The sequence below is a fragment of the Cervus canadensis genome, chromosome 16 (genome assembly GCF_019320065.1).
Source record: "Cervus canadensis isolate Bull #8, Minnesota chromosome 16, ASM1932006v1, whole genome shotgun sequence".
In the NCBI taxonomy this organism is placed as follows: domain Eukaryota; kingdom Metazoa; phylum Chordata; class Mammalia; order Artiodactyla; family Cervidae; genus Cervus; species Cervus canadensis.
Window position 1 is genome coordinate 40,447,016 of NC_057401.1, and position 72,089 is coordinate 40,519,104.

Genomic DNA, 72,089 nt, shown 5'->3' on the forward strand with positions numbered 1-72,089 from the left:
GAAAAGACCCTGATGCTGGGAGGGATTGGGGGCAAGAGGAGAAGGGGATGACAGAGGATGAGACAGCTGGATGGTATCACTGACTCAATGGACATGCATTTGAGTAAACTGCGGGAGTTGGTGATGGACAGGGAGGCCTGGTGTGCTGCAATTCATGGGGTTGCAAAGAGTCGGACACAACTGAGTGACTGAATTGAACTGAATGATTAATGATATAGGATGTCTTTTCTTGCATCTGTTGGCTATCTCTATTTCTTCTTTGAAAAAATGTCTATTTACATCTTCTGTCCATGTTTTAATCAGGGTGTTTCTTGCTATTGAGTTGTAAGAGTTCTTTATGTATCTTGGTTATTAGCCTCTTATCAGATATATACTTTGCAAATGTTTTCTTTTATTAAGTAGACTGCCTTTTCATTTTGTTGATGGTTTACTTTGTTGTGCAGAAGTGTTTTAGTTCACTGTAGTCCTACTTATTTATTTTTCTCTTGTTGCTTTTGCTTTTGGTGTGAGAGTCAAAAAACATCACCGAGACCTATGTCAAGGAGCTTACCACTATGTTTTCTCCTAGGAATTTTATGGAGACAGGTCTTACATTCAAGTCTTTAATTCATTTTGAGTTAATTTTTGTGTATAAGATAGTCATTCAGGTTTATTCTTTTATATGTGGCTGTCCAGTTTTTCCAGCATCATTTAAGAGATTGTACTTTCCTCTTCTTTATGCATGGGTTTATTGCTGGGTTCCTTCCTTTTATGCTTCTTATCATGATTCAATCTAGGTAGGTTGTGTGTTTCTAGGATTTCTCTATTGCTTCTAAGTTGTCCAATTTATTGGCATGTAATTGTTCAAAGTAGTCTCTTATGAGTCTTTGTATATTTATAGTATCAATTATAATGCCATCTTTCATTTCTGATTCTATTTATTTGAACTCTTTCTTTTTTGCTTGGTGAATCAGCTTATGGTTTGTTCACTCTATTTTTTCAAAAAACCAGCTCTTGTTTTCATTAATCTTTTCTACTGTCTTTTTCATTTATTTCTGCTCTAATAGTTTCTTTTATTTCCTTCTTCTATTAACTTTGGGCTTTGTTCTTTCTCCAGTTGCTTGAGGTGTAAAGTTGGGTTGTTTATTTGGGATTTCTTTTGTTTTTTGAGACAGGCATTTGTTGTTATGAACTTACCTCTTTGAACTGCTTGTGCCGAGTCCTGTGAATTTTGCTGTGCTACATTTCATACCATTTTGATGTAATACATGTTTTCATTTGTATAAGGAATTTTTTTGATTTCTATTTTGGTTTCTTCTTTGATTCATTTTTTGTTCAGTAGCACTTGTTCAATCTTCACATATTTGTGAATTTTCTAGTTTTCTGTATGCAGTTAACTTCAGTTTCATACCATTGTGTTTGGAAAAGATGCTAGATATGATTTCAACTCTCTGATATTTTTTAAGACTTGTTTTGTGGCCTACCATGTGATGTATCTTGGACAGTGTTCCACGTGCAGTTTTTGGATGCATGTGTGTGTGCTCAGTCACTTCAGTCGTCTCTGACTCTGCAACCTGACCCTATGGACTGCAGCCTGCCAGGCTCCTCTATCCATTGGATTCTCCAGGTAAGACTACTGGAATGGGTTGCCATGTTCTCTTCCAGGGGATCTTCCTGACCCAAGGATTGAGCCTGTTTTCCTGTGGCTCCTGCATTGCAGACAGATTCTTTACATGCTGAGCTATGTGGGAAGCCAGTGTTTGGATGGCGTGTTGTATGAATGTCTGTTACATATACCTGGTCTAACGTGTTGTTTAAGGCTGATGTTTCTTTATTTATTTTTCAGTCAAGGTGATCTATTCACTAATATAAGTGGGGTGCTGAAGTCCTCAACTATTGCTGTCTATTTCTCCCTTTAGGTCTGTTATATAGCATACTTGAACACTGCAGAACAGTGTAGAAAATAGTAGTGAATACCTGCTCACCAACAAGTTCAATCAAATCTTGACATTTTTCCCAAACCTGCTTCAGTTGTTTTAAGGAACTAAAACTTTACAGGAAAAGTTAATGTCACTTGTGTGCTTCTTTTTCTCTCGTCTCATTCACCTCCTGCCCTCTTCCAAGAGAATAAATATCTTAATTTTTTTATCATTCCCATGCATTTATAGATACACATATCTATAAATAAAATCTATATCTACAAATCTATGTGTGTGTGTGCTAAGTTGCTTCAGTTGTGTCCAACTCTGTGCAACGCTATGGACTGTAGTCTGTCAGGTTCCTCTGTCCTTGGGATTCTCCAGGCAATAGTACTGGTGTGGATTGCCATTTCCTTCTCCAGGGGATCTTTCCAAGCCAGAGATCAAACCGTGTCTCTTATGTCTCCTGCATTGGCAGGCAGATTATCTATAAATAAAAGATAGTGTTATACTCAAGTGGCATTTTATGAAATGGCAACCCACTCCAGTATTCTTGCCTGGAGAATCCCATGGACAGAGGAGCCTGGTGGGCTACAGTCCACGGGGTCGCAAAGAGTCGGACACGACTGAGCGACTTCACTTTAGTCTGTAACTTTTGAGGGGCTCAATATTAAGATTTTTGAAACACATGGCCAACTTATGTATTTTAGGTTCTGTATCATGTTCTGTTGAATACTTATAAAACGTGTTTGATCAGTGAATGGACAATTAGTATGTTTTCAGTCTTGAATTATCATAGACAGTGTTTCAATGAACATTTATGTAACTGTCTTCTCTTGTAAAGAGTCTTGGTTTTTCCTGTGTCTCTAATGCATTTTTAGTTGTGTAACAGCTCCTGCAAAATTAAACTTTCTTGCCACTTACTATCAGGGGACCAAAAGGCAAATTTTCTGGCTCCCATTTCATTTCAGTTCACTCTAGAAATGTCAATAGTAAAGTTCTGACCATGACAATTAAAAGAAGTTGAACTACCTGGTTAGAATAAAAACAGCATGTGGTATGAATCCTTTGTGATTCATTAGCTTCTTTAATGGTAAATTTGCAGTAGATACTACTCCTCTTGCAGTAGATAACTTCTGATATGCCACTTACCCAATGCTGCCTCTGATTTTCCTTCCTTCCCTTTGGAGCTCAGAGGAGGTTTTTCTGTACATCCCTCTAGGATGAGAGACTTTTCCATGGAGTCTTTCAGATTTATGCATTGTGAGCCTCCTACAGCAACCAGAGATTTAATGCCTAAGGTCACTGTTTCAACTTTTTGTAAGATGGGTTTTTCTTCCTGCTAATGAAACTGGAATCACAACCACTCATTTCTGATAATAGCACTCAGAATTAGACTGCACTTTATTCCACCTTTGCCTTGGGCTCATTTTTATATATAATAATATGGAAGTATTTTCTGCAAAACTGCATCAAATAATCGTTAACAACTGAATAAACATAAAAGCGAGGTTGTATAATCCTGCATTTTCATGTGATGTCATTGAGAGTCTGAGTCAATTATGGCAGCTCCTGCTTCATGGGATTTCTTCTATCCTTTCACGTTGGCTTCTTATACTTGGGCAAATGCAGATCCACTTTTGCTTCTTCCTGCAACCTGAGCGGATTCCTGTTGGGAAAGAATGCCAGTTTACATTATGCTGCTCTCTTTGTACTCTGATGAACTCAAGAAAAGTAGACTAAGCCAGGCTGCATAGATCACCAATTCTCCTCACCTAATTTTTTGTTTGTTTTAAGGTAGTTTCATGTTTGACCTTTGTTCTGTCCTACAGAGCCATCAACTTCTGTCCCAGAAGAGACTCCTATATTTTTGCAGTAGAGTAACCAAGGTTTTTCTGCTTCTGTTCGTGTCCACAGATAATTTCAACCAGAGCCACATTAGTTCCCTTAGAGAAAACAGGGCAAGGGCCAACATTAACAAACAGTGAAGATCAATTTCTTGGATCAGTATCCTGACTGAACAAGACTCATGATCCCTCCACTTTTAATAAACTAAAAAACATTCAGAAAACTGATAGGTGGTGTTCCTGCTCCAGGTAAGTTATATTCCTCATCTACGTTTTTATCAGCTAAACACAGCTCTGATTTTTTTCCTCTACTTAGGAGTTAGGATGGCATATGTGAGTGATGCTATTTGGACACAATAGTCTGAGTTTGTCATATGAGGAAAGATGAACATGCTTTTCATTGTCAAACTTCCCTTGCAGGAAGGGCTGCCCTATGCATTCCCAATCTTTTGTTTCTTCTAGTACCTATAGACAGGGGCCGTCACTGTAGGAAAAAAATTATCATGATTCTTCATAGACATAGAAAATATTTTGAGTACTCTAATTCTCATAGGTAAAAATATAGGTCAGACAAAAAAAAAAAAAAAAAAAGATGAAATCACGGTTCATGTCAATTCCAGGCGTTTGAGTTGGCTTACACAGTTGGAATGTGTTAATATCTGAAACACAGAAAACAACCTAATATAAAAGGAAGTGTTCTTAACCTTGTCTAAGGGAAAAGGACATGATTGGGTCTGTTCACTATCCTTAACTTTATTTCTCTCCTTAAGCTCCATAGCTTGTTGTGCTGGCATGAACATGTGTGAACTTGTGCTGTTCCCACTCTTCATGAAGCCAATTTATTTAAATCCAGGACAATCTGCTGCAGATTCTCCTTAAACTGTGCTGTCAGTTCACCCTCTTTTAGGATGAAGTGGCGGTGTCTGGGCTTACAGTGTTGGACCTTCATTTATTATGTTTCTGATCTGAGGAGGGAGGAGCTAAGCAAGAAAGCAGCTCCCCAGATTAATCATTTATTGCTTGTAATCTTTTAGACTTTTGCCTGTTACTCAAGCTTCACTGCTTGAGAAGCGATTATGGGATTATGGACTTTTTACTGATGGTAGCTAATCAGGGTATATAGATTTAAATGATTCAACCAGTGTTTAATAGAAATGTACTGTGGATCTATCTTTAGGGTAGGTAATAAGCATTTACACGATTCCTGCCTTTGATAGTAAGTAACTTAGATTGTTCTTTTGTTGATAGTAAGCCCATGGACAGTTTGGGAAGCCTGTGCATATAATTCACACCAGTGTGTGATTTCCAAATGAAACATTAGGAGAGCCATGAACTGGACTGGACAGTCCTCAGCACTTGGGGTGCCAATACCTACCCCAGATCAGCCTGTGGAGGCTGCCCTGATTGTTGCTGTGGCTCACAGCATTCCTTTTCCCGCAAAAAACGAGGATGTGAAAAATGGCTTCTGTATGGAGATCAAAGCCCTTCCACCCTTGTTGGTTAGGTGGCTGGATGGGATCTGGTCAGTCAGGGCATTCCCTGTTTCCTGTCCCTTCACACCACCACATCATCTGCAACCTCCAGCAGCCTTTCAGGTTAACTACAGTGTGTTTCACAAATAGCATCATCATATATAAAGTGAAGTGGAAATGTTTGGGAAGCTGTCTTTAGATAAGTGTTCTTAGACTTAACTGTACTTTAGGATCACCTGGGGAACTTTAAATTTAAAAACCCATTTCTAAGTCCCATAGACCATTAAATGAGAATCTCTGGGTGAGGTCTGGGCATTGACATTTAAAAAATGCTCTCCAGGTGATTTGAATGGGATACTAGGGCTGAATAACAGTGCTTTGGACTGAAATTTAGACTAGAGGAATGAATATTGAAGTAGAGGGTGGGCTGGGAGGGAGGTGGGGTTGGGTTATTGGACTTAACTGAGGTTAGAATATGAGGAGCTGGGTTGGGACTGTGTGATGCCAGAGAGTACTCCCTCTGAAGGATTTACTTTTTAAAAATCTTTTACCCCCAGAATCTAGAAATAGTCATCTCTCTTTCCCAGCATTACATTTGTACATCCTACACTGCAATTGCTTTCAACTGACAGAGGACTTCTCTCTTATAGAGAAGTGCTGTCTGTCCCACACAACATCTCTGTTGCTCTCAGAGAAGAAAAAAAAACCTCATACTGGAATTTTTGGGTCTAGGAATTTTCAGTGGTGTTTAACACTAAAGTGAGCAGTGATCTGTGGTGGAACTGGGTATGGTGGGGAAAGACACTCATTATGAGAGTCATTTCTAAGGGAACAACTAGTAAGAAAATGAAACAAATTTGCTTTCCTTATATGTACTAGAGAAGGATCATACTTGAAACTGGGGGTGAGTGTTTGAATTGTAATAGGCAATAAAATATAACTTATTTTGTGTGTGTGTGTGTGTGTGTGTAATGTTTGTATCCTCTGTTTTATTCATCATCTAGGGAAGCAGGCCAGCCCACCCGAAACCAGTCCAGTGAACAATCATTTCACTGATTGGCCAGTTCTTCAAATAGCCAGTTTACCAATTTTTCTAATTTTATCCATTTCCCAGAAATTTGGTTATTCATAACTGGATAAAAATAATCATATCATATTGAAATTTAAAAATGTATTTCTAGAAACACAAACTCAGGCTTATGGGTTAATCTAAGGAATTGACACAGGGATAGTATACATACTTAAAAAAAGGAAGTAAATAACTTTTAAACACATATGGTAGAAACAAGAAGTGGCTCAACTAATCAAATCACACAGAAATTTTTGGTTTCTAACAGTGATTTGAAAAGATATACAACACAAAGCCTGCAGATCATTCAAAGCGATGGAAAGAAGTGAGAATGCATGGAAGGTATCACTTCCATGTGTATAATGTTGACAAGACAGTAAATTCAGCTGAGAAAGAACAGTAACAGAATAAAAGAGCATGCATTTTGTTAAATCTCAAAAACATTAAAACCTTAAGCATGCTAACAAAATGGGACTGTTTGAACAAGACAGAGACAAGAACAACCATGTTACTTGTTACATTTTGGCTACTAATTGCTAGAGATCACCTAAGTAATGTTCTAATACTTGAAAAATTAGTAAGAGATACTTAAAATGTTTTAAAAGCAGAAATGACATAGGAGAGAATTGGTAAGACATCAGCATAAACTGAAGAATTTCCCTATGAAATTCTGAAATAAAAATCAGTCAACTAAGACTTTGCAGAAATCCTCAAAATGTCAGAAGCCAACTCACCCTGTATAAATTGTTATACATTTTATAATTATTTGCCTTTCAAAAGCAAATATTTTGATAAATATATACATTATTAAAAATGGCAATTGGTCATTCAGCATATTGCTTTTTTTGTGAATTGACTAGGATAGTAAGGTACATAGCAGCAGTAGAATTACCCCATTTCCCAGAGAAACTAACTTAGTTTTGTAGAAAAAGGAGCAAAATTCATTATCTGTCTTATGTATACAAGGGTGTAGTTGCATGTTCCTTAGAAACCTGAAGCCTATAGAATAGATGATGCAAGCTCATGTCTGACATTTAAGAGGTACAATAAAAATAATTCACAAAGCATATTAATTAAAGAATATCAGATAAAAATATAAAAGGTAATATAACTAATTTGCCAGGAAACCTCCTACCAAGCTTTTCAGAAACACACATAATGTCACTTGAGTTCTTGCAAGGAGAAATACATCCAAAGCTAGAGAGCTCCAAGTGCCAGTATATATGAGAAAATTGTCACTTCCAGATCTAGGATGGTATTTGGCACATGGTATGACATATGTCATCTTCTCTGCAAGCATTTTCTTATGCATATGGTCCCTCCAGCTAAAGGAGCCCATCCGCAGTCTATTTTATCAATAGTGAAGACACCCAGACTGAAAATAATCTTGCGTTCAATAAAATCAACTTACATTTGACCAAGAAAGCAGTATGTATTTTATAGATACACTTTTTCTCCTTAAGCCATTACTGCAGAGAATGTTGTGTACTGAAGGTATAGCATGGTTCCATGCCTACATACTAAACGTTAATTGTGTTGTTAACAAGAGTTCAAGAGTGTGTATTAACTATGAGAAGTTTGCCGTGGATTCTATGTGCTCCATATTTGGCTAACTTTAAATGAAAACCTTTTTTTTCAATTTGAAAATTGCCTTATAATTTTTATATCCTTTTTGTCCTGCTGTGCAGCATTGGGAGTTTTATTAGTCAACATGATTTAAAGATGTAGCTTTCAAAAGGAAGTCTTGGCACAAATTTCTTGATTATGTCTGACCCTTCCAAAAAAGTAAAATTATTTTAAACAGTTAACATGTAAATGTAATATGTTAAATGAAAGCAAGTTCATTCCCTTTTAATAGGTTTTTAAAGGAAAGAATGTGGTACATCACTCATGAGTTCTATTTTGAATGTTTGCTTTCTTTTAAAAAATGTAGGAAAGTAATTTTAGAAACTAAAATAGACCATGCTTTAAATGCTCTTTTTAATAGTGGGAAAATGATTTTTTTAAAAGTACATTTTACTCACTGTAGCAAGTAAATTTCTATAGACATTAAGAGAACTCACTACTAAACTTCAACTGCTATTTTTAAATTTTGGAAAGGACCAAGGAATTATTTTGAATATCAAATAAATGGGATTCAGAAATACCCAAGAGTTCAGAAAACTAAAACTAACATTTTTGTTGAAGAAATACTTCTTCACACTGCTAAAGAAGTCTCTGTCATAGGATTTGCAAAAATGGTATAGCACTTTTACCAATACTCTGTCAACGTAGAGCCAGAAAGTCGAGACTTTGGTAAATTACAGTGTAATTAAAGTGCTGTGCTTTCTATGGTGGTGCCTTTCTTGATGCAAAGTCTCCACAAGCAAGAGGCATTTAACTCCCATCTCTCAGACTGTTTTTGGCAGTTACCATGACTGTCTTTAAGAGTCTGTCTCAGATGCTCTAGTTCTCCTCTTTCTGGTCTGGTGGTAGAATTACACTGCCCTGATGAAATTGCACATGACCATGTGTTTTACTTTGAAGAAGGAAATGTGACTGGAGGGGATGTGTCATTTCTGGTGGAAGCTTTAGAAGGCAGAGTTCCATTAGCTATATTCTCTTTCCTTCTGCCACAGTAATTGGTACCTCCCTGAATGGAAGAGTCTTTATCAGCTTGGTTCCGAGAGAGGGCACATGTATCCCCCAGTTGATCCAGTGGATATGAGAGATAAGACTTTGTAGTTGTAAGGCGTGAAAACTTGGAGGATTGTTTATTACTGCATCATAATATTGCCTCAGTTCAGTTCAGTCATTGAGTCCTGTCCAACTCTTTGCGACCCCATGAATCGCAGCACGCCAGGCCTCCCTGTCCATCACCAACTCCCGGAGTCTACCCAAACCCATGTCCATTGAGTCGATGATGCCATCTAGCCATCTCATCCTCTGTCATCCCCTTCTCCTCCTGCCCCCAATCCTTCCCAGCATCAGGGTCTTTTCCAATGAATCAACTCTTCTCATGAGGTGGCCAAAGTATTGGAGTTTCAGCTTCAACATCAGTCCTTCCAATGAACACCCAGGACTGATTTCCTTTAGGATGGACTGGTTGGATCTCCTTGCAGTCCAAGGGACTCTCAAGAGTCTTCTCCAACACCACAGTTCAAAAGCATCAATTCTTCAGCACTCAGCTTTCTTCACCATCCAACTCTCACATCCACACATGACTACTGGGAAAACCATAGCCTTGACCAGACAGACCTTTGTTGGCAAAGTAATGTCTCTGCTTTTAAATATGCTATCCAGGTTGGTCATAACTTTCCTTCCAAGGAGTAAGCATCTTTTAATTTCATGGCTGCAATCACCATCTTCAGTGATTTTGGAGCCCAAAAAAAGTCTGACTCTGTTTCCACTGTTTCCCCATCTATTTGCCATGAAGTGATGGGACCAGATGCCATGATCTTAGTTTTCTGAATGTTGAGCTTTAAGTCAACTTTTTCACTCTCCTTCTTTACTTTCATCAAGAGGCTTTTTAGTTCCTCTTCACTTTCTGCCATAAGGGTGGTGTCACCTACATATCTGAGGTTATTGATATTTCTCCCGGCAATCTTGATTCCAGCTTGTGCTTCTTCCAGCCCAGCGTTTCTCATGATGTACTCTGCATATAAGTTAAATAAGCAAGGTGACAATATACAGCCTTGACCTACTTCTTTTTAATATTGCCTATCCCTACTCAATTTAACAATAATAAGAATACTGTCAAATTAACTACTCTCCCCCAAAGAAAACTAATTCAAGGAAATATATCACAAACTATTTACTCAGGTGACATCACTTTTTATACATCATGTGAAGACATATAAAAAGTGAAAAAATTAATCATTAGAGCTATACTTAAAATTTTTTGATTTTAACATGACATGGGATTTATCACTGGTCTTGTGTTTTTTTGGAGAAGGAAATGGCAATCCAGTCCATTATTCTTGCTTGGTGAAACCTATGGGCAGAGGAACTTGGCAGGCTATAGTCCATGGGGTCACAAGAGTTGGACATGACATAGTGACAAAACCACCACCACCACTTGTGTCATTTTATTAGATAGTGTCAGGAAACTTTTTCTATGTATAGACTGATAATAAATATTTTAGGGTTTGCAGGCCACCTGATCTTTGTCACAACTACTCAACTCTGTCACTTTAGCTGAAAGTTAGCCATAGATAATATGTAAATGAATGGGCAAGGCTGTGTTTCAGTAGAACTTTATTTAAAAAAAATAGGTGGTGGGCTTGATTTGGCCTAGTGGCTATAGTTTGCCAATCTCTGTTATTAGGTAACATGTTTATACAGGGGAGCCTGGTGGGCTGCTGTCTATGGGGTCGCACAGAGTCGGACACGACTGAAGCGACTTAGCAGCAGCAGCAGCAGCAGGTTTATATTGGCCTCTCTTATATTTTCCTGTATGACCAAATATTTTCTTAGCAGTGAATTCTATTTTTTTAACCATATTCTAATTCTCTTTGTAAAATAGACAGTATAATTGGCATCAGTGGAGAAATTATATTTGCTATGCAGTGGGAAGGATGCATATTTAATTTCTGATTTGTTAAATAATTTTTTTACTAATTTAAATTTCTCATTTTAATGGAAGACTATTGAGTCACATTGAGATAAGAGGTTTGTTTGAAATCTTGGAAGCAATTTGCAGAAGAGCTAGGCCTACAGCCCTGGTCTTCTGGTATCCACTTATTGCCATTCTATTTTCATTATTGTATACCGACTTCTAAATGACTAGCACACGTTCAGAAAGATTAGGCCACAAACTTTAAACATGTTTCCTAACTTTATTTAAAGACTGCAGAAACTGATTTTAGTTAATATTGAATACAGCAGGTGTTAAATGAGTATATGTGAATATATACACAGTGTATTAAGCTTCAGTTTAAGGTTTTATCAAGGTTGGAGGAAAAGGAAGATGTAGAGTCCTGCTATTAACCTAATTTATGATGTTTACTTATTCCCACCTCTCTGACTAATGCTCCTTCTGTTCTCTTTATAATTCTTGGTTTCTATCTACTACCTCTTTCCCCCAAGAGCTGCAAACATTAGCTGATTAATACTCAGTCTTCTTAGCTGCTGTGATCAGTGGAGGTAATCTCTCATAGCACATTTATATCTAAATCAACATAATATATCTAAATCACCTTTGCTAATCCGCTGGAATTTGCTTACTGTTTCCTGAGCTTATATCTCCACATAACAGAGTGTTTGGGAAAAGAAATACCTAGGACATAAGGATATGAGAATTCAATTCTGTAAAAAGAATATGTTTCAGTTTTGCAGTTTGAAACATTTCATCAGTCCTTTAAAAAGTTTTTTTTTCTTTTTTTTTTTCCAGTCATGCTGAAAAAAAATTTCCACGTACAAACCATCAATTTGATGACCATTTCCAATTACATTTCATACTCTATTTCTCTATACTTTAACATATGAGAAAAAGAAAAAATTTTTGATGCTAGCAAGAAGAGTATATTTTAAAAATCTTGTCTATATGCATTTATCTTGCAACTTAAAGTGTAATTAATTTATTTTCTTGAAGACCTAGGTTATTAATTATACTAAAGCTTGATTACTTGTATGCTGTATGGATTTTCTGTAGTGATGTTTGATCATAGATTATATTTGGTTATTGTGGTAGTCTGAATAATTACCCATTAAAGACAGACATATCCTAATTCCCAGATCCTGTGAATATGTTATTTTACATGGCAAAAAAGACTATGCAGATGTGATTCACTCAAGGCTCTTAGGTGGGGAGAAAATCTTGAACTGTCCTGATGAATCCAGTGTGATCACCAGCCTTCCCATAAGAGGGAGGTAGCAGATTTAGAAACAGGGAGAAAAAGATGTGATGATAGCACCAGAGGTTGGAATCATGTGCTTTGAAGATGGAAGAAAAGACCATGAGCCAAAGATTTTAGACAGCTTCTAGAAGCTGGAAACAACAAGGAAACTGATTCTCGTCTAAAGTCTCCATTAGGGAATGTAGCCCTGCCAATGTTTGATATTTTGGATTTTAGAATCTGACATCGATACTATAGCGAAAGTCACGCAGTCGTGTCTGACTCTTTGTGACTCCAGGGAGTATAGAGTCCATGGAATTCTCCAGGCCAGAATACTGGAGTAGATAACCTTTTCCTTTCTCTAGGGGATCTTCCCAAGCCAGGGATTGAACCCAGGTCTTCCACATTGCAGGCAGATTCTTTACAACCCAGGGATTGAACCTAGGTCTCCCACATTGCAGGTGGATTCTTGACCAGCTGAGCCACAAGGGAAGCCCAAGATACTGGAGTGGGTAGCCTATCCTTTATCCAGGGGATCTTCCCGATCCAGGAATTGAACTGGAACCTCCTGCATTGCAAGTGGATTCTTTACCAGCTGAGCTATGAGGGAAGTCAGTCAGTTCAGTCACTCAGTCGTGTCTGACTCTTTGCGACCCCGTGAACTGCAGCACGCCAGGCCTCCCTGTCCATCAGCAACTCCCAGAGATTACCCAAACTCATGTCCGTTGAGTCGGTGATGCCATCTAACCATCTCATGTTCTGCCCTCCCCTTCTCCTCCTGCCTTCAGTATTTCCCAGCATCAGGGTCTTCCCAAATAAGTCAGCTCTTCACATCAGGTGGCCAGAGTATTGGAGCTTCAGCATCAACATCAGTCCTTCCAATGAACACCCAGGACTGATTTCCTTTAGGATGGCCTGGTTGGATCTCCTTGCAGTCCAAGGGACTCTCAAGAGTCTTCTCCAACACCACAGTTCAAAAGCATCAATTCTTTGGGGCTCAGTTTTCTTTATAGTCCAACCCTCACATACATACATGACTACTGGAAAAACCATAGCCCTGACTAGATGGATCTTTGTTGACAAAGTGATATCTCTGCTTTTTAATATGCTGTCTATGTTGGTCATAACTTTCCTTCCAAGGAGTAAGCGTCTTTTAATTTCATGGCTGCAATCACCATCTGCAGTGATTTTGGAGCCCCCCAAAAATAAAGTCAGCCACTGTTTCCACTGTTTCCCCATCTATTTGCCATGAAGTGATGGGACCAGATGCCATGATCTTAGTTTTCTGGAAGGCAGCTATGCTCACCACTATACCACCAATGCGATCTTAGTTTTCTGAATGTTGAGCTTTAAGCCAACATTTTCACTCTCCTCTTTCACTTTCACCAAGAGGCTCTTTAGTTCTTCACTTTCTGCCATAAAGGTGGTGTCATCTGCTTGTCTGAGGTTGTTGATATTTCTCCCAGCAATCTTGATTCCAGCTTGTGCTTCATCCAGCCCAGCGTTTCTCATGATGTACTCTGCATATAAATTAAATAAGCAGGCTGACAATATACAGCCTTGATGTACTCCTTTTCTAATTTGAAACCAGTCTGTTGTTCCATGTCCAGTTCTAACTGTTGCTTCCTGACCTGCATTTCTCAAGAGGCAGATCAGGTGGTCTGGTATTCCCATGTCTTTCAGAATTTTTCAGTTTCTTGTGATCCACACAGTCAAAGACTTTGGCATAGTCAATGAAGCAGAAATAAATGTTTTTCTGGAACTCTCTTACTTTTTTGATGATCCAGTTGATGTTGGTAATTTGATCTCTGGTTCCTGTGCCTTTTCTAAAACCAGCTTGAACATCTGGAAGTTCATGGTTCACGTATTGCTGAAGCCTGGCTTGGAGAATTTTAAGCATTACTTTACTAGCGTGTGCGATGAGTGCAATTGTGTAGTAGTTTGAGCATTCTCTGAGATTGCCTTTCTTAGGGATTGGAATGCAAACTGACCTTTTCCAGTCCTGAGTTTTCCAAATTTGCTGTCATATTGAGTGCAGCACCTTCACAGCATCATCTTTTAGGACATGAAATAGTTCAACTGGAATTCCATCACCTCCACTAGCTTTGTTTGTAGTGATACTTCTTAAGGCCCACGTGACTTCACATTCCAGGATGTCTGGCTCTAGGTGAGTGATCACACCATCATGATTATCTGGGTCGTGAAGATCTTTTTTGTATAGTTCTTCTGTGTATGCTTGCCACCTCTTCTTAATATCTTCTGCTTCTGTTAGGTCCATACCATTTCTGTCCTTTATTGAGCCCATCTTTGATTGAAATGTTCCCTTGGTATCTCTAATTTTCTTGAAGAGATCTCTAGTCTTTCCTATTCTATTGTATTCCTCTGTTTCTTTGCACTGATCACTGAGGAAGGCTTTCTTATCTCTCCTTGCTATTCTTTGGAACTCTGCATTCAAATGGATATATCTTTTCTTTTCTCCTTTGCTTTTCACTTCTCTCCTTTTCACAACTATTTGTAAGGCCTCCTCAGGCAGCCATTTTGCTTTTTTGCATTTCTTTTTCTCAGGGATGGTGTTGATTCCTGTCTCCTGTACAGTGTCACAAACCTCTGTCCATAGTTCATCAGGCACTCTGTCTATCAGATCTAGTCCCTTAAATCTATTTCTCACTTCCATTGTATAGTCATAAGGGATTTGATTTAGGTCATACCAGAATGGTGTAGTGGTTTTCCCTACTTTCTTCAATTTCAGTCTGAATTTGGCAATAAGGAGTTCATAATCTGAGCCACAGGCAGCTCCTGGTCTTGTTTTTGCTGTCTGTATAGAGTTTCTCCATCTTTGGCTGCAAAGAATATAATCAATCTGATTTCGGTGTTGACCATCTGGTGATGTCCATGTGTAGAGTCTTCTCTTGTGTTTTTGGAAGAGGGTGTTTACCAAGACCCATGCATTCTCTTGGCATAACTTTATGAGCCTTTGCCCTGCTTTATTCTGTATTCCAAGGCCAAATTTGCCTGTTACTCCAGGTATTTCTTGACTTCCTACTTTTGCATTCCAGTCCCCTATAATGAAAAGGACATCTTTTTTGGGTGTTAGTTCTAGAAGGTCTTGTAGGTCTACATAGAACCATTCAACTTCAGCTTCTTCAGTGTTACTGGTCAGGGCATAGACTTAGATTACTATGATAACGAATGCTTTGCCCTGGAAATGAACAGGGATCATTCTGTTGAGGGAAGGGGAATATGCATTTGTGCTGTTTCAAGCTACTACCTTTGTGCTATTTTGTTGCAGTGTCACTAGGAGACTATTACACTTAATTTCCTAAATTATCAGATAATTGAATTTTACAATGAGCGTCTGCAAGAGAAATAACCAACTTCTGTTTCTCAAATACTGGAGCCCATTTTTTAGTAAAACATAACTTTTGTTTCAGCTGAAAAATAATAAATAAGTGTGATTATATCAAGCCAAAAAGTTTCTGCACAGGTAAAGAAACCATTAACAAAGCAAAAAGGTAATCTACAGAATGGGAATGTATTGCAAACAGTATATCTGATAAGGGGTTAATTTTCAAAATGTATTAAGATATCACATAATTCAGTAGCAGAAAACAATAACCCAAAGAAATGCAAGAAGGGAAAGTGGTTGTCTGAGGAGGCCTTACAGATAGCTGAGAAAAGAAGCGAAATGAAAGGCAAAGGAGAAAGGGACCCACTGAATGCAGAATTCCAGAGAACAGCAAGGAGAGATAAGAAAGGCTTCTTAAGGGAACAATGCAAAGAAACAGAGGGAAACAACTGAATGGGAAAGACTAGCGATCTTGTCAAGAAAATGGGAGATGCCAGGGGAACATTTCATGCAAAAATGGGCACAATAAAGGACAGAAATGGCAAGGATCTAACAGAAGCAGAAGAGATTAACAAGAGGTAGCAAGAATACATAGAAGAACTATACAAAAAAGGTCTTAAAGACCCAGATAACCACGATGCTGTGATCACTCACCTAGAGCCAAACATCCTGGAGTATGAAGTCAAGTGGGCCTTTTGAAGCATTACTACAAACAGAGCTAGGGGAGATGATGGAATTTCAGCTAAGCTATTTAAAATCCTAAAAGATATGCTCTTAAAGTGCTGCACTCAATATGCCACCAAATTTGGAAAACTTAGTAGTGGCCACAGGACTGTAAAAGGTCAGTTTTCATTCCATTCCCAAAGAAAGACAAGGTCAAAGAGGTTCAAACTACTGTACAATTGTACTTATTTCACATTCTAGCAAGATTATGCTCAAAATCCTTCAAGTTAGGCTTCAACAGTACATGATCTGAGAACTTTAAGATCTACAAGCTGAATTTAGAAAAGGCAGAGGAACCAGAGATCAACTTGCCAACATCCATTGGATCATAGAAAAAGCAAGGGAATTCCAAAACAACATCTACTTCTGCTTCATTGACTATGCTAAAGCCTTTGACTGTGTGGATCACAACAAACTGTGGAAATTCTTCAAGAGATGGGAATACCAAACCACCTAACTGCCTCCTGAGAAATCTGTATGTAGGTCAAGTAGCAACAGTTAGAACAAGACATAGAATAACGGACTGGTACCAAATTGGGAAACGAGTACTTCAAGGCTGTATATTTTCATCCTGCTTATTTTACTTATATGTAGAGTACATCAAGTGAAATGAGGGGCTGGATAACTCACAGGCTGGAATCAAGATCGCTGAGAGGAATATCAATAACCTCAGATATGCAGATGACACCACCCTTATGGCAGAAAGTGAAGAAAAACTAAAGAGCCTCTTGATGAAAGTGAAAGAGGTGAGTGAAAACGTTGCCTTAAAGCTCAACATTCAGAAAACCAAGATCATGGCATCCGGTCCCATCACTTCATGGCAAATAGATGGGGAAACAGTGGAACAGCAGCTGACTTTATTTTTCTGGGCTCCAGAATCACTGTAGATGGTGATTGCAGCCGTGAAATTAAAAGACACTCCTTGGAAGGAAAGTTATGACCAACCTAGACAGCATATTAAAAAGAAGAGACATCACTTTGTCAACAAAGGTCCATCTAGTCAAGGCTATGTTTTTTTCCAGTGGTCACGTATGGATGTGAGAGTTGGACTATAAAGAAAGCTGAGCCCAGAAGAATTGATGCTCTTGAACTATGGTGTTGGAGAAGACTCTTGAGAGTCCCTTGGACTGCAAGGAGATCCAACCAGTCCATCCTAAAGGAAATCAGTCCTGGGTATTCATTGGAAGGACTGATGTTGAAGCTAAAGCTCCAGTACTTTGGCCACCTGATGTGAAGAACTGACTCATTTGAAGAGACCCTGATGCTGGGAAAGATTGAGGGCAGGAGAAGGGGATGACAGAGGATGAGATATTTGGATGGCATCACCGACTCAATGGACATGGGTTTGGGTGGACTCCGGGAGTTGGTGACAGACAGGGAGGCCTGGCATGCTGTGGTTCATGGGGTCACAAAGAGTCAGCATGACTGAGCAGCTGAACTGAACTGAACTGAACTGAACTTGGGTGTAAGGAGTTCATGATCTGAGCCACAGTTAGCTCCCAGTCTTGTTTTGCTGATTGTATAGAGTTTTTTTTTTTTTAATTTTTTCTCTCTGTACTTTTTATTGTGTTGACATGAGAAGATGAATTTTAGTTTAACCTATTATAATGATTAAATCATTATGTAATAATTAAATCAATCAATTAAATTAAAATAATAATTAAATTACTGTATATGTAAATTAAACCATCATGCTGTACACCTTAAACTTATACAGTATTTATTTCAATTATTTCTTAAACTGGACAAATTTCATGTTATTTGTCAATTTACCTTTTTTTTTTTTTTCCTTTTTGGATAATTCTGAGTTCTCAAAAACACTATTGATTTTAGACTAGACTTCCAGTTGTTACAGTTGTTCTGCAGTTTGTTCAATGATACTGTATGTTCTTATTTATATGAATTTTAAGGAACACTGTTGGGAAGTGGACGCTGGCCCCCACTAGTTAGTCCTATCAGAGATTGGAAGAGTTGGCTGTAGAATCACTTACATTTAGGCATGAAAAGTGTCCCTTTTTTCCCCAGAGCCATTTCACCTGCATGGCCTGAAGTGAGGCCAGGGGCCAAAACACAAGAAGGGAAACAAAAACCTTTCGTTACAAATTAATTGGAAGAGAGAACAGGAGGAAAAGGAGCTTCTTCACCCCTTCTCTTTACTCAAGAGATTGTGAATTCTAGTTGTTAGAGGGAGAATTAAACTCCATTTTTACTTGAGCATTTTTTAGACATAGCCAGTTCAAGCTTCAGAGGACTTTTAAAGACACAATAGTCTTAGAATTTCCTAGGACTTTTAATAATAAACCTGGAAAAATGCTTAGTCCCTTGCTGGTGGGACTCACAGTCATACACCCTGTTGCTATGCATAGTCAGGACTCTTTGAAGAATCAGCATGTGATTTCTGTGGTTACATTTTACCTGTTACTTGTAGCTGGTTTCAGTTTTTGCTAAGCCTAAGAAGGAATACCTCACCTAAAATATTAAGGGTCACAAAGTTTAAAATGTAAGCTCCAATAAATGCTTTGCTTTTGTACATGGTCTTCCCTTCTGTCACCCATTGGGGGTTGATTTGTTCCCCTTTTCTATCTGATTTTAGAAAATACTCATTTGGGGGAAATGCTTAGATGATTTACTGCCCAAGGGGAAAATAATTTATCTTTACATTGATTCTGACTTTAAAAACTTTACAGATGCTTGTTTATAAAATGAGGTATTCCCAGGAAAGAGGTTAAGAAGTTGAACACTTAGTACTCACTAGGATGTTGGTACCTCACACAATAATATGAGATGTAATAGTTTACTCAAGCAATTTAAAACCTTACTGGGGAAGTAACACCTTTCCTTGGATGGCTAGTTCATAAAGGCCAAATGCATGAGGTCTCATATCTGTTGCACGGTGACAAGGTGAAGGAGCAAGAGAAGATGGATAGAGAGGTTGAAAAATCTTCCCAGATGAGATGGGATTGAGTTAGATTCTGAAGTATGGGAAGGATTTAAGAATTTAAAGATGAGAAAGGAGAGAGTCCGAGATATTAGGAGATGTCAACAGCAATGATGAGCATGTCCCAGAGATTGAGAGGAGTCCTGATTTTTGCTGCTGGCCAAGTGCATTTATAATCTAATTGGAGGGCAGGTCACCACAGTATTTTTCTTTCCTCTGAGTTCTAATGAGAAACACACTTTTCATTTCCAGGTGGGACCCAGCTTTTCCTCTTTTGTGCCAACTTCAGCTGGTGAAGTGCTGTCTTAGCCGTAATAGCAGACTCTTCTCCAACAGGCACAGACTTATGTTAGCAGGCGTAGCATCCTGTCACTTTTCACATAGCATTTGCTTCAAATAGATGAAAAAAAAAAAAGAAGAACGTTCTAGCAATTGGATGTTTTGCAGTAGCAACAAAATCTGTGTGAGAGCTGGTCCTTCACTGTGTAGTTTCTCTCTTAAAGGTCCAGAGGTATCTCAGATTCCCCGTCCCTCATAACCAACATCACAACTTTGTCTTCTCTTCCTTTAATTCATGCATAAATAGTTTTGAGGAATAAAATAAATAGTTTTGCCACTAGAAAGAAAATGTCCTACCATTCGGCCCTATCCTGAAATTTAAAAATTTTTAAATTATCTTTTGCCTTCATGGTTTGAGAATATGAGAAACTGAAAAACCACCCTTTGAAAGTTAAAACTAAGTGGGTTACGTCAGATTCTGTTTTGAGGCACGGCTTCCTAATTATCTCGTAGGGCTCAAAAACCTTTCAGATAACAACCTAATTTTGGAAATACACTTCTTTCCAAGAATGAAAACGTGCCTCAAGGCTGAGTGCTGTTATTATAACAGAGAAGGAGAACCTGCAGGCTGTGTGTGAGGCCAGCAGCCATGGCACCGTCTGTACATGATTTAATATGTGAGCTCACAGAGTGCTCCCAAGCCCACTGTTTTCCAGTTGTTACTGTTGGCTTGGCCTCCAACTGTCACCACCAAATACTGTTTTTTTTTTTTTTTTAGTTTCCAAATACTATTTTTAATGGCTGCATGTAGCACGTCAAGGGTGTATATTGTCACCCTGCTTATTTAACTTATATGCAGAGTACATCATGAGAAATGCTGGGCTGGAGGAAGCACAAGCTGGAATCAAGATTGCTGGGAGAAATATCAATAATCTCAGATATGCAGATGACACCACCCTTATGGCAGAAAGCAAAGAAAAACTGAAGAGCCTCTTGATGAAACTGAAAGAGGAGAGTGAAAAATTTGGCTTAAAACTTAACATTCAGAAAACTAAGATCTTGGCATCTGGCCCATCAGTTCAGTTCATGACAGATAGATGGGGAAATAATGGAAACACTGAGACACTTTATTTTCTTGGGCTCCAAAATCACTGCAGATGGTGACTGCAGCCATGAAATTAAAAGACGCTTACTCCTTGGAAGGAAAGTTATGACCAACCTAGATAGCGTATTTAAAAGCAGAGACATTATTTTGCCAACAAAGGTCCATCTAGTCAAGGCTATGGTTTTTCCAGTAGTCATGTACGAACGTGAGAGTTGGACCTTAAAGAAAGCTGAGTGCCGAAGAATTGATGCTTTTAAACTGTGGTGTTGGAGAAGACTTGAGAGTCTCTTGGACTGTAAGAAGATCCAACCGGTCAATCCTAAAGGAAATCAGTCCTGAATATTCATTGGAATGACTGATATTGAAGCTGAAACGCCAATACTTTGGCCACCTGATGTGAAGAACTAACTCATTGGAAAAGACCCTGATGCTGGGAAAGATTGAAGGCAGGAGGAGAAGGAGGTGACAGAGGATGAGATGGTTGTTTGGCATCACCGATTTGATGGATATGAGTTTGAGTAAGCTCCAGGAGTTGGTGATGAACAGGGAAGCCTAGCATGCTGTAGTGAATGGGGTGGCAGAGTTGGACATGATTGAGTGGATGAACTGAACTGTAATAATAGATACAAACTCTTTAACACAAAGAAGACCTCTATATTCAGTCTTTTCAACAAGGTCCACCTTTGTGTACCAGTTTTAGAGCCAAGTGCATTACTCCTTGTTATCTGTACATAACACCTCTAAGTGATGACTACAGAATATATCTAATTTCATTTGATCCAGAGGATTCCAACAAGTACTTGGGATGAATGTTCCTAATTCATTAAATCCAAAGTCAAATTGATTAATTATATCCTCCCATTGCTTAAATCTCCTACTTCAGCTAATTACTGTCATTCATTTTGATGCTCAAACTAAGAACATTAAACATGGTCCTCTCTTCCTTACTACCGTTTATCCTTTTTAGTGTCTTCATTCTCACAGGGACTCTAGTTTATTGTGAAGTGAAAAGTGAAAGTGAAGTCGCTCAGTCCTGTCCGACTCTTTGCGACCCCATGGACACCAGGCTCCTCCATCCATGGGATTTTCTAGGCAAGAGTACTGGAGTGGGTTGCCATTTCCTTCTCCAGGGAATCTTCCCCACCCAGGGATCAAACCCGGGTCTCCTGCATTGTAGACAGACGCTTTACTGTCTGAGCTACCAGGGAAGTCCAAATTTCTTACCCAGTTAACAGCACAGACACTTCATTCTTTCTGCTATCTTGAACATAGTCTTTGTACTGGCTTAAATAAGACATCTTCTCAAAACACAAATCTGTTCATTACACTGTCTTTTCAAAATTCTTTACTCAAAGAAAAATATTTATATTTCTTGGCATGGATTATGTGCTCCTTTATAAGTTGGCCCCAAGCTACTTTATTTTTTACTAATTTTTTTTCACCCAACATTATCATGTATAGTATGCTATGAACACATAGAAATTGCCAGTCCCTTCTCAAATATTAGGTGGATCCAAAAGTAATTGTGGTTTTTGCATTATTGAAATTTGCCTTTGATATTGGAATACATTTTTAAATAAATGTGGTTATGTTATACATCATTTTAATGTACATTTGTTATTTCATGTTTTTTTTTGCTAATGACTTATTACTTGATGTTTATTTTATATTTATTTTAGACATGAAAATGATGTTAGACAGAAAGCAAATTTGAGCTATCTTCTTATTCCAATTCAAAATTGGTGGTAAAGCAGTGGAGATAACTCGCAACATCAACAATGCATTTGGCTGAGGAACTGCTACAAATGTAGAGGGCAGTGGTAGTTTCAAGAAGTTTTACAAAGGGGATGAGAGCCTTGAAGATGAGGAGCACAGTGGCTGGCCATCAGAAGTTGGCAACAGTCAATTGAGAGCAGTCATCAAAGCTGATCCTTTTACAGCTATACGGAAAGTTGCTGAATAACTCAACATCGACCATACTATGGTGGTTTGGCATTTGACGCAAATTGGAGACGTGAAAAAACTTGATAAGTGGGTGCTTCCTGAGCTGACTGCAAATCAAAAAAATCATCCTTTCTGAAGTGTTGTCTTCTCTGATTCTGTGTAAGAACAATGAACTGTTTCTTGATCAGATTGTGATGTGTGATGAAAAGTGGGTTTTATAGGACAACCGGGGATGACCATCTCAGTCGCTGGACTAAGAAGAAGCTTCAAAGCACTTCCCAAAGCCAAACTTGCACCAAAAAAGGTCATGGTCACTGGTGTTCTGCTGCCCATCTGACCCACTTCAGCTTTCTGAGTCCCAGTGAAACTATTATATCTGAGAAGTATGCTCAGCAGATCCATGAGGTGCACTGAAAACTGCAGTGACTGTAGCCAGCATTGGTCAAAAGAAAGGGCCCAATTTTTCTCTACAACGCTCAGCCACACATCATATAACCAAGCCTTCAAAAGTTGAATGAATTGGGTTATGAAGTTTTGCCTTATCCATCATATTCACCTGTGTGTGTGCTAAGTCACTTCAGTCATGTCTGACTCTTTGCGACCCTATGGACTGTAGCCTGCCAGCCTCCTCTGTCCTTGGGATTCTCCAGATAAGAATACTGAAGTGGGTTGCCATTCCCTCCTATAGGGGATCTTCCCAATCCAGGGATCAAACCCAATCTCCTGTATTGCAGGCGGATTCTTTACCACTGAGCCACTGGGGAAGTCCATATTCACCTGACCTCTCACCAACTGGCTACCACTTCTTTAAGCATCTTGACAACTTTTTGCAGGGAAAATGCTTCCACAGTTAGCAGGATTTAGAAAACGCTTTCCAAGAGTTGGTTGAATCCTGAGCACAGGTTTTTATGCCACAGGAGTAAACAAACATTTCTTTTTGACAAAAATGTGTTGATTGTAATGGTTCCTATTTTGATTAATAAATATGTATTTGAGCCTAGTTGTAATGATTTAAAATTCAAGGTCCAAAACTATAATTACATTTGCACAAACCTAATATATTGTTTTCTGTTAAGCCTTACCCCCCCTCATTTTTACTTGGCATCTCTTTTCACACATGTTAAAATTCTACTTAGCCTTTCAGACAGTTCAAATGTCACCACATCAATAACTTATTTCTGATCTTGCCCTTTCAACTCTCATTACCCTTTTTCTTTCTTCTGGCATGCATCAAGTTCTACCTTATAGCATAATTTAATAGAGGAAAATTTGGAATTCTGATCACAAGTTTAGGTTCAAGTCTGAGTTTTTCCCTATCCATGGTCTTGGACAGGACATTTAATTTCTTCTTGATCTATTCCTCACTTTTAAGGAATAAGGGAGGTAGATTTCCTTAAGTTATGAAGTGCTACAAATGTGATTATTAGTATTTGAGGAACCAGAAAATGATTATGATCTAAAGCCATGTTTGAAGGTACAATGAGTCAGAAACATTGCAATCACAAGTTTTGGTTGATTGATCAAGGGTAGATTTAAGCACAGTTAGCAGAGGGAAGTCCAAAGAATCTTTGAGTTGACCAAGTCCACCTCTTAAGTTCAAAGAGCTCTGGTTGCCACCATTCTGTAAGTTAAAATGTGTTTTAACATGTGTTTTTTGGAGATGAGCAAATCTGGGTTTATGCCAGTGTTTATGCTCTTACTTCTTTGTGATTCCGTTCCTCACCTGTAAAAATAATTCACTGGTAAGGATTTGCATGGATCTGTTATGAAAGGCACAAATGCTGTGAAATATCACTCCTTTTTGATGGTACAATTGTAGGAAATTGAATGTTTATTCTCATAATAAGTGAAGGAGAAACTCAATTTTCTTGGTATTCTGAAGAAGTGTTTCCAGCTCTTTGTGCTAGAATTGGAATTTCTCATTTTGGAGCAGTTCAGGGCAGCAGTGTGTTCATCATTGAAGGGTAAGGGGTTGGGGGCTTCTCTGGTGGCTCAGACAGTAAAGAATCTGCCTGCAATGTGGGAGACCTGGGTTCGATCCCTGGGTTGGGAAGATCCCCTGGAGAAGGGAATGGCAACCCACTCTAGTATTCTTGCCTGGAAAATTCCATGGACAGAGGAGCCTGGTGGGGTATATAGTTCATGGGGTCATAAGGAGTCGGACATGACTGAGTGAATAACACTTTCACTTCTGGTTATACTGATGTAGGAACATTCTTGATAAAACTGGATTTTACAAGGAAGTACACAGATGGACCCAGGATAAGGTTTAGGAGCCTGATTAAAATTTGGATGAGCAAAATATCCTTGTCAACAGAATATACATTCTCTATATAATAGGCACTAAATAATACCTTTCTCCCCTCCTGGCTCCCTCCTTTCCTTCCCTCTCACCCGGAAAACTTTCCGTGGAACTTAAACTATCTCTGACAGAAATCCTATGTGAAATATGTTCAACTCACCTTCCCAGACAATGATTAGAAGTGGCTGTGTTAAGAAAGACTGTGAGGCTGTGTCTGAGCTCATTGGGAAAGAGGACTGTAGTCAATTAATAACATTTGCCATGGAAGTGCCATGGGGACAGTAGCAGCCGGCAAGCAATGTGTTTTTCATCCTTGATGCGTGTAGATGACATGTGGCTGTTTAGTTCAAACAAATGTTCCTGAAATGGTTCAGAGGCAGCACTCTGTTAAATATAGACACAAGGGCTTAAAGTCTCATCTCAAGACCAAGGATACTGGCCTGATTTTGAAATCATGGGCTTTTGTTGTTCTTGTTAAGACTAAAGAGGCTGATAACTGAAATCTTCAATGAAACAAAGTCACCAAGTTATTAAGCCCACATTGGATTGTTGTTGCTCATAGAATGAATGCTGTTTTTTTAAAATATACATTTACCTTCTCTTCTTCAGTTCCTCAGTCTGAAAGCTAAATAGATAATACTTTTGAAACCCAATTGCAACATAATAAAGTGACCTACTGCTAAACACCATTGTGGTGTTAATTTTTAGAAATATTAAATACACTTTTTAGAAATGATTTTTTTTGTGATTTCCCTTTGACCTGTAGGAATATTTGCAGTGAATCTCAGTCTTTCCTTACTGTCTGGATAAAAGCTTCTACCCCTCTTGCCAGTTCTTCCTAGAGCTGATCCAAAGGCTGAGGTTAATAAATAAATAGGTGTTCTTTTTCCAACCTACTCCCCAGGAAGTGTATGAGAATTTATTTATTCTGTATGGTCAAGAGCAGATTTCTGGTATCTGAGTAGCTTAGGCAAAAGCATTCTCTCTCTCTCTCTCACTCTCATTTTCTGGTGAGGAGGACAGGAATATTTAAATTTCCAGAACAGTTACCTTAATTCTTTTCTGTGTTTGCTCTAAAAACTAGTCTGTGGTGGTGGTTTGCGAGTGACAGTGTGTGGATGTTTTAGTTACTACCAGGTGAGACTCAGTTTCATCTCATTCTCTCAGGACCTTAGGGGATCTTTTGCTACACTGCTCAAATCCCCTCTTGGCTCCCCTACATTTGTTAAACTGAGGCGCAGAGATTACAGTTAAGCTTAACACTGCATGCTGCTCTAATGCTGATCATTAACTGCCTGTCCAGATGGCCCCGGCTCTCACTGACAGACAGTAAGTCTAAATTGTTCATCTCCAGTGTTGCTTGTAGACTGCCCAATATGTTTACTGTGGTCCATTTACAGGAGGGTGACATTAAGCAGATCTGATGCTAGCATTCTGGCACTAGTCCTGAGGAGCAAAGTGGCAGATCCAGGCAGGAATGTGGAAGACTCAGTAAATGAGTAAGTTGCACCCGAAAGCACCAGTGTTCCAATGTAGCCGACTATTTTAGTCATCTGTCAGACAGGTAGGAATTCAAGCTTAGTGTTCCATTCATGCTGGCCTGGAGAAGATTAGCAGTGCAGCAACTGACACCTCAAACTACTTTCCTTTAAGTCATGGAAGCAGCAAGCAAGCAACAACAGAAAACATCAGTCTCACACCTACCTTAAGGTCATTCTCATAAATGTCAGTCATGCTGAGACCAGTGGGGTTTCTGGAGACGTGTCACAAGAGACTTACAGCTCACTCACATGCAGCTTAAAAATTGCATTCTCCTTTTAGAAGTTTTGTGTTAATGTCTACTCGAGCTCATAGTTCTTTCAGTTCCATCTTTCTGCTGGCTCAGCTATCAACTTATTCAATGTTTATCTTTATTTTCTGTTCCTAAGAGTGATAAATGCTAATACCAAAGGTAACTTTTCTCATTTTTTTTTTTCTTTTGAAATATCAGACAGTAAGCACTTGAAGGTGCTGAATAGCTAATTAAGAATGCACCGTCATGTTTTGTGTGGTGACATCAAATCTCTTAGATATCAGAGTGCCAGTTATGTGCAAGGCACTTGGCTTCATGATATCATGGATCCAAGAAACTAGTCAAATTCTTCCTATCAAATAGGTTTATATGAAAATCACCTACCCTATTAATCAAATACATTGTAGGTATTCTTTTGAAACCCCACCATATTGCTCAGTTTCTAGAAAGCCATTCATTTCTTGGTAGTCAGCTTATAACCGTGAACTATAAATATGTGCAATTTAAATAATTCAGGCTGCCTTTAAAAGGATGAATTGAAGAGTGCAGTAGGAGAAACAAGAAGACCCTGATAACCTTGTGTAATATAGCGGATGAGAAGCACACAATCCAATGCATTGTATGGAGGCGGAGGAGGATGGGAAGGATCACTGCAGGCTGATACCATTATTGTGGTCTTTTGTAATGTTACCTGTAGCTGGTAACTTTCTAGATCTCCTGGGCTTGAAATATACATATTTATTTTTCCTTTGGAAACAAAGGAACACAAAATACTTCAGCTTCTCCAGGTATATGGAATAACAATGTTTTGTAGTTACTCTTTTTTATGACTCTAGTATATTTCAGGGCAATGAAAATCAGCCTTACGTATTGGGAAAGAATTTATAATTTGAGAGGAAGCAAATCTAGATATGAAAGCAGCAAGATAATTTTCCTCTAAGGTTTTCAAAGTTCCATTCAGCCTTACCGTTTGATAGCGGTGGTGATGGAGACAGTGTTCAGGGTGTGTGCTTCAAGCCCCTGAAATGATCCTCCTTTCTCTGGACTTCAAAGTATAGAAATTGTTCCAGCCTCCTTTTCTACTTCAAACCACACTGTCTGGTGGTCAGACTTTGAACTCTGGACGAGAATAGAATTAGCCTTCAGGAACTTTGGGGGAGATTTATAAAATAAGCAATGAACATTTCTCTGCTTTCTAAAGACTTTTTGCTACCATTCCAATAACATCCCTGGTGGGCTATAATAAGCATAGTTTAAAAAAAAAAAATCTCTCTTGGATCTCTACTGCCCCACTTTCTGGTTTTGAACAGCTACCCAGGAAACTATTATCTCTGAAATGGTTTCTATTCTTATGTGAAGAAGGCAAATATGGGAAGGCTTCCTTAGTTTCCTCTAAAGGTAGGATTAGAATGGAAGAATACAAAAATGAAGAGACAATTTAGGACTTTTCGTCCGGTTTCAGGTTTCATCTTTTTAACTTGACTATGTGTGTTTAGATAATTTATTTTTTTTAACACGTCAACCAAAAATTAATCAGTTGATCTAAGAAAGAAATGGAAATTTTTATTCAAGCAAATTTGATGATTTTAACCCAGGAAGGGCATCTCAGTTCTGAGAACTGTTTTGCTGGTTAGAAGTCAAGGCATAGTTACATGATTTTTGAGACAGAGGGCTGTACATTAAATGATGTATTATTGACAGTTTACACAATCCAGATCTAAGTGTTACTGTGGCCCCTTATAAGATCAAGAAGGAATGTTGCCTTTTAAATAGCTGTCTTGTTGAGGATAGAAGAATGTTGCCTTTTATGATTGTGAAACTGTGCAATTCAGATTGGGACTTGAACCCATGGCTTTTAATTGAGATCCCACACCTAATCTCAGGACTTAAAAAGCTCAGGTTCTTTATGTCTCATCGCAGAAAGAATTCAGTGAGAGACAAAGTGATGGGTAAGTAGTGGATTTAGGTAGAGATATACATTCCACAGACAGAATGTGGTCTGGCTCTAAAGGTGAGGATGGCTTTGGGAGAAACATATGCCACAGATAGAGTATGGGCATCGCAGAAGGCAAGAGGCCCTGAAATATGAGTTGGTTAGTTTTTATGGGCTAGGTAATTTCATAGGATAACAGGTGGGAGAACTATTCTAATTATTTGGGGGAAGGTGTGGAGAATTGGGCTGCATGCATGCTAAGTTGCTTCAGTTGTATCCAACTCATTTCAACCCCATGGACTGTAGCCTGCCAGAATCCTCTGTCCAAGGGATTCTCCAGGCAAGAATACTGGAATGGGTTGCCATTTCCTTTTCCCAGGAGATCTTCCCGATCCAGGGATCGAACTCATGTCTCTTTACATCTCCTGCATTGGCAAGTGGGTTCTTTACCACTAGCGCCACCTGGGAAGCCAGGAATTGGGCTGCTGCTCACATCTTCTATGGTTGACTTCAGAACTGTCATAGCTCCCGTGGATGTGTCATTTAGCATGCTAATGTATTAGTGATTGTGTGTGTGTGTGTGTGTGTGTGATCTTATAATGAGGTTCAAGGTCCACTGGGAGTTGAATCTTCTACCATCTTGGACCTGATTGGTTCTAACCAGTTTTTGTCATGTCCTATGACTAACACTTGCTCTTTGGAAGGAAAGCTATGACAAACCTAGACAGCATATTGAAAAGCAGAAGCATTACTTTGCCAACAAAGGACCATATAGTCAAAGCTATGGTTTTTCCAGTGGTCGTGTACAGATGTGAGAGTTGGACTATGAAGAAGGCTGAGCACTGAAGAATTGATGCTTTCAAATTGTGGTGCTGGAGCAGACTCTTGGGAGTCCGTTGGGCTGCAAGGAGATCCAACCAGTCAATCCTAAAGGAAATCAGTCCTGAATATTCAATGGAAGGACTGATGCTGAAGCTGAAATGTCAATACTTTGGCCACCTGATGCGAAGAAGTGACTCCTTGGAAAAGACTCTCATGCTGGGAAAGATTGAAAGCAGGAGGAGAAGGGGGTGACAGAGGATGAGATGGTTGGATGGCATCACCAACTCAATGGACATGAGTTTGAGCAAGCTTCAGGAACTGGTGATGGACAGGGAAGCCTGTTATGCTGCAGTCCAAGGGGTTGCAAAGAGTCAGACACTACTTAGTGAGTGAACAATAACAACAGCAATGGCTATGTCATTTTTTAAAAGGCTATGCCATTCTCCTGTAAATGGACTACAGGAAACATATTGGACAGTCTACAAGAAACAGTGCAGATGAACAATTTAGACTGACTATCTGTCAGTGGGAGCTGGGACCATCTGGACCAGCAGTTAATGATCAGTATTAGAGCACAATTAGTGCACTGTCCCCTTTCTTCCTCTGTTTCAGTTCTACTTGTAAATATTTCTGTAGTCTACTCTCTATTTGTATTCTATCTCTATTTATATTTATTTTTATATTTATATTCTATCTCTATTTATATTCCCACAAGCATTTGTTTATTTATCCAACACAGTGTTTATTTATTATGAGCTTACTATGTTACAGACACTTCCAGGTAGTTACTGTGCCCTGAGTGCTGCTATCTCAGTGTCAGCGATGTGCTGAAGTTGGTACACCTGTGAGCATCTTTTCCCTGCTCACTGTTCAGGGACATCATATTGAGGCTTAAAAATGGCAACAAATCAGTGTCCTTCCCCTGGAAAGCCAGATATTGAATATTGCCAGCATACTAGTCACATCTCTAATCTCTCACCTCTTATCTCAGAATAGTCTCCTAGTTGGAGTTCTCATTTGGTGATTACCCCCTGAACAGTGACAAGACTGTGATCTTTTTAAGATATAGATTTGTATGTCTTTTGCTCCTTTCCATCATCAACAGTTGTAAAATAAAAAAAATCCTTATTTTGTTATATGAGACCCTTGAACTGCTTGCCTTGCCATATTCATTTCCTATTACTGTTATATTTTTACACTCTGTCAGTACTATATATTATATAGATTCTGAGTAAAACCACTTCTTTCTTTCTTTTTTTTAAACCTACTTATTTCTGATCTGATTTTTATACATACTGATCACAGTGCTTAGAATACTTTCTTTTTTCCTTCTGGTAACCTCTAATCTTCAGATTTTAACAACTAGGTCAGTATTTGGCATAAAGCAAGTGAGCATCATATTTTATCATTAAATGGAATGAACATTTATTTAGTATTACTTCTTTTAGTAAGCATTTCTGGAGTCTCTCCCCCTCCTCATTACAGAGAACATGAAATTCTCTGTTATAATACTCCTTTCATTATCATATGTAGAAATCCATGGTCACATGTAACATTGCATGATCAATCCATTAGTTTATAAATCTCTTTCCTCTATTAGGCATTGAGGTATCCATTTCAATCAAAGTTTTGAAATTAAGTCCATTGCAGAATAACATATGATTAACTGCAATCTTGTGCATTGCCTATTATGCACTTCTGTTAGTAAGGATAAGAAAGGTTGTGCTGTGATAATAAGTGAAGTGCAAGTCGCTCAGTCTTGTCCGACTCTTTGTGACCCCATGGACTACACAGTCCATGGAATTCTCCAGGCCAGAAAACTGGAATGGATAGCCTTTCCCTTCTCCAGGGGATCTTCCCAACCCAGGGATCAAACCCTGGTCTCCAGCACTGCAGGCGGATTCTTTACCAGCTGAGCCACAAGGGAAGCCCAAGAATACTGGAGTGGGTAGCTATCTCTTCTCCAGTGTGATAAGAAACACATCCTTAAGTTTAGTGACTTTATTCCGTGCTTATTGGGGCAGTTTTCTAGAGCCTCTCTCCTCTCCACAGATTTTTCAGAATCCAGTCTGCTTCTGTATTTTGAGGAAACTTTATCTGTGGCTTCCAAGGTAGCTTATCAGTGGGGGAGAGATGAGCAGGAAGCATAATATCCCACATGTCGCTTCTTGAGGTTCATTGACTATAACCTAACTCTGGGGAAGTTTTGGAAATATGGGACTGAATGTTGATGTTTGGAGAACATTTACAGTTTCAGCCATAAAACATTAAGGATTTAGTGAAAGGAAAATGTCATTATGAGATGGCAGAGTTGGGGGAAGTTTTATGGTAGAAATAGGACTCAAATTGAACTTGAAATGAGGTTAGAATTTAGATAGGAAAGAGAGAAGGTATTCTATTCATTTCTTGACCTAAAATGTAATTAAATTCTGGCTTAATTCCAGATTATTTTTTTATTTCTATATAACTTTCAGGTTCATAATTTTATTTATACTGCTTGATTTTTTTAAAAAAAATTAGAATATAATGAAAACATTTATTTAGTTTAATTTAGAATTCTCATTAAAAACTCAGCAGGGGGTTGTGGTTACTAATTAAAGACTATTAGATTAGGTAACACTGATATTTAGAAGTTTGGAAAAAATGTCATTTCATGGAAGACCAGTTATAACAGCCCTGGTAAATGCTGGGTCTTCTACATAAATAGTTCAGTGTACATTTTGCTAGATGTAATCTTGCATCACAGAGAAAATATCTGTCTCCATTTGGAGTCTTAACACTCCACATCTACTTACCAATATAGCTAGTTAAGCTTTGGTTTGCCTAACTAGACCATTTTCCAGAAGGGAGCAAATCATAATGCCGCTTGCTTGTATTGTGCTTTCAGATTTGCAAAGCAGTTTCATATTCACCATTTGCTTTGATTCTTTCACTAACCTCTTGTGCATAGATACCATTGAATCCCATCTTACAGATTAAATAATTGAGATTAACTGAATTTCCCAAAGTAATAAGACAGATGATTAATATTAGAAATGGGACTGAGATCCGTATTTTGGGACCTAAGCCAAGTGTTATTTTTAAAATACCATATACCTACCTTTTTCATTACCTTGTTGATGTTGATAAAATCAAACTGTCCTGGTTCAGATTGTAACTGAGGTTCCACGAGGAAAACTGATTTTTCCAGAATCAAATATTATACTAAAATAAATATATCATTCAATACTGGCCACAGTTTAAAGAAATAACAAAAAAATTAATTGATAGAGGGAAAATAATAACAGATTGAAACTCTTTCTCAAATTAAGTCTTTATTTCCTCTTATTCTAGTTTCTGAAAACATTTTATATAATTTATATTTACCTGAATTATAAGTTTCATAACTACATCTGCTTGTTTGTATCATTTTTCATTATTTATTCATTAAATATATTTTGATCGTGTATGTTGAGCACGACAGTAGACACTGGAGATCTAGTGGGGAATAATGTATAGTTCACACCCTCAGAGAGAAGTTATCAGACATTGCAGCAACTGTGAAGATGGGATGAATACAGGAGTAGTGAAAGAATTCATTGAGAGAGGACCCCATAGAGTCCATCAGGGATAAGGATGCCTCCTTGGAAGTGTCTGGAGAAGTGGGAAGGATTTTAGGTATGTGCCAGAGATGCCCCCGGGGAGACAGCTTCTTGAAGAAGGTGCTGTGCCAATTCTGTTTGGAGGCCAAAGAAATATGAAACTGTGATATAGTTCAATATTGTTAGGTATGCAAATGTAGTTATCATCTACATATAAGGATATTAAGAAAAAGGAGCAAAATGCTTTTAATAAGGAAAAGGGTAGTGGTTCTGAAATTCTAGTTTGCATCGGAATCACCTGAAGGTCTTGTTAAACTAGATTGATGCCACCACTAGAGTTTTTCTGATTCAGTATGTCTGGGCTCAGGATTTGCATTTCTAACAAGTTTCTAGGTGATGCTGATACTATAGGTCTGGGGACTACAAGTTGAGGAGCACAGTCATGGAGCGAAGGATTAGGATTTGAGTGTCAGTGACATTCAGCTGTACTTTTGCCATTTGGCATTAGCGTACATTCTTAAGGCAGTTAGTATTTAATACAAAGGTGCTTCATATGGTACTGAATGAATAAGTCAATGAATCTAATTAATTACCCTCCTTTGGTTATACCATTTATGTGGATATATGACTATTTCAGATTCACAATGAATACAAAAGCCGTAAAGAGATGACATCTGAAAAACTGCAATTGGAAGAATTTACTAGATTTACTGGCTGTGTATCCTGACTATATTTTTAGGGCAAGTGATTGAAAAAAAAAAAAAAACTTCATTTAAAAATAGAGAAGAGCTCACTTGGATATTTATAACCTGACAGGTTAAAACTAGCACAACATCTGAATGGGAAATTGTTGAGTCTTAAAACCTACACAGGCATTTTCTAAAAACTCAATGAACTAATTCATTTGAAATTCCATTAAGAAATATATAGTTCTGGACAAGAATTCTTTCAGCAGGGAGATCTTTCTAAAAGGGTTAACATGCTAAATTATCTACCACCTTTAAAAAAAAATTAAATTCTATTAGAAGGAAGCTGTATTTCCATGAGTAAAGCCTGTAGAAACTCCTTCCCCTAGGTGTTTCCTGGCAACAGCTAGAATCAGATGGAGGGAGGTAAAATTAAAAGTCTTGGCTTTTACCCAGACTCTGCTGCCTTTAGTACCTTCTACCCAGGTTCACTTGTTTAAAGAGTCTAATTGGGCTGGGAGGAGTCAGAGAGAAAGCCACCATTCCAGCTGATGCAAGGGCAGTAGTTCCCAGAAGCTCTGGTTGTGTTGGGAAGGGAATGTCTATGGTCCTAGGTCCTGATCTCCTTAATTGAGCAAAGCTTTATGGGCTGAATGAGTACAATTTGGAGGACTGCTTTGAAGATGGAAGGGCAAGTCTTGGAAGAGTATTAAAATGGTAGAAAACCTCTACTTGAAACAAGGATGGGGCATCAAAGAGATAAATGAGACAAGGGAGAGAAGAAAAAATTCTGGGTTCTTTACAATAGGCCAGAGAATTTATAAGCATGATCTCATTTAATCCCACCAGCAATCCTGTGAGATTGATATTAGTATCTCCCATTTACACAGGACAGTACTGAGGCTCTGAGTCTCTATAGAGCAAGTATCAAAGCTGGGACAGGATTCTAGGTCATTTGACTCCAAAGTCTAGCCTCATTTCACCGTACCATGGTATGGCGAAGTCAGACATGGCAGGTGTATAGCTCAAAGATGATTATTGGAGATAGAATGTGGATAGATAAAATACTGAAAGAAATTTGAACAGTTTTCATGATAGTCAGACCCTAACTCTTATTTAAAGCAGAAAAATAATTAACTAAATTATTTGTATTGAATACATAAAACCCTCAGTTTGCTGGTCTCTTGGAAGCTGTTCTTCATTTATTTCCTCTGCTCCTCCCATATATTTTGTAGTAATATTCTGGATCTATTTAGTACTCGAAAGGCCTGAACTTGAGTGATCTGTTATTGATTTTCTAAAGACACACTCATAAACCAAGCCTTCTCAGCCACCGATGAACTGCCACACACTTGCGTGGTACCTCTCCATCTCAAAAGGTGGTTTTTTGGGACTGCTCTTTGGGGATGACCTTTTGACATTCTCCCTGACCTTCCAACAAGGTCTCATTCCTAGCACATCTAATGTCTAGTGCAGAGTGACAAGACCACTTAATTTGGCCGGCTTTTTAAGGAAAAATTGTGAATGACATAGTAAAAGAATGAGATGAACCCTTCCTAACTAACTGCTTTCTTCTTCTACCTTTTTTTTTTTTTTTTTGCATTGGACTCCATCTGAACACAAATAATGCTCCTTTGCCCTCCTTTCCTTATTACCTTGCAACCCAGATAAAAGTGCCTTATGGAATAAAAATCCTTGACATGTTTCTGAGGGAGCATCTCCCTTAAACAATTAACCTTGTAATTTAGGAGGAATCTTATTACTTCAGTTTCCATATCACTAGTTTTAAAAAACATTTTTAAAGGAATGTCACCATAATATAGAGCGTGGAGCTTTGTGCATAAGCATGTAAATCATTTTTGTAAATAGCTATTTCCTAAGGATGAACAGCAATTTGTGCTGGGTGGGAGGTAAAGCAGATTTCATCATTTAGTAGTGTGATACACATACTTCTCAATTATCAGTGCTAATGGGGACAATGATAATAAGGGTAATGGAGTCCATAAGAAATCCATGGTGGAATTTAAATCAGTTCTTTTTGCTTCTTAGGAGTGATGGCAAATATTTTGCTAGAGAGAAGTTTTAGATTGTTTATAGATTTCAATTTCTATTCCTGTTCCTCTTATTTCTCAACAACTTAAAGGAATACTTAAAGAGACAAGGGCCTTGTTGAATTTTGAAAATAAAATTATTTTAATCAAACTGTTTATGAATATATAATACCCAAACAATAGCCTGTTTTTCCCTCCACTGAATTGAATAAATATTGGCGTTAGATGAACAAAGTAAACTCTAAACACTTTTACTAAAATTAGCAGGGCATTTACTGGAGAAAATTCTGATGTTATCCAGAAATGAAATGGGTTCAAATGATTGAGATTTCCCTTAAACTCTTGTGAAGAGTGATAGCTGCAGATAGTAGGGTATTCACCGTATTCATTGCCTCTTTTCCTATTTATATAAAGAATGTAAAATAAAAGACTCAGACTCCTTCAGATAAAACTTCTCTATGCTGCTAATTTGTTTTTTCTATGTACAGAAGAATGACTTTATTGGATAGCATAAGTATTTAAAATATTACTATGACAATGTTATAGAAATTAATAATTTAAAGGATAATAAAATAAAAACCAAGATACAAGTGAGTCTCCTCCCTAATACCACATCTGCCTTCTGTTCCATTCACACTTAACTTTAACAGACCACATCTGTTTCAGTCAGAATCACTTTCACTCCTAAGTTCAGAGATGCAAAGAGTTTCCCTCATGTAACTTGGGCAGAAGATAGCTTCAAACAGCTTTAAATTCGAGATGCCCTGACGCATCTCCTGAAAACTCCCGTGTGTTCAAAGTCTCTTGTTCCAGTCTGTTCCCTCTGGCAGCAGATCCGTAATTAGGAGTTTACCCCACACACAAGCTAACACCTTTCTAGAGAGCTGTCTTCTGCTATTTCTAGCAAGATTTCTAATTTGCTACATATTTTTATCAGCCACATCACTAAGTTTTCTTCTCCTTCCAAGTCAGAACAGGAAGATGAAGAGAAACATAATAGCCTTCTATCTTCTGAGCAGAACAAACCTTTCAGTGTTCTGACGGACTTTCAACAAAATTTCTTGAGTGGTGAAGGTACTATATTAACCTCATTTTGTACTTTGCAATTTTTCTTTTGGATTTCTCTCACTTTGTTTTTCATGAGTGATTTAACACTGAATCAGTTTTCTTTCCTTGAAGTAGAATTTCCAGAAGTGTTTAATATTCACCCAGATTTCTTAAAAGGAACTTTTCTTAACACTTCATTATATAAATATGTCCCGAGTGCCTACTGATGCTAGGCAAGCTTATAGAGACTCTTGCCATATAAAGCCCAGCTGTCCAGTATGGTAGCCACTAGTCACATGTGGCTCTTGAGCACTTGAAATGTGTTGGTCTACACTGAGATGTACAGACTCTACACATGGACATCACCAGATGGTCAATGCCAAAATCAGATTGATTATAGTCTTTGCAGCCAAAGATGGAGAAGCTCTATACACTCAGCAAAAACAAGACCAGGAGCTGACTGTGGCTCAGATCATGAACTCCTCATTGCCAAATTCAGGCTTAAATTGAAGAAAGTAGGGAAAACCACTAGACCATTCAGGTATGACCTAAATAAAATCCCTTATGATTATACAGTGGAAGTGACAAATATATTAAAGGGATTAGATCTGATAGACAGAGTGCCTGATGAACTATGGACGGAGGTTCATGACATTGTACAGGAGGAAGTGATCAAGACCATCCCCAAGAAAAAGAAGTGTAAAAAGGCAAAATGGTTGTCTGAGGAGGCCTTACAAAGAGCTAAGAAAAGAAGAGAAGCAAAAGGCAAAGGATAGAAGGAAAGGTAAACCCATTTGAATGCAGAGTTCCAAAAAATAGCAAGGAGAGATAAGAAAACCTTCCTCAGTGATCAGTGCAAAGACATAGAGGAAAACAATGGAATGAAAAAGACTAGAGATCTCTTCAAGAAAATTAGAGACACCAAGGGAACATTTCATGCAAAGATGGGCACAATAAAGGACAAAAATGGCATGGACCGAACAGAAAGCTGATCGCTGAAGAGCCGATGCTTTTGAACTGTGGTGTTGGAGAAGACTCTTGAGAGCCCCTTGGACTGCAAGGAGACCCAACCAGTCCATCCTAAAGGAAATCAGTCCTGAATATTCATGAGAAGGGCTAATGCTGAAACTGAAACTCCAGTACTTTGGCCACCTGTTGTGAAGAACTGACTCATTGGAAAAGACCCTGATGCTGTGAAAGATTGAAGTTGGGAGGTGAAGGGGACAACAGAGGATGAGATTGTTGGATGGCATCACCAACTCAATGGACATGAGTTTGAGTAAACTCCAGGAGTTGGTGATTGACAGGGAAGCCTGGCATGCTGCATTCCATGGGGTTGCAAAGTGTTGGACATGACTAAGCAACTGAACTGACTGACTGACACTGAAATGTGCTATAAATGTAAATTTCCAGTGAATTTTGAAGATTTGAAATGACAGAAAAAACTCACTAATAATTTTCGTACTCATTACATCTTGAAATGATGCTTTTGATATTGGGTTAAATAAACTATACCACTAAATTAATTTCACTGATTTCTTTTCAATTTTTAAAAATATGGGTACTACAAAACTTAAAATTACACATGCAGCTTGAATTTGTGGCTTGTGTTACACATCTACTTCTCAGCACTGTTATAGACAGCAGCCCCAACACTGTGAAAATGAAGTACAGGATGCTCTGACAGGAGCTGCTATTCTGGCCTGGGCTTGCAAAAAGCAAGAAAAGTTATCTGCAAGAGATCTCCTTCAGATGTGTATCAGAGGACACACAGGGTTACTCAGGTGGAGGAATACATCGAACAGGTGTGTTCCAAAGTGAGGGGGATAATGAACAGAAAGACAGAGGGTAAGGTGGCCAGAACTTCGGGTATGCATTGGGGACCAGAAGATGGTGACTGCAAATTTAGAAGAATCTATTGGTTCAAAACATGTTTCTCTTAGGTAGTGTGTCTATATCAGAGATTCTTCTGAAGTGTCAAAAGACTAAAGATACCAAAAAGAGAGGAGAAGCTTACCTTTTCCCTCTCTGATTCTGAGAATTGTTGGGAGAAAAACCCAGAAATAAGGGGCTCTCAGCCTCACAGAGCCCCACTTTCCTTCACTCATGAGGATGCTTAAACTACTTCCAAAAGTAGGAGGGAAGGTGAGACTCTTGAAGTTTGGAGAGGCGAATGGCATGCTTCCTTAATAGCAGTTCCCCACAGTTCTCCAGCATCCCAGGACGGCTGGGTTTTGGCAGGGGTCAATGAGATAGATGAGCGTGAGATGGAGGGGTCGGGGCCAAGCAAGAACTGGGATAGGGCTTAAGATTCCAGAGTGTGGGCAACTTGCATGGGGCAAGCAGCCAGGACTATGGATTAACGATGACTCTGGGTACACATATGATGTTCCCTGCCCACATGGGACCAGCCACTTTGATGGCTACCAGTCTTGCAAGCAGACTCGACTCGTCATTCTCCAGCAGGGACAGAGAGGATCCAGTTACCACCCCCTGAACAGGAACAGGTGAAAGTGAGGGAGAGGAACAGAAATCTAAAAACTGAAGCATTTATCCTGAAGGGATTGCTTTGTGGTACTATAACTGGCAAGTTAATATTTGTTCCCAGACCCAACTGGCCAACAGCTTGTGGGGATGATTGACTACATTATAAGAAAAAAAGGAGCTACATTTTCTTTGAACATCTGAATGTAGTTCAAGGCTGCTACGTGAAGTAGAGGTTAGAGAAACTAGCTTCTCTGAAATTATTTTACTTTTTAACTAGAGAATAATGGTAAGTGCTAAGTACAAATGTATGTAATATGTATTTTTTTAGGTATAATTATATGTATTGTTTGAAGAAAAAACTAAAACACATGGAAAAGAAAATATTTAGTGGGACTAAACTTGTAAAAGAAGAATACATTTATGGGGCATAAATAGCATATTTAATTGTCTTATTAAGTTGATTTTTATTTCCTTATTTATTTGTGTTAAATTAGACAGAATTTCTTCTAATAGTTCACACAATATATGGTTGGGTGGGGGGAGGCGATTGGAGTGGATGAAGGATTATTTCTGTAATCCTAAATTTGTGTGTGTTTTTAGTTTCCCTGTGTTAGTCTCTACAGTGTTGAGCTAACAAAGGAAATAGTGGGATTAAGACGTGAAGAATACGGTGGGCACAGCATGGGCGGCTTCCCTCTTCACGGCAGTTTTAGGTGCTTCCCAGGATCCTAGAGAACTCTGCCTGCTGGCTGATGCGTTGCTCTGAGTACCTGTGAGAGCTGCCCTCCTATTGGCCAGCTCTTCCTTTGATTCAGAAAGCCATTGCAGTATTCTTCCAGTAATTTTTCTACTTAAGTTAATTCAGACTGGCTTTTAGTTAGTTGTAATACAGTAAGTCCTAACTAACGCTTGGTGTTTGAGTTTGAGCAACTCCAGGAGATAGTGAAGGATAGGGAGGGCTGGTGCTCTGCAGTCCCTGGGGCAAAGAGCCAGACATGACTTAGGGACTAAACAACAACAAGTCTTGGTGTACTTAATAACCAAAGCGAATACATTTTTTTCAGGGTTTTGGAAGCACAGATTTACACATAAGCAATATAATCAACAGATCTGTGGTGGTCTACAATGCTTCAGATAGTGCTTGTGTATCTGAAATGATAAGCCTTATCCCCAGATTTCACCCAAGAAACATGCTAGTTACATAAATCAAGTTACTAAGTAAATGTGAACATAGCAAAATATTTTGGCTTTATTATTCAAACTTTATACCCCAAGACTGATAAGGAACTTGGATAGGAATCAGGGAGACTTTATTTAGTTCTGTTCTCTTCTCTCATATTTTCATTATTTGTAGCAGCATCTCAACCTCAGAGGTTTCTGCTTCTTTCCTTCTTTGTCCCTTTATATGCAGAAGGAAGGTATGGAAATTGAGGGTCTATGTACGGATGTCTCTTATATAAAAAAGATTTTGAAGAGAAATTACAGATAATCATGATTTTCAATTTCATGATTAATGATAATTATCATGATCAAAATCATGATTATCAATAATCACTAGCACATCCCTCTGGAAACTTGTCACTAGTTTGTTGTCTAAGAGTTCTAAGCTAGAGCAGTGTGAAGAATATAAAATTTTAAAGCAATTTTGTTTTTCCTATCATTCTGCTCAGAGATCTGCAGCAGCTTTCTCTTTTGTTTGTCCTGCCCTTCATTTAGTCATTAAAAAAATCTATGCTACAGTTGTTTGCCTGGCTACTAAGGGGCAGATCAGGATAGATATTATGCCCAACTAAATAGTCAGTCTATAATGGGAACTGTCAGCTTCTCTCAAACCTTCCTTCATATGTATATTCTATTCCATGCTCCTCTATGTGTATGTATTATGCTACAGGAATAATCCATGGCTTATTTTTCCATTCTTCCTTTCAGTTGGTAACATCAACTTACCAGTTCTTGATCTTCAACAAGGATAATTTTATGCATTTCCATTTTTAGATAACTGTGCTAGTTATATCAAGATAAAAGTAATTTTTAGAAAAATCACTTGGTCCCTTGTTGCCAAGTAGCTTTTATGATAAACTATTTGGGTTCCCAAATTATTTACAGTGCCCCCAACAAAATCCTAGATTCTTATAATCCTGCTTCTCAAATTGTCCATGTGACACTGATTCAACTGTTTGAAAATAATGCTGGAAAATTAAGAGCCATAACAAACTTTTATGATCAAAATGTCCCAACATCTTCAGGAATTTACCTTCATAACCAAACACTCAGCAAATTATTATTTAAGCAATGCACCCTGAAGAATTGCTCATTTTTAGCAGGGTTGGCCTTGGGAACTCTATGTTTCCACATCAATAAAACATTTTAGTGCTCACAATTAGTGTTTCACTACAGTTTTCTGCCAATTATTCAGAAGTAGCAGAAAATTCATTTTTATAATGGATTAATTTAGGAATATTGGCTCTTTACCCCTTCTCATTTCTATTCTATTTGAAAGATAAAGAATTGCCTTAAAACTGCTGGCTGCACTCATGGCAAGGTATTAATACATACAATTAAATTAACACCCATCATTAAAGGTTTGCCAGATAACAATCAAAGATAAATGGGATTTTCAAGAAACTGAGTAAACAAAGTTCTGATCTTCAATTATCTTTAAAAGCTTTGATGTAAACCTCAATTGACTAAAAGGGAGAATGAGCAGACAAGTTTCTGACCACATATGAAGTACACCATCGGTATACTAAATATTGTAAAAGTGACACATGGCATAAAAGTAATTCACTGTGTTCCTGAGTTGAAGTTATATGAAAAGTTTCATGCTTGTATCAGGAGATGGAATTAGTCTACCTTCTGCCTCACCTTGAACAGGAGATTTAGAAAGCTTAAATGTGATTCCTAAGAGTGCTCATGAAAAAAGAAAAGGTCATTGAAATTCCATGTCAAGCTGATTATATACTATGTGTACACAATATCAAATGGTGGACTCATGACTGTATTTCAACTCTTACAACACATTGTGGGAATAGCATGAAGACATTCATTCATTTAGATTTTTGAATTAGTGAGGGCATATAATTTAAATTCTATAAGAATAGAAAAATTATGTTACAACAAAAAGTAGTGGGGGAGCTATTCAACTTAGAAGGCTGCCCCCATTTATCTCCTAAAACCCCGAGGACCGTGTATAAGAAACTTTCCAACACAATTTCTAAAACTACTTTATTGTTATGTTTAATGGCATCAGGCGTTCAGTCATTCATTCAGTAAACTCAAGTACATGCCTGGTGGTATGTATACACTGCGTTATGTAGTTGGGAGTCATATAGAAATGAATGCAATGTGTCTGCTCTCAAGGAGTTCATAGCATAATATGAGCAACAAGTGAATAAAAACACAGTCCACTGTTATGGTCTTGTTAACCACTGTCTCCATAGAACCCCACCCAGTGTTTGGGATCCATCACTTCATGGCAAATAGATGGGGAAACAGTGGAAACAGTGAGAGATTTTATTTTGGGGGGCTCCAAAATCACTGGGGATGGTGATTGCCACCATGAAATTAAAAGACGCTTACTCCTTGGAAGGAAAGTTATGACCAACCTAGACAGCATATTAAAAAGCAGAGACATTACTTTGCCGACAAAGGTCCATCTAGTCAAGGCTATGGTTTTTCCAGTGGTCATGTATGGATGTGAGAGTTGGACTATAAAGAAAGCTGAGCGCCAAAGAATTGGTGCTTTTGAACTGTAGTGTTGAAGAAGACTCTTGAGAGTCCCTTGGACTTCAAGGAGATCCAACCAGTCCACCCTAAAGGAGATCAGTCCTGGGTGTTCATTGAAAGGACTGATGTTGAAGCTGAAACTCCAATACTTTGGCCACCTGATGCGGAGAGCTGACTCATTTGAAAAGACCCTGATGCTGGGAAAGATTGAGGGCAGGAGGAGAAGGGGACGACAGAGGATGAGATGCTTGGATGGCATCACCGACTCAATGGACATGAGTTGGGTGGGCTCTAGGATTTAGTGTTGGACAGGGAAGCCTGGAGTGCTGCAGCTCAAGGGGTCACAAAGAGTCAGACACGACTGAATGACTGAACAGAACAGAACAGAAATAGTCATGCAACAAAATTTGTGCAATAAAAGAGAGCTGCCTGAAATATTGTGGAGAAATGGTGCATGGAGTGTTCGGGTAAAGTTTAAAGAGTTGATCTTGAAGGATGAGTGGAAGTTTGCCAGGATTTTAACAAAAAAGGGTATTGTATAAACACAGAACAGAATTTCAGTGATTCAAACTTACAAAGTTATGTTTGGGTACTTGGAGAAAGAATGGAGATGAATTTATGATGCTAGATCTAGGCTATATGTGTGGGAAAAATCATAGCTGATACTGACAAAATATGGTACATATAGAATGTTTGGGCTCTGTTTGGCTTCACTTGAAGGAGCTTCGGCATTATTCTTAGGAGTGTCGAGATCCATAGTGGGTTCTGAAAACGAGAATCATGCAAATAGATTTGTGATCTTTGGAAGCACTATGGATATAGATGGAGGCAGAAGATTGGTGTCAGGAAAAAAAGGATAGAGAATTTTTCAGGAGATTAGGAAGAATGTACTAAATTGATGACATAGTAAAGTTGGGAAAAAAAGGACAGTTTTGAGTGCCATGACTTAGTGACTGATTATATATAGGGTGCAGGAGAATTAAATATTCCCTTGTGGTTTTTCCAGAGTAAATTTTCATCTCTGCTACTCTTTGGAAAAATTTCTCATATAACACAAGCCCCTTCATGCATCCTTGAGCATAACTACATAAAAGAAATTGGATTAAATGGAACCTATTTTACAATTCAACCTCATATTTGTTGGTGTTAAAAAATGAATTTGACAGGGCACTTTCATCTAAGTACTGATGAGTCATAAATCATCAAGCAATAACCTTAGGAACTCAGTGAATTTCTCACCATTCTTCAGCACCTGTCAGAATCCAGGCTAACATCCAAAGCTTTTTAGGGTTAAAAAAAGATAGAAACACTTCATATGCTACAACATTACGTAAGTGCGATAGCACCTCACAGAGTAATTGTATTAGGATCTTCAAGGGCAGCGATCATGCTTTTTTCCTCTTTATGGGGTAGCTAGAACATACTCCCATAATATAGTATGTAGTAGGAGTTCAACAAGAGCTTCCCTGGTGGCTCAGTGGTAAAGAATCTGCCTGCAATGCGGGAGACTCGGGTTCTATCCTTGGGTCAGGAAAATCCCCTGGAGCAGGTCATGGCAACCCACCCCAGTATTCTTGCCTGGAGAATCCCATGGACAGAGGAGCCTGGTGCGCTGCAGTCACTGGAGTTGCAAAATCCCTAGGGTTCATGAGTGAAGCGACTAAGCATGCACATACATGCAAGGTGCTCAACAAACATTGTTCAATGTGTGCACACCGATTATATCTTTGACAGTTGATGGCAGAAACTCTTAAATGACTTTAATGACTTTCTCTTAACCAATCATCTGGATTAGCTGACACTCTTCATCCCTTTTTAAAGCGTGCTGACTGTTGCCTGAAGCACTCTGAATGCTACGGCTAGTAGACTACTCTCTAGTCTGCCTGCTTTCATAGGACCCTTATCAAAAACTGGTTGGGCTTGGTCCTAAATGTATTAATGTTACTTGAACTTGCTGTGGTAAACTGGTTTGTTGGTTTTGAAAATTAGTTACTTAGTACTATAAAATATGAATGTAAGGGAGGTGATTTCTCTGAAAACCATGTCAAATGCATTTGTAAGACTCAGTAGATGTGAGGTGCTGAAAACTCCTAACCAGCTGGGTGTGAATAATATATTTATATAAAATGGATAGTGAAATCTATAATCTTACTTTAAAATCTGTACTTTGTTAATATTTTTATGTTCTTGCTCTACTTTAAGGAAAACTAAACTAGAAATAATAGATGATGCATTATAGATGAATTTATTGATGAGAGACAATAGGGAAATTCCAGTCAGTAGACTAGTACACAGTAAAAGTTGTCTTGTTCTTAGATGAGAATAATAGCAAAAGATAGTTATTTGTTTTTGGAATAAATAAAATATTTATGGAAAATATGCATCATTTAAAAAATCCCTGCTTTAGCCAATTTTAGTTTTGAACAGCCCATCAACTGATAGTTTCACTGAGTTGGATAAGAGACCCATTGCTACTTTTCTCGAAAGCAACATGTATCAAGGAAGTCTGCATCAGCACTTAGACAGAGGCATGGACATTCCCTAAAACTGTTGAAGCACACCACTGGGTTCTAGCCTTTACCATCCTGGCCCTGAATAGAGACATTAACTTTCTCATAAGGCCATTTTATTGCATGTTTATGGCTCTTTTCACATAATAAACCATTTCTATCAGAGAAGGGAAACATGAGGGAGTCATTTTAAGGATATCTCAGAATATCGTCAAGCAGCAGTGATTTGGAAACAGTCACCACCTAGGTTCATGCCATTGTTTGGTAATGTTATGCATTGATGAACAGCTGTATTCCACTGAACACTAGAATATTTCTCATTTTGTTTTTGGGAAGTGGTCAGAACCAGAAATAAGTATTTTTGTGGAACTGATTTGGCCTTAGAATAGGATGTTACTTGGCAGGAAAAGACACCTTGGACACAGAGGAATGCTTTCTGTAGTCTGAGCTTGTGGAAAGTTCTTTTCACATGTGTGGCAGATGGCAGATAGACCTTAGTGTAGCTCTGTGGTCATGCAGTGTACAATACCCTCCCTTTGAGTGTGGGCATGATCTGTAACTTGCTTTTAACCAACAGAATATGATCATGGTGATGGGATGCTATTTCTACAATTAGGTTGTCTACCTACCTATCTCTCTCTCTATCATCTATCTGTACATCCATCCACATAAATACATAGTTCTATTCCATTTTATAGCATGCAGTAGAGATATTCTCCTGATGACTCTAAAGAAATGCGCTGCTATGATAGGAACTGCGTATGGAGAGAGTCTTCTGTGGACTGAATGTTTATGCTCCAAATCCATATGTTGAAATCCTAATCCCTGAGGTAATATTACTAGGAGGTGAGGCCTTTGGGAAGTGATTAGATGGAGTTAGTGCTCCTAGAACCTTCAGAGAGATCCCTTGCCTATCCTATCACTAGAGGGCATAGGGAAACAGACATGATGGTGGCTATGTATGAACCAAGAAGAAGATACCAGGCACTGAATCTACCAGCGCCTTCATCTTGGACTTCCCAAGCTCCAGACCTGTGAGAAATATATTTCTGTTGTTTCTAAGCCACCCAGTCTGTAGTATTTTGTTACAGTAGCCCAAACAGACTGAGACAGGGTCATGAGGAAGGAAAATGCTGATGATCTCTGAAAGCTGAATGACTTAGTCATATATTAATAGCTGAAAGGGACTGAGTTTGTTCAACGACCCTATGAGCTTGGGTACTAGATGTGGACATCTTGGTTGCTGCCTTGTGGGACCCTGAGTAGAGGAATGAGTTGAGCTATGCTTTAACTCCTGACCCACAGAAACTATGAGATAAGTGGTAATTTATTATACACCAAGAGAAAACTAATATAACACGATCAGTGACTATTCTTTTGATTTTATTTCCATCTTTTTCTTTCTGTAAAGTGACTCAGGTTGAGTGGATGCAAATTGTGTTAGTTTGCTGGATTCAAAAAGTTTCCCAACTTCTGCCCTTCTAAAATACCTGATACTGTATGATCTCAAGCTTCTCTATATTTATTTATAAAAAATATTTCTGAATGTCTTCTGTTTCTTAGTTGGCTGGTTAAGTATTTTCCCCCTCATTTCTTACTATTGTACCTATTTTATTTACTTATTAAAGAAATATAAAAGGAAATAAATAAATATTTAGAAAAATAAAAATATGTTTTCACTGGATTTGTTAGATTGAGAGAGAAAGCTTTGTAGAAGTTTTAGAAAAGCAGAAAACATCACTGTCTGAGCGACCATATTCTGCTGGTTCCTTTGGAAATGTATCCAGTACCCTCCCGCTCATTTTACTCTTTTGCCTCTACCTTTTTGTGTCTTCCATTTTTTCCTTGTCTTCAGTCTACCGTATTCTATTCCATCACCCACAGTTAGTTGGAAGATCCATCCTATACAAGTGATATAGAGGATATTTTCTTACAGAAATGCAGTCTAAGAATGAAAGTTCTCCTTTACTAGTATGTGTGTTGTCCATCTCTTCAGGAAGCTTACACATCTTTGGAGGTGGAGGAAAGCAAAAGAAGACTACTTTTATTTAAGGGTTTTATTGATTACAATATAACAGTCAATCTTGAGTCTTTCCATAGAGCTACCCTTGATCATGTAAAAATCATCTGATGAAATAAGTAGATGATACCATGTTTTTAATATCCATAAGTACTCTCCAAAAATACAACCTGAGTTTTTGGCATTAATTTATGTTTTTATTTTTGCTCTGGAATTAATTTGATTCAAAATGAAGTATATTCTTATGTATGTGGATTTGCCCACATGGCCTTCTTTAATGTTAATGAGAGTGTAAAAGATTGACTCTGTGTCTTGAGCTGAAAGGGTTTCTTTTTCCAGCCGCCTCAGAAAGAGTCAAGGAGAGCTCTTATGTCACTGTCATGCCAAGCAAAAGTAAAATGATTTTTACTTAATGATGAGAAATAATTCACAGCTCTACCCACCTGGAGGAGAGTGAAAAAATGGCTCATCCAGTTTGAATCATCAAGTTTTTTGTATGTCAGCAATAAAAGCAGATCTTTTAAACAACAACAATAACAGAAGAGTAGGATAATGTTTTTATTTCTTTATTGAGAACCCATGAAAAAGTATCTCTTGGACCAAACAAAGAAAGTGAATAAAGAGATTTAACAAGATATAGTGAAATTCTTCTGTCTGTGTAAATAAAGAGCAAGTGTCATAGGAAGAGACACATTAATCAAGTAATTAACCTTTAAGTAGTGTTATTTATTGTGCAGAGCAATTTTGCCACCCCAAGAATTATGGCGAGATTAAAAAAATAATATGTTAACTCTTTAATGGCTTAAAGAGCTCATGTCGTCTAAGTGGCTGACAGATTGCTGTGTAACTAGAGCTGAGGAACTGGCGTGCAGGAATAGGCTGTCAGTCATGCAGGTGTCATCTTTGCAAAAGCCTGGAACACGTCTTTTTTATTATTGAAGAGCATTGTCATGTTGGCAGATTCAGGGACACAGTCTGGGAAAAAAAAGAAGTATTCATGCCAGTAGAAGTATCTCATTCCCCAGATCTGCTTAATGCTTTTCCTCCTGAGGCTGAAGGCCTTCTAGGTCATTTCTGGTCACTAGGCTCAATTAAAAATTAGGAACAGAAAATTGATCTTCACCTACCTCCAAGTGCATCCGCATTAGGTGGCACATGGATGTTAAACTTGTTAATAATTCAAAACATAGTGTAGACATATTTCCTTGAAACTTAACAGTTTGGAGAAAAAGAACATATCCAGGTTACCCCAGAGGAGAAAACAAATTACCTTTTGCCTTTCTGACATCTTATTCTCCTCCAGTGCACCTGGCCAGTCTCTACCTGGCACTGCTCTCAATCACCCAGATGGAAAGGGAGTTTAGGTGACCCCTCCAAAAACTGATGAGGTTCAGCCTCACCACTGGTCTAATAGAATGTGCTCTATAGTGGAACAGTCTACATTATATGCATCTGTCTTTCAAGGACCAATAGGCTGCATATATTCTTGTTTTGCATCATAAAGCAAAGAAATATTTTCCTGGCTGTTTCCACATTTACTTACCCATAATATTATCAGTAGATATCTTTTATCATTATGTCTAGTTTCATGAATAATACTTTACTGCTATAGTTTGCTTAATACAGCATTTTAAGCAGGATTTTTAATCTTCTAATATATGTGGACCAGAAATAACACTGCTTTTAATGATGTGAGTGATTATTTTGCTTCCAAGATGTTCAGTATTTTAAAATCAAGGCAGTATGGGAAAGAAATATGATGAAAGCCATTATGTGTGTGCACAAAATGATGAAGTAAATCAGTTAGCTTTTTTTTCTGCATTAAAATCTTATAATTGATTATTAAAACTTATTTAGAGCTGCTGGTTCAAGTTCACTAAGAAGAGGAATAGAATATTGAAGTTCTGAAAGTATCTCTATTTTTATGCCTGTTCACTGACCAGAGAGCTGAAAAATGGAAAATTTGAAGAGATTCAGTTACTAAACAGAAATTTCCAGAGAATAACCATAAAAGTTTTCATTTACATCATAGTCCTTGTGCAGGTTAAGAAGGCAGGATCACAAAGTTAAGAGTCTATTTCTATTTGAATAATTTAAATACATTACCAGAGCTAATTTTCTGTAATGTCCCTAAGACTATAAGCAGAAACTTTATACTCTTTACTCTCTGGTGATCAAAAAGTTCCAAATCAGACTTGCAAATCGCCTTCTCGTCACATCACTGGAACTGCCAGATAAGAAAATCTTGTAAGAAAGGGAACAACTAGAGTGCATTCATTAGTGTCATTGTACTCTAATTGAAGAAATGACTTCTTTTGTATCCTAAGATGGAAAATCTGTAATCTTGCAACTGGGCTCTGTATGTGTAGCTCCTGACTGAGTGGTAGAACAGTCCTTACACATTCAAGGATACCTATGGTAATGAAAAATACTATAAAATATGGAATCTACTCTTTGAGATTTACTTTAAAATGGTGATTGTGATCTGTTTCACATATGATAATACACATGTTTCAACACTATTCTCTCAGATCACACATGTACACCCATGGCTGGTTCATGTCAATCTATGGCAAAAACCACTACAATATTGTAAAGTAATTAGCCTCCAATTAAAATAAATAAATTAAAAAATAAAGATCTGGAGAAATATAAATATGTAAAGGGGGTTGGGAGAACAAACTGTGGCACTGCAATTTATAACACAAATACATAGACACACAGTAAAAAATCCTGATCTATTAAGAAAAATAAAAACACTGTAAATTAACTATACTTCAATAAAAATAAATAAACTTAAAAAAATGGTGATTGCAGTTGAGATACTATTTATTGCCTGTTTCTTTAAAGGTTATTGAAAAGAACCTCCCCAAAAGGCATTTTTTATTACTTAGATTATTGTTTTGCATGTGGCATCCTTAGTTAAGAAGACATGATGAGTTTTTAATATATTCTTTATGGATCTATAATACACATGCCAAATCCATATTGGTCTCTGAGAAACTCTTCTGACACTATTCTTGTTCCAGTGGTAGCAATTGTATTCCCTGATCTCGGTAGATGAAAGTGAAAGTGAAAAGTGAGGGGCTTCCCTGGTGGCTCAGAGGTTAAAGCGTCTGCCTGCAATGTGGGAGACCTGGGTTCGATCCCTGGGTTGGGAAGATCCCCTGGAGAAGGAAATGGCAACCCACTCCAGTTCCAGTGGTAGCAATTGTATTCCCTGATCTCAGTAGATGAAAGGATGCACTAATTGTGGAACTTCCTCAATATTGGAATAAGCAATATTTACCTCAAGCCAGGAGTGCATTTTGGAGGGAATGAAGGCAGACACCAAAGGCATATATTTATCAGATCTATAAACTGTTTTTTTACATAGCTTGAAATTGAAAAGTCAGACAATTCTATTATTTCATATTTTTGAGCTTTAGTTTTCTTTTTTTAAAATTTTTTTTTCATTTATTTTTATTAGTTGGAGGCTAATTACTTTACAATATTGTAGTGGGTTTTGTCATACATTGACATGAATCAGCCATGGATTTACATGTATTCCCCATCCCGATCCTCCCTCCCACCTCCCTCTCTACCCAATCCCCCTGGAAGCACTGTTTATAATAGCCAGGACATGGAAGCAACCTAGATGCCCATCAGCAGACGAATGAATAAGGAAGCTGTGGTACATATACACCATGGAATATCACTCAGCCATCAAAAAGAATTCATTTGAATCAGTTCTAATGAGATGGATGAAACTGGAGCTTTAGTTTTCTTATGTGGAGGGGATTAACAATTACTTCTTGGTGTTGGTATCATAAATATAGAATGGAATGATGTAAAACACCTTGTAAAGACTACATAAAGTGCAGTAGAAGTGGAAGGTTTTTTAAATAAGAAATTGCATTTTATATTTTCTGCTGCTTAGTAACTGGGTAGACCATCTTGCCTGGCTACTTAGCTTCCCATTTATGAGTAAAGTAGAAATTGTCAGAGGCACTATGTAATGACAGATACAGTAGAAGGAATGATGGGCAAGATGATTGCATGGTATCTGCCAACTATAAACATCTATGACCCTTTGATTTCATTTACAATTACATTTAACTGTAAAGGACTTTTGAGGGAGTGGTGATGGATTTGGAAATATGCATATCAAGGAGTAGATATCAAAGCAGTGTTCTAAAAATTGTACCAGCGTGGTAAAGGTATTTGATTTGTGTACTATTAAGAGATGATCTATGATAGGTAACTCATTTAAAGTCACATTCGGCCAATACATCTGTGCCTTTTAGAAATCATTACCTATTCAGGGAGAGCTGAGGACCTCGGCAAATCGTGGTGCAATCTCAATAGCAAAATGAAAAATCTTATTACCTAATTTTACCATCATACCGCTTGAATTCATTAAATACCTTAAAAAGTCACAAATGAATATGCGGTGCTTAGGCTAGAATCAATGCTGAAGACACCACCCCTAATTTTTGCCTTTCATATAGTTAAATATTTCCCATGGCTTGGATGCATTTGGGTTTACTCAATGTAAGTCCCCTTTGCCCTGTTTTTCTCCTGTAGTTGGCAATATCCATCCGATAATGACCTGCCAACCTAGCCTGACTTACTATGCAGAATAATCAAAGTAGGTGAATACCAGCCTCTAGGAGAATCATATTTCCTGCTTTTCAGTTTAATGTATATGTGTCATAGGAACTCCCTGCAAAATTGTGCCTAGGGGCTTTAGGATCCAAGTCAAAGCAATTCATAAAATGGATACGTTATAAATCTAGCTGTGGAAGATTGATGTTAAGGTTCCTTAAATGCTTGCTAAGTCCATTCACGAGCAGGGATGGTACAGTTATCTCCTTTTTAGTAGCCTGCCGTTTTATTGCTCTTTAAAGAAATCATTAAAGATATTTGAAGTCAGAATCAGAGAGCTCGCATTTTGGAGGAATTCCAGGAAGGAAATGCCTTATACAGAAATGCTCCCGAGACAATTTACATATAGTAAAAGTCTATCCAGTAAAATAGACTAATTCAAGGTTTTTAAAATCACAAATATAATTTCATCAGTTTAACTCACTCATTCATTTATCCATTCATGTATATATTTATTGTGCCCTATATGATTCAAGTGCAATTCTAGGTGCTTGGTTCTTAAGAGGAAATAAGACATACGATGCCTGCTTTCATGAAGTTTATGGCACAGTCAGTGCATATCCTGTGGAGAAAGATGATAATAATATGTTGTCTCGTGTCACTGGCAGCACGTTGGCATGTTGCACTTTTATGCATATTTGTTGTTGCTTAGTCATGTCTGACTCGCAACTGCATGGACTGTAGCCCTCCAGACTCCTCTGTCCATGGGATTTTCTAGTCAAGAATACTGAAGTGAGTTGTCATTTCCTTCTCCAAGGGATCTTCCTGGACCAGGTATCGAGCCCGAATCTCCTGCACTGGCAGGCAGATTCTTCCCCCCTGAGCCACTGGGATGCCCCTTTATGCATATGAGCACTGTTAAAATGCCATTACTAAAACAGAGAGCGATACCTCTGAAAAAAAGGCACCAAAGTTAAGAGCAAATATTAGCAGGAAGAGAACTACAAAACGATAATGTACATTTAGTTAGAAAATTCAAGAAGTTCTTCCTGACTATGCAGTGGCTTAGATTATTGCATGGAGGAGTTTCTTAAGATTACTGTTCAGTTCAGTTCAGTTCAAATGCTCAGTCGTGTCTGAATCTTTGTGACCCCTGGATCACTGCATGCCAGGCCTGCCTGTCCATCACCAACTCCCGGAGTTTACCCAAACTCATGTCGATTGAGTCAGTGATGCCATCCAACCATCTCATTCTCTGTTGTTCCCTTCTACTCCTGCCTTCAATCTTTCCCAACATCAGGGCCTTTTCAAATGAGTCAGCTCTTTGCATCAGGTGGCAAAAGTATTAGAGTTCAGAACCAACATCAGTCCTTCCAATGAACACGCAGGACTGATTTCCTTTAGGATGGACTCGTTGGACCTCCTTGCAGTCCAAGGGACTCTCAAGAGTCTTCTCCAACACCACAGTTCAAAAGCATCAATACTTTGATGCTCAGCTTTCTTTATAGTCCAACTCTCACATCCATACATAACTACTGGAAAAACCATAGCTTTGACTAGACAGCCCTTGTTGGCAAAGTAATGTCTCTGCTTTTTAATATGCTGTCTAGGTTGATCCTAACTTTGCTTCCAAAGAGTATATATCATCATCTGCATTTGATGGCTGCAGTCGCCATCTGCAGTGATTTTGGAGCCCCCCAAAATAAAGTGTGCTTGTTTCTACTGTTTCCCCATCTATTTGCTGTGAAGTGATGGGACTGGATGCCATGATCTCAGTTTTCTGAATGTTGAGCTTTAAGCCAACTTTTTCACTCTCCTCTTTCGCTTTCATCAAGAGGCTCTTTAGTTCTTCTTCACTTTCTGCCATAAGGGTGGTGTTATCTGCATATCTGAGGTTATTGATATTTCTCTCGGCAATCTTGATTCCAGCTTGTGCTTCATCCAGCCCAGCATTTCTCATGATGTAATCTACATATAAGTTAAATAAGCAGGGTGACAATATGCAGCCTTGACATACTCATTTCCCTATTTGGATCAGTCTGTTGTTCCATGTCCAGTTGTAACTGTTGCTTCATGACCTGCATACAGGTTTCTCAAGAGGCAGGTCAGGTGGTCTGGTATTCCCATCTCTTTCAGAATTTTCCACAGTTTATTGTGACCCACACAATCAAACGCTTTGGAATATTCAGTAAATCAGAAATAGATGTTTTTCTGGAACTCTCTTGCTTTTTTGATGATCCAGTGGATGTTGGCAATTTGATCTCTGATTTCTCTGCCTTTTCTAAAACCAGCTTGAACATCTGGAAGGTCATGGTTCATGTATTGCTGAAGCCTGGCTTGGAGAATTTTGAGCATTACTTTAATAGCATGTGAGATGAGTGCAATTGTGTGTTAGTTTGAACATTCTTGGCATTGCCTTTCTTTGGGATTGGAATGAAAATTGACTTTTTCCAGTCCTGTGGCCACTGCTGAGTTTTCCAAATTTGCTGGCATATTGAGTGCAGCACTTTCACAGCATCATCTTTTTGGATTTGAAATAGCTCAACTGGAATTCCATCACCTCCACTAGCTTTGTTCATAGTGATGCTTCCTAAGGCCCACTTAACTTTACATTCCAGGTTGTCTGGCTCTAGGTGAGTGATCACACCACCATGATTATCTGGGTTGTGAAGATCTTTTTTGTACAGTTCTTCTGTGTATTCTTGCCACCTCTTCTTAATATCTTCTGCTTCTGTTAGGTCCATACCATTTCTGTCCTTTATTGAGCCCATCTTTGCATGAAATGTTCCCTTGGTATGTCTCATTTTCTTGAAGAGATCTCTAGTCTTTCCCATTCTATTGTTTTCCTCTATTTCTTTGCACTGATCACTGAGGAACGCTTTCTTATCTCTCCTTGCTATTCATTGGAACTCTGCATTCAGTTGGGTACATCTTTCCTCCTCTCCTTTGCTTTTCACTTCTCTTCTTTTCATAGCTATTTGTAAGGCCTCCTCAGACAGCCATTTTGCTTTTTTGCATTTCTTTTTCTTGGGGAGAAGGGAGTGGCAAACCACTTCAGTATTCTTGCCTTGAGAACCCCATGAACAGTATGAAAAGGCAAAAAGAGAGGACACTGAAAGATGAACTCCCCAGTTGGGTAGGTGCCCAATATGCTACTGGAGATCAGTGGAGAATTAACTCCAGAAAGAATGAAGGGATGGAGCCAAGCAAAAACAACACCCAGTTGTGGATGTGACTGGTGATAGAAGCAAGGTCTGATGCTGTAAGGAGCAATGTTGTACAGGAACCTGGAATGTTAGGTCCATGAATCAAGGCAAATTGGAGGTGGTCAAACAGGAGATGGCAAGAGTGAACATACACATTTTAGGAATCAGCGAACTAAAATGAACTGGAATGGGTGAATTTAACTCAGATGACCATTGTATCTACTACTGTGGGCAGGAATCCCTTAGAAGAAATGGAGTAGCCATCATAGTCAACAAAAGAGTCCAAAATGCAGTACTCGGATGCAATCTCAAAAATGACAGAATGATCTCTGTTCGTTCCCAAGGCAAACCATTCAATATCACGGTAATCTAAGCCTATGCCCCAACCACTAATGCTGAAGAAGCTGAAGTTGATTGGTTCTATGAAGACCTACAAAGCTTTTAGAACTAACACCAAAAAAAGATGTCCTTTTCATTATAGGGGACAGGAATGCAGAAGTAGGAAGTCAAGAAACACCTGGAGTAACAGGCAAATTTGGCCTTGGAGTCAGAATGAAGCAGGGCAAAGGCTAATAGAGTTTTATGAAGAGAACGCACTGGTCATAGCAAACACCCTCTTCCAACAACACAAGAGAAGACTCCACACATGGACATCACCAGATGGTCAACACCGAAATCAGATTGATTATACTCTTTGCAGCCAATAATGGAGAAGGTCTATAGAGTCAGCAAAAACAAGACCAGGAGCTGACTGTGGCTCAGATCATGAACTCCTTATTGCCAAATTCAGACTGAAATTGAAGAAAGTGGGGAAAACCAGTAGACCATTCAGGTATGACCTAAATCAAATCCCTTATGATTATACATTGGAAGATTACTGTTAGTGTATTTATTTACTGATTAAAAAACATATTTCATTTCAATTTGGTAGAGTTGAAAATTGCAAATCCAGACCTCAAGGAAACTAGGGATTACTGATATTGAGGCACCTCCACTTTCATTTCCACACCCTCCTAATACTCTATTTCTGTCTGTCTCCCAGGTTCCTTGGGCAAACCAAGTGGATAATTGATAGCTTTTTGGCTTTTAAGGAAAGTGTTATCCTCACCTATAAATTTTCCTGCTGAATTCTCACCCTTGTGCCGCCGCCATGTAAACTCTCAAATGACACTGGAAAATCACATGGACATATATTGGTTGAGATCATTGTTAGAAAAATATATCAAGCTAACCTTTGAAAAGAAAGAAAACAAAGATACATTGGATAGTCTCTTACTCTCAAGAGTCATATATTATGACTCTTGAGATAAGAGCAACTATCATGTTAGGTGTTAATAAAATATTGATACAGCATTTTATGATTATTGATGCTTTTTCACAGCATAGTAGCTGATGAATTGCCAAATGAATTGTCCAGCCAGGTCTTTGGCCCATTTTATTGGACATAGGAGGATGAATTCAATCATCCTTATTAATCAAGAGGGCTTTTTTTCACCAGTTAAAATAGCTGAGGTTCCTCTACACCTGTTAAGAATTTGGTTTCCAGTTAACACAGTCCAGAGAAGGAAGAGCATTTTAATTATTTTCTCCTTTTCTCCTTTACACTGCACAAAGTAAACATGCCTCTTTGGTGAAAGCTCCTTCCCACAGTTTGACAATTCATCAGCCATCTCTGAGTGCCTCTCTTCTTTTTGCTTTTAAGCTGGATGTTCAGACATTTATCTTCACAGAGGTGAACAGAGCGAACATCTTTAAATATGGCATCGAAATGTCCCGACCTAGATGAAAGCCTCTAAGTCAGTTCCCCTCAATCCTGTTACTGCACATTAACTCCAGACAGGATTATCTACCAGCCTGCCAGTCAAGATGTTCATGGGAAAGGGGGAGAAAATGTAAAGCAAAGAGCTTTTCTTTGCCCTGGGACTAGTGAGATGAAAATGTTTTTCTTACCTCACTTTTATTCACATGGATACAAATTACAGTTACTGCTGTATATGCTATAGGGGAAAAAAATGATCAGAAACACTCACACACTTCCTTCAGCTTAATTTCAAAAAGGTAGACAGAAACTAAATCTTATTTATCTGTGTATATAATTCATAACATATTTTAAATCAATAGATTAAATACAGAAGAAATTCAGCAGTTGTGCTGTAAAGAAGTAACAATTTAGATTGGATTGGTTTGGAGTTAATGAAATAATTAGCACCTTTTCAGTGTGATTAATTTATAGCTGTATATTAAGTGCTCAATTAATTTAAGAAATTTGAGCTCCCCAAGTGCTGGCTGAAGAAGGGAACTGACACAGCAATGGCAAAGTGTGATTGCCATTTAAGTCTTCCAAGTCACGGAATCAGTTATTGCCATATTTCCACCTTACCACATTGCCTCTAGGAAATGGCTTCTGAAGGAAGACCTATAAGCAAAACTTGAAGACCAGAAGGATCCTTTGTGTAGTAACTGGATTATGGAGTGACAGAGCAGGTGAGAAAGAGCTTTTCATGACATGATTCATGAGTATCCTATGGACAAATGTAAAAGGCAAGATGTTGAGGAGCTTTTTAGTTACAGCTTATGGGGATAAAAATATCATTGCTGTTTCTAAAGCCCTTCAAGTTTGTCTTAAATAATTGAAACAAAAATGCCCCTTTCGCAGCCACAGAACAGACACTTCATCTCTCCTAATTATATATATATACCCATGATTCTGTTTTACTTTCTGCTGAATAGATTTTTTGACTACTGTGTGTGTGCCATGCTGAGTCACTCAGTCATGTCCTAATATTTACAATCCCATGGACTGCAGCCTACCAGGCTCCTCTGTCCATGGGATTTTCAAGGCAAGAGTAGTAGAGTGGGTTGCCATTTCTCTCTCCAAGGTATCTTCCTGACCCAGGTATCAAACCCACATCTCCTACATCTCCTGCATTAGCAGGTGGATTCTTTTTGCCACTGAGCCACCTGGGAAGCCCCAAGTAGACTTTTTGACTACTGTAACTCTGCTCTTCCTTTATACTTAATTTTTAAAATGCTCGACTACAGTTTAAGCTTCTCCAATTATATCTCATTCAAAAATTTACGTTTGACATTTTTAGATTATAATCTCCTAGAGAATATGAACACATTTTCAACTCAGTTGTGTATAATACCTGTCAGAGACTGGGAAAGTCTTGAGATTTTACCATTCTTGCAAGCTCCTTTGTCAGCTGGACAATTTCATAGATACTGGACCAGAGGTAAAGGACTTTATTATTAAAAGCAATAGTCATACCCAGAATATCAGATTTTCTGGCACCTGTCCCCTGAGCCTAAGTTGCCACAAGGTAATGCAAAGAGGATCAGGTGACACCTGCAGTTACAGGGGTGGCTTTCCAGGAGAAGAACCCTAAGCTTAGGAACCCAAATCTTTTATAACGGGTAATAGGGGTGCTAGCCTTTTGTTGCAGAGAGAGACACTATTCTTGTCTTCTAAGACTTTTCATTATACAGACATTGTTGAAAACACTGGAAATGTGGCAGTATGTGCCTCTGCTCACAAGATGTATGGAAATGTCAGAGATCGCCAGAGAATTGTCTCCCAACAATATCCAGAAAAACTGTCTTGTAGAGGAACTGAAGCTGTCTGTAAAAGAAGCGAAGATTGAGGAGAACTAGGTCTTTGTCTTCTTGCAACCAAATGGAAAGTGTTTCATCTGTGCTCCTTAGAGCCCCTATTAGGTAAAACAAGGATAAATGAGTAGAAAGTGAGTGAAGTTAGTTTTTTAATCACTTGCTGTTTACTTATTTGAGTTACAAGCTCTTATGCTCATTCTGAAAAATTTAATTAATACAGAAGTGAAAGCCCTGTTCACAACTCTTCCCCATCTCACTTCCCTGGGGGAGCTACTGTGAATATTTTGATTAAAGGAAAGAAATTCTAATGATTAAAACTGCCCAATGATATAGTTGACTTTACTGGAAAAGGTCAGTTTTCATTCCAATCCCAAAGAAAGGTAATACCAAAAAATGTTCAAACTACCGCATGATTGCACTCATCTCACATGCTACTAAAGTGATGCTCAAAATTCTCCAAGCCAGGCTTCAGCAATATGTGAACCGTGAACTTCCAGAATTTCAAGCTGGTTTTAGAAAATGCAGAGGTACCAGAGATCAAATTGCCAACATCTGCTGGATCATCAAAAAAGCAAGAGAGTTCCAGAAACATCTATTTCCTCTTTATCGACTATGCCAAAGCGTTTGACTGTGTGGATCACAATAAACTGTGGAAAATTCTGAAAGAGATGGACATACCAGACCACCTGACCTGCCTCTTGAGAAACCTGTATGCAGGTCAGGAAGCAACAGTTAGAACTGGACATGGAACAACAGACTGGTTACAAATAGAGAAAGGAGTATGTCAAGGCTGCATATTGTCACCCTGCTTATTTAACTTATATGCAGAGTACATCATGAGAAATGCTGGGCTGGATGAAGCACAAGCTGGAATCAAGATTGCTGGGAGAAATATCAATAACCTCAGATATGCAGATGACACCACCCTTATGGCAGAGAAGTGAAGAAGAACTAAAGAGCCTCTTGATGAAAGTGAAAGAGGAGAGTGAAAAAGTTGGCTTAAAGCTCAACATTCAGAAAACTAAGATCATGGCATCTGGTCCCATCACTTCATGGCAAATAGAAGGGAAACAGTGGAAACAGTGGCTGACTTTATTTTTCTGGGCTCCAAAATCACTGTGGATGGTGATTGCAGCCATGAAATTAAAAGGTGCTTGCTCCTTGGAAGGAAGGTTATGACCAACCTAGATAGCATATTAAAAAGCAGAGACATTACTTTGCCAACAAATGTCCGTTTAGTCAAGGCTATGATTTTTCCAGTGGTTATCTATGGATATGAGAGTTGGACTATAAAGAAAGCTGAGCACCGAAGAACTGATGCTTTTGATCTGTGGTGTTGGAGAAGACTCTTGAGAGTCCCTTGGACTGCAAGGAGATCCAACCAGTCCATTCTAAAGGAGATCAGTCTTGGGTGTTCATTAGAGGGCCTGATGTTGAAGCTGAAACTCCAATACTTTGGCCACCTGATGCAATGAGCTGACTCATTTGAAAAGACCCTGATGCTGGGAAAGATTGAGGGCAGGAGGAGAAAGGGACAACAGAGGATTAGATGGTGGGATGGCATCACTGACATAATGGACATGGGTTTGAGTGGACTCTGGAAGTTGGTGATGGACAGGGAGGCCTGGCGTGCTGTGGTTCATGGGGTCGCAAAGAGTTGGACATGACTGAGCGACTGAACTGAACTGCACTGAACTGGGAAGTATTTTCCTACTGTAGACAAGTTGAACCACAACTTGTCAAAATTATTGGAGTGAACAAGGTACCATTTACAGCTCCTTCCAATGCTTAAATTCCATAACTCTGATAAAAATTAATATCTGATGCTATTACTCAGTTTATGAATTAGTCTATTGTTATTTTAAGGAAAAATTAATAAATGTGATATATACCAGCTTAGCTGTAAGCAAGTAATCGTTATTTCTAGTAGTGCTGAAATACCTGGGCAACAGAGAAGTCTACCATGGAAAGATTTCCCTATCCTTTACTTGTTGCCTTTCGTATATCGGGGCAGAGGCCATATGTCTAATGGTAGAGAGAAATTAGAACACTTTCCCAGTTGGTTCTATCATGTAGATGGAATATGACATTTCCACTTTCGTTAATGTTCCCCACTTGACAAAGATTGGTGGCTAGTGTTACGAAACAGAGGGCATTATCATATTCTTTCCTCAGAAAGGAGATTGTATATTGATTCTTTCTCTATGGCACTCTTCCCAGAAAGGAGAATAGATTTTGAATATAAGCTATGGTTGCTCATAAGTGTAAGGAACACCAGATAAGCAAAATAGGAATGAATTTCTTAAATACCACTTTCCAAAATTAGTTAGTTATGGCATTTTCTGGCAAAGTTAACTGAAATTACTGTGTGTGCAAAGGGACCCCAGCTTATTTCAAAGAGTGGTACCTTTCCCCATGACTTGGCATCACTGTGGAGAGGTGAGGATCTTAGGATGGGCTTGACAGCTGATTTAGACTGCAGGTGGGTGGAGAAGGTGTGGGCTGCGCTGGGCACTGAGTCTGATGCATGGTAATCAGCAATCTGCATTTTTGAATGTTGGAGGGAGCAGAGCTGGGGAATGGTTCTGTTGCCTGTGAGCTTCACCTTCTCACTGATGAATGGTAACTGAGGAGTTTGATACACCTACTTAGTAAAGCTTTGGGTGTTAACAATGTGACCCAGGCTGTGAAGCTGAATATACCTGATGTTAAGTGAAGTTGCTCGGTCGTGTCCGACTCTTTGCAGCCCCATGGACTGTAGCCTAACAGGATCCTCTGTTCATGGGATTCTCCAGGCAAGAGTACTGGAGTGGGTTGCCATTTCCTCCTCCAGGGGATCTGCCCGACCCAGGGATCGAACCTGGGTCTCCCGTGTTGTAGGCAGACACTTTACTGTCTGAGCCACCAGGGAAGTCAACTCATAACCTAATGTGATCTTGATAATTGGAAGGTACAGCTACATGATCCTTTTTATGATCAATGTTTTAATTATCTTTAAAACACTTTTTGGGGGATTTTACTGTTTTGGTTGAGTGTTTAAAGGGGGTCATATTTATAAGTGAGTCTGAACATGAACTTAGTGGCATCAACTCCAGGAATTTCTGTGTAATCTGCTGTAACTGCTTTAAAAATTTTTTTTTTAATTCTTTATTTGTCTGGGTTGGGTCTCAGTTGCGGTATATGGGATTTCTTAGTTGTGGCATGTAAACCCTTAGTTGTGGCTTGTGGGGTTTACTTCCCTGACCAGGGATCAAACCTGGCCCATTGCATTGGGAACATGGAATCTTAGCCACTGGACCACCAGGGAAGTCCCTAGATGTAATTAATTCTAATACCCTGTTGTGATTACTATGGAGTGGACCACTTGAAATTTGTAATTTGTTTAATCATTGTATCTGAGATACTTATGTCCCCTCTTTATCTCTCTCTCTCTCTCTCTCTATATATATATATATATATGTATATATCTGTATCTCCATATATATGCAACATATATACTTCATATTTATACATGTATATATTTGTATATATTTCCTCTTGATCTCACAGACAGATAGATAGATCTTGACATTTTTTGTCTTCTTGTTATTGATTCATAAAAACCCAGGTACTGAATATATGTGTGATGCAGTTGGTAAAGAATGCACCTGAAAATGCAGAAGACACAGGAGACATGGGTTCGATCCCTGGGTTGGGAAGATCCCCTGGAGTGGGAAATGGCAACCAGTCCAGTATTCTTGCCTGGAAAATCCCATGCACAGAGAAGCCTGGCGGCTACAGTCCACAGGATCCTGAAGAGTCAGATATGACTAAACACGTACCATATATATAGTTTTCTCATTTCCTTCCGCTATTTTTTTTTATACCTTTAGATGTAAAGCACTTGTCTCCAACAGATGCACTCAGGATTTACTCATGAATCCATTTTAACACATAACCCAGAAAAGCAGATGCAGACGGTGTGAATTTCTTTTAAGCCTACTCCTTGACTTTCTTCAGCTCTTCTGTCCTGTGCTGTGGCTTCTGCAGAAGAATCAGTGCTTGCTGCTTGAACAGTGGAATTAGATGTTAAATATGTTGACACTGGTGCCCAGTACCCTGGTGGTGAGCTCTGGTTTCCTCAACTTTTTCTCATAATAAAACCAAGGAAACTTGTAAGAAAATGTTTAAGACTTGATGATTTAATTTAAATAATTAATTCTTAGAGGAAGTGGTTTTAACAACACAAGGGTTAAGCAGGAGACAGGAAAATGAACATATCTTAAAACTCCAGTGTCTATCCAGATCTGTTTCTGTTTTTAAGTTAAATTCTGATTAATAGCCTGAAATGTGTATGAAGTCTTGTTCAGGTTTAATTTGGAGCATAAATGTGCTATGTTCAGCTTTTTAACAGATACTGTGGGTGATTTCTTTAATATCTTTTATTCATGTGATCATATATACACAGGAATATACATAATGTATATACTACATGTATTTCTATTCAGAATGTGCTTGTGTGACTTTCTATAACCCAGTTTAAATGGGAAATACTTACCATTCTGAAATATTTACCTCTGAGTTACTTGACACACAAGTGTGATGAGTCTAACATGACTGGTATAAAGTATGCTCCGGTATATCATTTTGTTGACTTTGGTCACAGGAGGCTGAGGAATTGATCTGCCATTACAAGCAGAGCTGTCATTACAAGTAGAGCTAAACATGGTGGTCTCCACTGTCTTGGAGCTGTCCTTTATCTTACCATTCTCACAGACATTGGGCCAGCTTCTCTTTCTGTCTGCTGGGCTGACACTCACCTTCATCCAGCGTGATATGCTTCACATTCCCATAGACATGTCCTGTGATGTCGGAGGTTTAGAGCCTGCACTGCCTTCTCACGTGCATGGATTGGAAAAGATGCTCTGTGGTATTTATTGAGTACCCATGAAGTGCTAGGTGCTGTGATAGTGCCTTCATGATGGGGTCCAGCTCTGAGCACACTACAGCGTGGCAAGTTGACAGACTGGATTGTTTTCTAGCTTTAATTTGTCAGGCTAAGAAGGGAATATCGGCCCATTTCTCCTCTATTCTGTGAGGAGTGTTTAACTTTATTCTGTATTGTGTTCCTTGCATACCTGCTGACAATCTGAAGATAATACCATTTGGTGCGTAAAGCTTTTATTGTTGTTTGCTCGCTAAGTTCTGTTCAACTCTTTGGGACCCCGTGGACTGTAGCCCGCCAGGCTCCTCTGTCCATGGTATTACCCAGGCAAGAATATTGAAGTGGCTTGCTATTTCCCTCTCCAGAAGATCTTCCTGACCCAGGGATTGAACCCATGTCTCCTACATATCCTGCATTTTCATTCAGGTGGATTCTTTACCACTGAGCCACCAGGGAAGCCCAGTGCATGATGCTAGAAATCCTTATTTGTTCTGGTATTATATAATTTATGTTTGCAATTTCAGACAGGTACAGATTTCTCAGAGTGTATGGTGTTTCTTGTATGAACATTCCCCAAATTCGTCTCAGCTTCTTTAAAACTGGGACTTAAAAACTCAAATGACTACGTTCGGCTCGATAACCGCAGACAGTAATGACACCTCTAAGTAGCTAATGCAGGCGTGTAATATCCTCATAGCCCTGATTTAACTTTATTTACAGATTAAAATTGAATTGCAACTGATTTATTGATATAATAGGCAGAAAGTGATTATCAAGCATCCGTCACTGATGGAGGAAAACCAATCAAATTATGCTCCATGGTTTGCTTTAACCTAACCTAACTCATCACCTTATAAAACTCAGAGGATTTGAGTCATACGCTCTCACTAAAGTCAATGAGCCACAACTCCCACTAAACTCATATCTGCTCCTTTCAAGGCATGCAGGAGTTATACTAATTTGCACAACTGCAAGTTGTCATAAAAGGAAATGGCAATGGGCTGGAGATTTAGCGTCTGTACTTCCTCACTGTGTTTGCAGTCATGGGAATACTATTCTTTAATGTTTGTTGCAAACCCATAAGGATTTGGTGCTGTGCAATCCATGAAATGGTGTCAACCTGTGCTGAAAGGATGCAGGGAGTAAAGGCTGGTGGTGCCTTCAACAGTGACAAGCAGACTAGGAAAGGTGTCCCTTTGAAGGGAGAGCTGGGGTCGGTCTTTTTTTCAGACAGTTATAAACACCTTGATTAGGTGACAATGCTCAGTGTGGTCTTGGACATTTATATTTCTCCTCCTTAGAAGTGGAAAAGGGATGCGGTGGAGAGAATATAGTGGAGCAGATTAATCACCCCATGCCAGTAGCTGAGCAAGGTGCCTGGGGGCGTATGGGTTTCCTTCCCTTCTGATCACTAAAAGGTGGCAAAATTAAGTTTCTAAAAATCCAGTGCCATCATGTTTCAGAGGGTTCCTAATGTCATGTGGAGAGACAGCTGACAGCCACACTCACTCTCATCACTTGGAGCATTCTTAAACAGAGAGCTTTATGTTTATGCACTTGCATGTTATATATCCTGAAATATATTTTAAAAAAGCTATCCCTCTGGGAAGCATCATGTGAAACTTTAAGATATAATCCTTACATTTATCCTCATCTGTGTTGCTGCTAGTTATTTCTTATGCCTTGGATGGAAGATACTGCTATTGTCAGTAAGGACTGTTTTAATTGCACCTGAGCCCTTAGGAGATTTGGAGAAAGGACATACTTAATAGAAATCCAAGTCTGTATAATGGCAGAGTTGAATTTGTTTTTATGATACTGTTGTGTGGTATATTGTTAATTCTTAAGATATTCATCTCTACTTTAGAAAACAGAATTCCTTTTGAACTGTTTTCAGCATCTTGTCCTCTAAATCTAGTAGACATGTTCATTGACTTCAAGACTTATTTCTTATGTATGTGAGTGCCAAAAGAAATAGAGAAAGATGTAACCCTTCCTATAATTAGATAGAGGTACATATTCACTTTTATTCTCCCATCTAATATTACTGACCTACATGACAAACTTTCTTTCTTAATGAGTATTTTTTTAACTCACATGTAACCTTGTACACCATCTGCATGTCATGCATATTTACTTTCTACATCCAATATCCAAATATGCATAATTTAAAGAAAAGACAGATAATGATATAATTTAGGTATTATTTTCAAGAATTTCTGGGTTGGAAGTGGAGTGCAGAGAAATACTAATTTGTCTCCTTTCATTTATTGCTGTTTGTTGTGCTTTAGTCGCTAAGCTGTGTCTGACTCTTTTGTGACCCGTGAACTGTACCCTGTCAGGCTCTTCTGTCCATGGGATTTCCAAGACAGGAATACTGGAGTGGGTTGCCATTTTCTTCTCCAGGGGATCTTCTTAACCCAGGGATTGAACTTGCATCTCCTGCCTTGGCAGGTGATTCTTTACCTCTTAGCCACCAGAGAAGCCCACTATTTCTTCTTCTTCTTATAAGGGCACAAATCCATCATGGGGCTCCACCCTCACGGCTTCATCTAAACACAATCATTTCCCAAAGATCTTATCTTCAAATGCTATATTGGAGCTTAAGGCTTTAGCATATGGGCTTCTGTGGTGGCTCAGTGGTAAAGAATCTGCCTGCCAATGCAACAGACACAGGTTTAATCCCTGGGTCAGGAAGATCCCCTGTAGGAGGAAATGGCAACCCACTCCAGTGTTCTTTCCTGGAAAATTCCACGGACAGAGAAACCTGGCAGGCTACAGTCCACGAGGTCACAAACGAGTCAGGCACGACTTAGCAACTAAACAATATGAATTTTGATGGGACACATTCAGTCTACAGCAAAATTTATTCGAAAGAAAACTGCTATTCTCAAAATAAGTATTTTCATTAAAATGGAACCTGTGTATAGAACACCCAACCCATGTCCATCATATAGCTGAAGCATGGTTGTTCTTGGTTCCTAATCCCTTTATCCTTTTTTAATGAAATGTATTTCCCATTATGACATATGATATGCCCCTGGAGGGATATTCTCTGCCACTATATCCTATGGGTTTCCTTTGTTTTTATGCTTGTCCTCTCACCACAAAACTCTGTTTTCATTCTTTTTACTGGAAAATCTGTGTCATTTATCATTTTAGCGTTTGCCCTTACAGCTCATCCCTGTAACCTCTTATTACATGTTTCTTTGTAGCCCCTTTAGGACCTGGAATCCTCTGTTTCTATGGTTCTTGCTGTAACACTGTCACTAACATCTCTAGCAGTCTAAACAAACATCTGCAGCATTTAATCTTGGGAATTTAGAAAACACAAGAAATACTTCAGGACGTAAGATGCTCTTTGTTAATTTGCATTCAAAAGATACTGGTTCTTCCTCACTTTTACTTTGGGATGCTATGCAACTATTCGTTTATTTAGAGATGGCTACATTTCATAGCTTGCAGAAGATTTCGATAAGAAATTGTATGAACTTTGACATATGTTCCTTTTTCTTACTGGGAGAATGCAGTAGGCAGGCTATTCTAAATGGAAGGCAAAAGTCTAGCTTTACATGCCATTATCTGTGCACGCTTGCTAGGATTTTAACTTTGGTGCAGTGCTTTCACAGATTACCATGCCCCAGGGGACCTGGGGAGCATTAAGCACAGGCCATTGACAGGATAAACCATGCATGCTTTGTAGGCATGCACACCAAATACTCTTATGAAAAAGCACTTGCTTTATGTATTCAGTGATTGAGTTGTAAGCACTAGTACTTCAACCGCTTCATGAGAAACTCATTTCATATTCTGTTTCATTCAACTAATATTTTATTCAGCCCCTAGTATAATTCATTTATTGCTGCAAGTCTTAGAAATATAAAGATGAATATGATACACTTCTGGCCCTCAAGGAGTTTATGGTTTAAGGATGAGGAAATCATCCATATAGCAGATATAGTGTAGTGACATATGTATTAGCCAATTAATATATGTGAATGGACATTTATGCTGCACCAGGAAGAGCAAGTTGTTATGTTAGTGAAAAAGCGAGGAGGAAAGGGCCTCCCATAAAGAGATCAGCATGATGGCCATATGATTCGAACGCAGGGATGAGAGAGCATAGATTTCAGACTCATCTAGCCAGGGCTCCAGGGGGCCATCAGCCGGAAATATAAATCTGGGTACTTATTGGCTTTTGGTAGTTGCTGAAGCATAGGAAGACATAATTGAAGTAAATAATGTAGGGGCAGCAAGGAGACCTTCAATAGTAATGGATATTTGGAGGAAGAGAAGATTGTGAATGGGACTAACAACAACAAAAAAAAAATCAGGGCGGTTTCAACATGAGAACAGAGATATTGAAGCTAAAGAAAGAGCATGAAGAAGAAAATTGGTTAATACGTGTATTCTGGGCTTCCCTTGTGGCTCAGACAGTAAAGAATCTGCCTGCAATGCAGGAGACCTGGGTTCGATCCCTGGGTCAGCAAGATTCCCTGGAGAAGGGAATGGCAGCCCACGCTAGTATTCTTGCCTGGAGAATCCCATAGACAGAAGAGCCTGGCAGGCTACAGTCCATGGGGTCACAAAGAGTTGGACATGACAGAGCAACTAAAATAAAAAATAAAACATAAAGCATGCATCCTGGGGAAATAGATCTAAAATAATATCTTAAAATGTTGGTGCTCTAGCACAATTTTTATTTTCATTTTTTGTTATTATTATTCTGAGACATCACTAAAAATGTAGGCCGTCTCATAAAAGATTTTGTCCCATAGAGATGCTGAATGTCAAATGAGTTTTTCCTCTTGAATGCTGAAGCCATGATATAATTATAACTTTTAAAGGATGCTGAGATTTGAACTTTTTTTTAAAAAAAGTAGGCCTAGGGTTAGCCCTGACTGCATTGAGATTTGTATGAATCAGTTTTGGCACCGTTCCTTTATCCCCAGCCAGATTCTGGAAAAGATGGTCTGCTGGTACTTAAAAGAGAAAGTGCTAATAACTCACAGCTAAAGTGAAATTGCTCAGCATGGTCTTGCCAAATCCCTCTTTTGAGTTTGATCTGGTTGTTACACTGCAGCTCAGGAATTTCAGGGAGCCGCTTTCTCACAGAGGACAGTACAATTAGGTGAGCCTTAGGTGATTAAGAAACGAATGTTGACTGAGTGATCATTGCATATCTGGAGGGAGGCCACAGACCCTGCCCTGTTCAATACTTTCATCAGCAATTTGGATGAAGTCCCAGGGAGTAAACCAATGGAGAGAAGCCACAGGGAGGCGGATATTGGTTCTGTAAAAGGTAGTACTTTCTCACAATCATAGTTGTCCAAAAATGTTTTCGGTCTGTCGATGGCAAAGAGCTCTTCATCACTGGAAACGCTGAGTGCTTTAAAGTTCTGTATGTTTTCGGGTCATTTTCTGTTCATGGGAGGGATTAGATTAGGTGACCACCGCTTCCTTTTAGTTCTCACAGTTTCTATTCTAAGGACATTCTCTATGTTTCTAAATCTGGGTTTGCTTTCCTTACAAGTAAGAGTGAAATAAGAAGCTTGCCACAAGGATGGCTTTGCCTCTGACATCTTTTCCCTAACTCAGTGTACTCCCTGCCCTACACACACACCCTTTCCTCCTTTGAGCCTGACTCTCTGGAGCGACTATAAATCACAGAGCACACTTCTGAAGAATTGTGGGAGAAAGTCTATGGCATATTGAGCACTTCTTTTCGCTTATTATCTGGTGCAGATTATATCTCTGTGGCTCAACCTTTCTCTATCATTGAAGAAAAAAACTATTTTGAAGCTCTGGAAAGCAGGCAAAGGTTAAGTAAATCATACATGTAGAGGGCTGAAAGTGTCCTAGAAATGATTCTTTTTAAGGTCAGGGCCACGTGCCTGTTTTATCATAACTTCTTACCAGAAAGTGTGTTTAGGGCACAGCTACTATTATGGAGCATTGGATCATAACCTACTTGCTCCCATATTGTCAGGTTTTGAACTGTCTGCATTAGGGCCACTAATTTACTTCACTCCATACCAATTAGTTAAATCAACTCTGGATCTAAATATATGCTTGCTCCTTGTGCAAAAAAAATCCCCATTTCCTGACAATCCCTATGCTTCTCACTTGATACATTTAGGGAAATATGCTCATGCCAAGCTTCTGCCCAAGAACCTCACTTTAGAATTTCAGACATTTTAAATTCAGCAAATCAGAAAACAGTTCTTTCCTTTTCTGTTTTATATCCAAGAAACCATGTTAAGCTAAATAATCATATAATTATTGTGACAGTTTAAAATAGCTAAATACAGAATTTCCTACTTGGCTGATTGCCAGGGTCGTCTCTATCTCTTGTCTGACGTGAATTTCCTGCAGAAGAGAATCAATGAACAGCCAAATGAATTTTACAGGAATTCCATGGGTGTAGTCTATTTCCATATTCCTTATTTACTTCCAGGTACATCTCATACGGTCTAGTTAGTCTATTACCCCTTTAATCTACATGTTTCTGGCAACCAGTTGGCATTAACAAGTATTATAGGTATTTGAAAATTGTTGGCAAAACAACTTTCTTGGAAGACAGAACAAAAGAATTAGAAGGTTTAGAGGTCAGGCAACTTCTAATATCTTATACCATTGACAGTGATTTTTTCCTATCATAGTTCTTCTCTGACCTGTTAGTGAAGGACAAAATTCTAAAAAAATGTTTAGTTAGCACGTGCATTTTGTATAACCAAAGCTCTTGACTTAAAGTGCAGGCTGTATGGAGAGGCAGTCCCTGAAATAAAAAAGACTATTTACCTCTTCCTGTAATTATGCTGGCTTTTTGTACTAGTTCTGTCCTTCATCTTGTTAACATCATTGTAGGATGGCATCTGTGGTACTTGCAGATGCCTATCTACCAGAGGTTCAGGGCTTCAAATACCGTTTGTGTTTCCTCCTGTGAACCTTGCAATGTTGCATCCTTTAAAACAATGGAAGATCAAACTTACAAACAGGAATGCTTCACGGATAGAAAGTCCTGAATTAGCTTCTTTTAAAACCACTTGGGCTTTACCATAATACATATAAGGCCTGTGTGGTAATTTTTGCACTTATTGATGCTTTGTAAAAGTTTTCATCAATTTTTTTGTGTCAGTTTGTACCGCAACTTTTCTGTCTATAACCCCCAAGTTCTCTCACAAAAATAATTTTTTCAATATGCAAGCTATTTGGTTTTGTTTCTTTGGTTTGCTTTTTTTTTTTTTTTTTAACAAAGCTGTGGATCTCTTTAAATTGCTATATCATCAATGTATCTGTAAATTAAATGATTCTTTAACTCTTTGAATAGTGTGAAGTTTTAAAAGAGAGATTGTTATTCTCCAAGAAAACTGACTTTTTTTTGCTTTGAAATATGGTCAAAGGAGTTTAGAAATTTTCTCACTGTGAAAACTGACTTTCTAAATACAATTTTGTAGCAGCCATTTGAGATAAGGAAGTGATGCAGTTTTACCATAATTTAGATAAAAATCTTCCTGTTGAGCAAGGAGGGAGCTTGGGCCTGAGTTATGTTGGATTATTTACATTAATTAAACAACTAGGGCACTTTAAAATTCTGCAGCTTTATAGCTAAGTATGAAGTTTTTATTGCACTAAATTATTATATTTTTCTGCTTCACAGGAAGGTTAGCCTGAGTTTTACTCACAGTTTAATTGATTTGGGATATTAACCTTGACAGGTGGATTTCTGGCTATGAATACTTACATAAGGACCAACCAACGTGTGATTTGAGCACAGTGAGACTGTGCAATAAAAGTGACCTATTAAAAAGAGCTTCATTCTTTTTTTCATTATAAAACATATACTTTTGAAGGGCACAGACAAATGTCCCTTATCACACCATGAAACACCAGACGCACATTTCCATTTCTTCTTAAAGTTAAAAATTTTCCAGAAATCGAAGAATTAAATTACTCAGTTCATTTACAATAGCCCTTTTCCTCTAGAAGGCTTTTCAATTAAAATTTTTTCTATGGACCTCTGAGTGGATAGTACGGGTGAAAGACAATGTGATAGAAGCAAAAGAAATCACCCAATTTTAAGGAAGACTCAGAGCAGCTTCTTAAGCATGAAAATGTTGGAGGTCCTTATGGGCACAGGGAGGGCAGGTGAGCTGTAGGAAAGGTTAAGGGAGTTCTGGTAAGGACTTACTGCATTCTCTGTATGCTGATGGTTTCTTTACCCTGTGTGGTAGTCAGTTATCCCTTAATTTATCCTTTGCACAAATACCTTCCTTAGTCTTTATTTTCTGATTATGTGTATTTGTTCCATTTGGCGGTCACTAAGGAGATGGAGAAACAACTAGGTCATGAGATCCAATATTGTT

General features: G+C 38.5%; 1 long non-coding RNA gene across 1 annotated transcript; it reads right to left on the minus strand.

Moving 5' to 3' along the window:
- Positions 1-17,185: 17,185 nt before the first annotated feature.
- LOC122454422 lies at positions 17,186-37,778 on the minus strand. The gene is made up of 3 exons (XR_006273383.1): positions 37,634-37,778; positions 18,587-18,592; positions 17,186-17,220 (listed from the first exon to the last, which is right to left on the minus strand). It is a non-coding gene; the product is annotated as an uncharacterized LOC122454422 (long non-coding RNA).
- Positions 37,779-72,089: the final 34,311 nt, after the last annotated feature.